We start from the raw sequence: 59,225 nt of genomic DNA, 5'->3' as shown, positions 1-59,225 counted from the left end.
TGGCAGAGTAATCAAATAATCAAACAAAACAAGACATTTTTAATACATTAAAATGCATTGCTGATATTACTTGCATTGCACTGTGCTTGCACAGTATTCAGTGCAGAGTGCTCTGTTGTATGCTGCATATTTTGCAATACATCTTGCACACTGCAATAATAGTATGAGAAGTATGTATGTATTCTAATGCTATTAGCATGCCATACTGATAACACTGTTCATTTGTCTTTGTTTCTCCATGTTCACAGGCTAAGAGATCATGCAAATGATAAAACAAAGCTTCCAATACTCATATTCCCTGAAGGTAAGAGCATTATATCAATGAGAAACACATCGAAAGTTTCAGTCGTATCTCAGATCCTGCTATACTACATTTCTCAGTGGTTGATGTAGGACTCTTAAAAGTATCTGAATTTTGAAAATCAAATGCTTGCACCTGGTTGTCCCCGCAGGAACATGCATCAACAATACATCAGTAATGATGTTTAAGAAGGGAAGTTTTGAAATTGGAGGAACTATTTACCCTGTGGCTATAAAGGTAAAATGTAGCTGTCTTTTGTGTGCGTTAGTAATTAGTGAAACGAATAGCATTAAAATGTATTGACTTAAAATAAATGCTAAAAATGACATACTAGGTATAAACATTTCTTGAAAACTATATTGTGGTAAATGCAAACAGCGTCTACTCAAAGTGTATAATTCTCTCATAATTTACTCACCGTCATGCAGACTTTCTTTCCTCTGTAGACCACAAACAAAGATATTTTGAGAGATGTAGAAGGTGTTTTTTATATTCCATACAATATCAATTGGGTCCAGAACTCAAAAGTAATCCACATGACTCGAGTGGTTTAATCCATGTCTTCTGAAGCGATATGATAGCTTTGGGTGTGAAACAAAGCAAAAAGTCTGTCCTTATTCACCAAAACTCTTCACTTCGCCCAGCTTTCCTGTGCACATTCACGAGGTTCATGTTCGTGAAGATTTTTGGTGAATAAGGCCTGAATTTTTGCTTCGTTTCTTACTCATATTACTAAAACATGGATTTAACCACTCGAGTCATATGCTGCATTGATTACCTTTATGTTGTCTATATGTCATTTTTGGAGCTTGAAAGTATTGGACCCCATTGGCTTGTATGGACAAAAACACCTCAAACATCCTTCAAAATATCTTTGTTTGCTTTCTGCAGAAGACAGGAAGTTGGCATGAGGGTGAGTAAATGATTAGAGAATTATCAGTTTTGGGTGAACTATTTCTTTTAAAGTGCAAGTAACTTTTTTGTGCACCTAAAGGAATTATATGTACTTTTGAATTTTATTAAAATTATGTAAACAACCATTTAAACAAAATAAGTGTGGTGTTGCTGTTAACAGCTCTTGCTATGACCCTCATGTACTGTCTATGTGCATAATTTGCAGTATGATCCCCAGTTTGGAGATGCATTTTGGAACAGTAGTAAATATAGCATGGTGAGCTATTTGCTGAGAATGATGACGAGCTGGGCCATAGTATGTAACGTCTGGTATCTGCCTCCCATGATACATAAGGTAAGAACCAATGCAGACAATTTTGCTACCTTTGCCCTGTAGTTGTATCTGTCTGTTTGCATGGCATTTCAAGTTGATTGAGAAATATAACTTCATGCTTGTATGGTTGATTACACTCACACTGACTCATTTCCTGTGTACAAAGGAAGGAGAAGAGGCTGTGCAGTTTGCCAACCGAGTGAAATCAGCTATTGCACTACAAGGGGGATTAGTGGACCTGGCCTGGTACGTAAATTACTTATTTTAGTAATGTCTTAGTATGACAGTGTGGTGAGCAGGGCAGAGCCGAGCGGCTTCTGGGCAGAGCGAGTCCGGGAAGATAAGTGGTGAATGACTTCCACCCGCGCACCACACTGGCCTCGCATTCCAGCGAGGGGAGGTGGGAGTGTTTAAGGAGAAGAGACAGCGGCAGATGGGAGAGAGATGTACGAAGCTTGTCTGCATCTTTGAAATTATGATTTGATGCAGCTGGCTGAAAAGCATTGCATGTTGCTGCTTCTTCATACTCTGAAAAGTGTCAATAAATGTCTATGAGTTTGTCAAGCCGGTCCCAGCTTCCTCCTTACCTTCTTAAGTGTTACAGACAGTAAGTGTAAATGACTTGATTTTTAGCTGTCCTCCTAAATCGGTTGTAATTTCTGTTCTTCTAGCAACACCAAATGGAATTGCAACATCTGAATTAAAATATTGACTGTTTTCAAATAGGTTCTCTGAACCCTCCCCTCGTCTTCCAACCAAATAGTCCCACCCAAACTGGCTGTGCTGTGTCAGGATGGTCAGGTACTCAATCAATCAGAGGAATTTTTTAATAGTGCCACTATCAAACTATTCCTCTGATTGTTTGAGTCACAGAGGGGGAATTCACTATCCAATGATCCATCCATCCATCTAACAATCTATTCATCCATCCATCTATCTTTCAATCCATCCATCCATTCATCCATCCATCTATGAATCATCCATCTATCAGTCAATCTATCCATCCATCTATCAATCTATTATCCATTCATCTATCATCCATCCATCCATCTATCTTTCAATTCATCCATCCATCTATGAATCATCCATCTATCAATCTATCCATCTGTCATCCATCCATCCATCTATCTTTCAATCCATCTATTCATCCATCCATCTATGAATCATCCATCTATCAGTCAATCTATCCATCTATCATCCATCCATCCATCTATCTTTCAATCCATCCATTCATCCATCCATCTATCAGTCAATCTATCCATCCATCTATTAATCTATCCATCTATCATCCATCCATCTATCATCCATCCATCCATCCATCTATCAGTCAATCTATCCATCCATCTATCAATCTATCCATCTATCATCCATCCATCTAACAATCTATTCATCCATCCATCTATCTTTCAATCCATCCATCTATGAATCATCCATCTATCAGTCAATCTATCCATCCGTCTATCAATCTATCCATGTATCATCCATCAATTTATCTAACCATCCACCCATCCATCCATCCATCCATCCATCCATCCATCTATCCATCCATCCATCCCACCCACCCATAGATATATCTATCTGTCTGTCTGTCTATCTATCTATCTTTCAATTCATCCATCCATCTATGAGTCAATCTATCCATCTATCATCCATTCATCTATCATCTATCTATCTATTTATCTATCTATCTATCATCTAAACTTTAACTATAAACTTTAACAATCTAGTTGCCTTAATAAAAATATTACTACATAATAAAATGTTAAGCACATACATTTTCATTAAAAGATTACATTATTAAGCAAGTTTATTAAATGTAATTCTTCTGCTAGACAATATACTGTTTATTAACCTACTTGGTCTCTAGGGGTGCCTCGCAGTGTTCTACTGTACAAAGTTGTTAAATGAACAAGTGTTTTGTATCATTGCTTTAATTATAGTGTCTAGTTTAGCACAACTGAAACACTATCAACCAATCAACATTCATTTTATAGCATGTATTTCTGTGTGTGTGTCTCATAGGGATGGGGCTCTGAAACGGGCAAGAGTGAAGGATTCATTTAAAGAGCAACAGCAGAAGATTTACAGCCACATGGTGGTGGGAGATGACAGTAGTGACTAAGACTGGACACAAACAACAATGTTTAAAGGCCATGATATTCTCGTCCACCAATCAGAGGCTCTGAAATCCCACGCCCAGGCCTCTAAGATACCAATCGATACAAATCATCCCTGAAAATCTTGTTGACAAGATTACAGCAGGCTCTATTTATTCCATGCTGCTAAAAGAGTTTTGTTTAAAGATATTTATAAATGGGAAAATATCAAATTAATTTGGTATTTATTTCTGAAATACAGGCTTGCAAATGTGATAGATCCCACATTGATATGGGCAGCTTTGCTTTTCAGAATTATTTTTGTATTTTTTTGCCAGAGAGTTAATTGTGTGAATTGATCGCATTTCTTTTTGTGGGTTCATTTTTTTTTAATTCAAAAGATGTTAAAATGTAAAGAGGACATAATTGTAAGTGCATAATTGGGGTTAATTTATTTCTCTGATCAAATTATCTTTTTTGTTTTTTAAAGTGTTGTTTTTGCCAAATATGTCTATAATATCAGGTTTATTTTAATGTGATGTTTACTTTACGACAAAAAATGTATTCTTATTTTAAAATCAGGTTCCCCACGGTCTTGAAATACCTGGAAATAGCAGGGATTTGTTTTTATTTTGTCATGGAAATGAATAAACTCTAATTACGTTATGGAAAAGTCATGGAAATTTCAATAGTCCGTGTTATTTTTTTTCTATACAGGACAGTATACAGTTATAATATATTGGCTAGTAATCGTTTTCGGTGAGTGCAGTCTCTATAAAATTGTTTAAAAAAAAAAATTCTTACCCAATTAGCATGAAAAGTCATTACAATGCATTGGTCAAAAGATGTGGGAACCTTGTAAAATATCAAAGTATGTTCATTTGCTTGCCATTTGTTTTCACTTGTCCAAACAGTAAATCTAATTATTGTCAAGAAACAACTGATAGAACAATACACAACTTTTCATTTGTCACAGAGCAATACAAGATGTAACATATTTTGCTATTTAACCTCAGTTGTTCAGAGGGGAACATATGGGGCAAATGGGGAACATAAACACACAGAATGCGTCTTTATATGTTTATTTCACACCCTCATTGTCTTTGTGTGTTTGTTTTAGAGATATTGGTGTCTTGTTGTGTTTTATGGCATGCTGGATTGTTTGTTGATGTTTCACTTATGTACCTTGTCTGTGTGCACACTTAAGAGTGTACTAGCCCTGTGTGGGTAAAATTGTGTTGTTGTGTTTATTTAAACAATTCAGTCCACAGTTCTGCTCCACAGGTGCAGTTTACAAAATTAAGTATACTGTGACAACTTAAGAAATTTTTTCTTTAAAAAAATAAATAAAAAATTCCACATCAATCTACACTCCATACCCCATAATTACAAAGCAAACAACTGATTTTGCACACCTGGATTTGGGGATTTTCTGCCATTCTTCTCTGCAGATCCTCTCAAGCGCTGTCAGATTGGATGGGGAGCGTCAGTGGACAGACATTTTCAGATCTCTCCAGTTCAAGTCCTGTCTCTGGCTGGGCCACTCAAGAACATTCACAGAATTGTCCCTAAGCCACTCTTGTGTTGTCTTGGCTGTGTGCTTCGGGTCATTGTCCTGTTGGAAGGTGAACCTTTGGCCCAGTCTGAGGTCCTGAGTGCTCTGGAGCAGGTTTTCATTAAGGATATCTCTGTATTTAGCTGCATTCAGCTTTCCTTCATTCCTGACCAGTCCCCCAGTCCCTGCCGCTGAAAAACACCCCACAGCATGATGCTACGACCACCAAGCTTCACCGTTGGGATGGTATTGTGCAGGTGATGAGCAGTGCCTGGTTTCCTCCAGACATGAAGCTTGGAATTGAGGCTGAAGAGTTCAAACTTTGTTTCATCACATTCAGTGAATACTTTAGATGCTTTTTTATGTGTCTTGCACTAAGGAGAGGCATCCGTCTAGCCACTCTGCCATAAAGCCCAGATCAGTGGAGTGTTGCAGTGATGGTTGTCCTTCTGCAAGTTTCTCCCATCTCCACACATGGAGCTCTGGAGCTCAACCAGAGTGACCATCAGGTTCTTGGTCAGCTCTCTTACCAAGGCCCTTCTCCCCCATTTGCTCAGTCCTGGTTGTTCCAAACTTCTTCCATTTAAGATTTATGTAAGCCACTGTTATTTTGGCAACCTTCAATGCAGCCCAAAAAATGTTGCAGCCTTCCCCAGATCTGTGGCTCGACACAATCCTGTCTCGGAGCTCTGCAGGCAGTTCCTTTGACCTCATGGCTTGGTTTTTGCTCTGATTTGCATTTTCAGCTGTGAGACCTTATTGTCCCATCAATTTAATTTGCCACAGGTGAACTCCAATCAAAGTGTAGAAACATCTCAAAGATGATCCAGAAAAATGGGATCAGTTGTGCAGTCAGGGCCATACCATATGCTTACTTTTTCCCAGGGCTGTTTGCATATAATGACCTCTAAGGATCAATATTTCCGTATACCCACATGATTTGCTGCTTCAGAAGTCCATAATCTACTGTCGTTAGTTTCCCTTTAACTATATTGGATACTGTTTTGTAGATCTGGAGATTCTTTGTTGTAATTGGTACATTATAACTTCAATTCTACCATTCCCCATGCCTGACAACCATTGTCTCCTCCATATACGACTGAGGGAATTCATGGAGTGAGTGGAGAGAGAGTCACCCTCACAGTGCAGCAGTATCAGGTCAAATAAATTAACAAAATATGCCAAACGTCCTGTAAAATAAGGAACCCCCCCCCCCCATATTTAACTGGATGGACATCTGAATTTCTTAATAATTTTGCTTGACCAGTATGACTAATACAATCTTTAATATGTCCCTGTAATGATGCAACATGAAGAAACCCCTGATTGCAAGACTTACTTTTAGTCTGAAGTTTAAAATTAATTCATGCAAATAAGTCTAGGCATAGAAATGCATCTTCTCTTTGACTTCAAACTCTTCAGGCAAGTTTTGTAAGTTCTCTTCTCTGGTTTGTGCACAACTGTGTTGTGTTTTCTGTTGTAAATATCGTTAGTGGTCCAATTAAATCAAAACAAAGCGGTTTCTTGCTTGAACACCGCATCTCGCGAGTGGGCTAGTGTAACTCCTGCTCGTGTGCACAGTCAAGATTTTCACAAAATAATAAGTTCGATTTCGGTTCATTTTTTATCAAACCTTATCGTATGCCTTCAGAACAACCATGAATCACATTGAATAATTAATTTGACTTTTGCATCCTTTTGAAGATGAAGTCACTGTATGTATTTTGTCATTGTATGACATCACTGAGCTGATTTTTCTTATTTAAAATGTCTACCTTTATGTATAGAAAAATAAATAAATGCATAATGGTTTAGAACAACACAAGGGTTATTAGTAAATAATGAATGAATTTAATTTGTTTGGTGAACTATCACTTTAATGCAATATAAAATGCCCCTAGTTGGTGATGCTGAATTTCCTAGTTATCATGATCAATTATACCACAACAACTCTTATTGTCAAATACAAGCTTTGCAGAATAACAAGCTAATATTCAGATAAAGATATATGCAAATCAAATTACATTATAGAATACAAAATAATACTGTTACTTCCATATATAGCACTTACATTTGCATTGTTCAAGGTCAAGACATTGATATGATTATGGCTAATCAGGCATGTTTATTGTTGGGGTAATTCTGAGTATGTATGCGGTATGTACTGTTATAACACAATGCATGTGGAGGATTTTTTAGATGAAGGTTCTGTGGGCAGTCTGCATTCAGAAAGTTCACCATCAGTCCCATTCCTCAGCTGAATACTCTCTTTTTCTGGATCAGGACCTACTAACACATTCATAAATGTACACTGGCTAACAAAATATGGAATGATGTACAGAGTATCTGGACAAACTGACAGCTAGAATAACAAGAAATGCAAAGCTGTCATTGCTGCACATGGAGGATTTTTTGAAGTAGTTTAATTTGAAGTAGTTTAATAAGTTCAGAATTTTTTTTTCAAATTGTAATAGTAATTTTTCATGTTATTAATGTCCTGAATAAACATTGTGATCAGTCGAATGCCACTTCGGTGAACAAACGTACCAATTTCTTTCCATAAGTGCAAAAGTCTTTACATTATTCCAAACTTTTGGCCACCAGTATATAAATATACTGAATTGAATAATGACTAGGAATATTTGCAGCTATACCTTGTGAAGGAACACATGCATGACCTTCTTCTAGACCACTTTCATGTGCTTGGCCGTTATTTGCATCCTGGATAAAGACATGGACATCACAATATAATACATTTATTAGTACTACCTACTCATGTTACTTTATAAACAACAAAGAAAACCACATAAATCAAAATTGCATTATTGTATTAAAAACTTACCATTAAAGACTTTTCTATTATCTTCCTTTTTTCCTCAGGAAGGGTTCTGAAATACCTGTGAATGGATAGGACTGCTCATATATTATCTGAACGGATACATTTATAATGACACACACATAAGAAAATAAAAAATAAACAGTGAAAAGTTACTTGCTGTCATTTACAGTGATAAATTGAAGAACAAAAAGTTAGTAATTCAATTTTTTTTGTATACAGCCAATACTTGCCTGTGTGTGTGTGTGTGTGTGTGTGTGTGTGTGTGTGTGTGTGTGTGTGTGTGTGTGTGTGTGTGTGTGTGTGTGTGTGTGTGTGTGATCTTAACTCACCTCCTCAGATAGGAACCTTGTTTCTCATCCTTCTTTGTAGCACCAGAGGAAATAGGCATCTCTCCAGCTACATTTTAACAACCCAGTGCACTAAAACATTCACAAGATGTTAGTTGTTATACACCTGGAACAATCAATAGAGTACAAGCTGGTCCCGAATGTATTTTTAACATTTCTGAGAAACAATTTCAGTGCCCCCAACAAGCTGCTGATCCTGGCAAAGCTAGAGGTGGGGTTTGTTGTTATCTCCATAGCAACAGAGCCCTGTATAAGCTCCACAATAGTGACAATGAAAAAAAGAGGTGTTGAGGAGCAGAACTGCCCTTGGTCAAACTTTTGGGTGTAACTTGGGTATTGTGTTTGTTTTTAATTACGTGATCACCTATCTGTGTAACATAACAACTGGGTTGGGGAGTAATGGAATACATGTAAAGGGTATTTTGATTACTGAAGAGATTACTTTGCACTGTAGTGTCATTTACTGTATATCGTTTAACATTTAGTCTATTCAGTTGGAAAACTTTTATCCATAAAAATAATGTGATCCAAGGAGTGTTTGAACAGTGGTGAAATTCTTATGATGTGTTACTACATACATGGTTGGGATTCTGGGAGGATTACTTTTCAAATGTATTCCCCTAGATTGCAGAATACATACTGTAAAATGTCATTTGTAATGTATTCCATTAGATTACTCTAGGTAAGTAACATAATCTAAATACTTTGGATTACTTCTTCAGCACTGGTAGATTTTTTTCACTTGTTTTGACTGTAAAAACTCTGCCAGTAGGCCTACAGTAAGACAAAACACACATTAAATAACATTTCCTGAAAAAACTAAATATCTTATGCAGATGATCTATTTTAAAGTTTTTTTTTTTTTATATTTTACAGAAAAACCAATCCAAAGATTCTCATTAAGAATAATATTTTTGCCCTAATATCAAAGGTCTTACTGTTATGATCATGTTACTTTAATCTTAGTTTATTGTTATTGTGGTGGGATCATGACAGTCTCCTCTGTCCATTGGTTATGTTATTATCTGTTTTGTACATGTCTTGTGTGTTGTGAGTGCACATGGCTGTGTTTGATTTCATCATCATGTGCTCTCATGTCTGTTTGGTCTTGTATGCTTGCACATGGCTTTGTGTTTGTCTTGCCATGTGCGTCCCTACCTCGTTCCCTCATCACTCTCCCTGGTTTAGTCCTTGTTACTATAATTAGTTTCACCCGTTCCTCATGTGTGTTCCTTTTATATATTGTGCCCACTTTCCTCATGTCTCTGCCAGGTTGTTTTGTGTGTTCAGGAATTTGCCAGTCCACGGTTTCTGTTGGTTCTTGTACTCCTGTGTCAGTCCTTGTCTGTTTTTTTATTTTATAATTATTTTAAATAAAGCCCTTTTTTACTTGACTCCTGCATGTGGGTCCTTCCACAACCATTCGTGACACTTACTTGATAAAAAATATATATATTAATAACTTGTAAAAAATAGCATTTTAGCTTAGCATAAAGCTAAATGTTCATATGACATTTTACACAAGGTTTTGTTTATATTTTTGCTACTCAAACTTACTTCAAACCACTGGTGTAGTAGTGTCTGAAGAGGTGGGCATACTGTGAATTTATGAAGGCCAGCACTTTGATGGTCCAAGTCACATTTAAGCAGCATAAAATAATCCATGCAACTCCAGTCGATCACTGAATGTCTTCTGAAGCGAATCGATAGGTTTAAGAAACAAGGTGGCTCAGTGGTTGAGGCTCAGTGGTTGAGGCTCAGGGTTACTGACCAGAAGGTTAGGGGTTCAAGCCCCAGCACCACCAAGATGCCACTGTTGGGCCCTTGAGCAAGGCACTTAACTCCAGGTTGCTCTGGGGGGATTGTCCCTGTAATAAGTGCACTGTAAGTTGCTTTGGATAAAAGTGTCTGCCAAATGTAAAAGTCAATAATTAAAAGGTTTTTTTCCCCCATTGTTGGCATGCCAACATCTTATGTGGCTTGCTGTGCATGACACTGCGGAGACTCACAGCATGTGGAGGCTCATGCTACTCTCCGTGATCCACACACAACTTACCACACGTCCCATTGAGAGTGAGAACCACTTTATCGCGACCACAAGGAGGTTACCCCATGTGACTATATCCTCCCTAGCCTGGGCCAATTTAGTTGCTTTTGAGACCTGGCTGGATTCACTCAGCACGTCCTGGATTCGAACTCCCAACTCCAAGTCAAGTCAAGTGGTTTTTATTGTCGTTTCAACCATACACAGTTATTACAGTACAACAGAAACTTTTTTAACTTCAAATTGGCGCTTCCATCCAGGGCTCTAATGCTGTTTGAAATGTGCAAACTCTCGGTGATGTTCGTTCTTCTGTTGTAAATAAGCGCGCTTCCCAATTCTCACGTGAAATCACCGACATGCTTACGACACTCTTCACGTCAGCTCCTGGCAGGAAGCGCTATTTCAAAGTTAATAATGTTTTAATTATCAATTTATTTTTTACACAAACTTATTGATTTTGTTCAGAAGACATTCATTGATCGGCTGGAGTCATGTGGAGTACTTTTATGCTGCCTAAATATGACTTTTGAACCATCAAAGTGCTGGCACCCGTATACTTCTATTATAAGGACCTGACAGAGCTCTATCTTCTTCTAAAAATCTTCATTTGTGTTCTGCCGAAGAAAGACAGTCATACACATCTGGGATGGCATCAGAGTAAGTGAATCATGAGAGAATTATTTTTACTACATTTTTGGGTGAACTATTCCTTTAAGAAATGGATTCACAGCTGTACTAACACTCTTTGGATCACTTTATATGTATAAATGTTTTCCATCTGAAAGGACTAAATATTAAATGGAACAAATGACAACAAAATGCAAAGTAATCTCTTCAGTAATCAAAATACTTTTTGAATGTAACTGTTTCATGATTACCAATTATTAAAATTGTAACTGTAGTCAGTTACTAATATTTTGTATTTTAAATACGTAATCCCGTTACATGTATTCCGTTACTCCTAAACCCTGGTTATGAATATATCTATATATCTATAGATCTATAGATATATAGATATATAGATATAGTACGAGCAGAAAGAGGTGCTTTCACACTGTTATGAGTGAAAAGGTGGACATGACGTCATTAAGAAACTTTCCCTTTGGGAGCTTAATAGAGAGAATCCACATACAGTTAGCAAAAGTTGGCATTGTTTACACTCTGTGAGGTTTTGTAATAAGTTTGGAGCAGCAGAAATAGTTAAACTTGTTTAAATTGCCATGTGAACATTTAACTCTATACTAAGCTAAAAGCCCTTATACATGCATCTGTTGCCAGACACGATTTTGTTCTATCAAGCAAATCCACATTAACTTTCACTTTTTTTTTTTTCCTATAAAAATATAAATTATTTAAACAAAATATATTCATCTTGTTTTAGAAGCAACACAGATATATTTAGTCTCTTTTCAGAGAATGTATTAGCTTACTGTATTTATTATAATTTTTTCTTACCTTACTGGGAAATTTTTTTCACTTGTAATTAACTTGTTTACAGTCAAAACAAGTGAAAACAAATCAGCCAGTGCTAAAGAAGTAATCCAAAGTATTCAGATTACATTACAGACCTTGAGTAAACTAATAGAATACTTTACAAATTACATTTAACAGGCATTATTCTGTAATCTGTCGTGGAATACATGTTAAAAGCAACCTTCCCAACCCTGCATAACATTACAAAAAATACAAAAATAGAATATACATTACATAGGCCTATATAAACTCCACAAAAAACAAAAAAATAGTGGCCTACATAATCTGTAATATCTGGCAATAAACACAGTACACAAAATACACTAATATTTAGTATTTAGGAACATTATATGGTCTGGTGAAAGATACATTTTTTATAATTCTTTAAATAGTTTATCAACTTTAAAGGTCCAAAAAGCATATAAAGGCAGCATAAAAGTAATTCAAACAACTCCAGTGGTTTAATCCATGTCTTCAGAAGCAATATGATATATATATATATATATATTCAAGTCCTTTTTTACCATAAACTCTCCTCCTTGCCAGTAGGTGGCGATATGCACGAAGAATAATGTGGAAGAGTTAGTGAAAGTGGAGATTTATAGTAAAAAAAAGGACTTAAATATTTATCTGTTTCTCACTTACACCTATCATATCGCTTCAGAAGACATGGATTTAACCACTGGAGTCTTATGGTTTAATTTTATAATGCCTTTATGTGCTTTTTTGAGCTTCACATTTTTGGTCACCATTCACTTGGATTGTATGGGCATACAGAGCTGAGATATTCTTAAAATCTTCGTGTTCTGCAGAAGAAAGAAAGTCACACACATCAGGGATGGCATGAGGGCGAGTTGCGTGAACTATCCCTTTAAATATTTTTTGTTTTTCAGCAGGGAATGATTGTTTATAATATTGCATACTATTATTTCTCTACGATCTTGTTCCAAACTGTAACATTTAGCGGTATAGATATGTGTACAGGTATATCATGAATATGTCACACGTGATCGCACAGCCTGTAACCGAAGTCCCCTCCCCCTGAGCGGAAGTGCAGCCACTGCAGCTGTTATTGTTGACAGACGGAGCTTCTGAGGGGAAATGGCGGTGTCTCGTCGATCCTCTCAGCATCAACACAGTAGCCTGCAGTCGTCTACGCGGAACGCCGTGATCACCTCTTCGTCTCCCGAATCCCCCTCCGTGATTTTTCCCGAAGCAACGAGTTCATTAAGCCCCATCGCCGGTCGCGAGGCGGAATGCAGCGGAGCTACGATGGACGCCGCTGCGGCCTCCTCCGCCTCTTCTCCGGAGCGACCCGCAACAGTGACGTCGGCGATCGGCAGCTCCAGCTGCAGCAGCATTAGCTCCAGCGCGACCGCAGGAAGCCAGAGCCCCGGCTCGGGGGCCGCCAGTCCCGTGGAGCTAGTGTGCGGGGCCGGCGGGGCGTTCAGGGAGCTCTTCGAGGCCTGCCGTAACGGAGATGTGTCGAGGGTGAAGCGGCTAGTGGACTCGGTGAATGTGAACGCCAAAGACATGGCCGGGAGAAAATCAACACCACTGCATTTCGCTGCAGGTCTGTATTTATGATAGTGTGTGTTGTGTTTAAATGATCGGCAGCCTGAGCTCTTTGTTTTTTATTTGTTGGCTCTTCTAAACGTATATTTGTTACCACATATCTCTGGTTCCACTGTAATGCTATGACATTATACAATTAGTAACTCATCTAAAAGTATATTCAATTACATAAAGTGTACTTTCATATAGGAATAATGTACAACAGCCAGAACCTATACATAATCGATCAATGATTTAGACATATATTTGTCTGTATGTCTATGTGTAGAGGCAGAGAGCAAAACAATATTTTATAAAACCATATTTATCATAATTCAACTCTAAAGTGATGCTATATTATGTTTGACATACTTTGGCAGGAAATGTATGTTTTAAATATTGTTTATATATTTATAATAAAAAATATTCAGATAATTAAAATGCATTACATTCTTGTGGCAGAAGAGTTCATCATTGATAAGACAATACAAAAAGTGGTTTTAGAATACAATGTATTGTTTACTACCATATTATTTATTTGTTTGTCGCGTTGCGTCATAAATATAAAATTTTTAGGTCACTGTGTCAAGTTAAATATAGTTTAATGAACACATCTTGAGATCTGTTAGTTCGAATTTGCACTCCAAGTGTTTTGAACACAAGAACGTAACGCATGTTTGTGTTCTTCTGTCTGCTGAATTGTTGTTTTGTTCACTGTATAAACTTTGTGTTGCCCATACAGATGAAGTTTCGCTTACTGCCATCTGTAGTAAACAGGTGGTACTACAAGCTTGCATTTCTCAGTAATCTTCCTTGTATACGATCGGGGGCCATTGCGATTAATTGCATTTTTTTTTAAGGCGTTATATTTGATGAAATTAATCGCACTGAATTAACGCTTTAAATCGACAGCCCTAATTTTTTTATGATATTTATGGTTTCAGTGCATCATATTCTTCATATTTTATGTTGGTCAGTATTTTATGTTGATTTTTATATTTTATGTTGGTCAGGCTTTGGCAGAAAGGACGTTGTTGAGCATCTCCTGCAGACCGGAGCAAACGTACACTCGCGTGATGACGGTGGTCTGATCCCGCTCCATAACGCCTGCTCATTCGGACATGCAGAGGTTGTCAGCCTGCTGTTGTGTAGCGGCGCGGACCCCAACGCACGAGACAACTGGAACTACACACCCCTGCACGAAGCTGCCATCAAGGGCAAGATAGACGTGTGCATTGGTACGGTTTCTCTGTTTTTGTGTTATTTTACTAATCCATTGTGAGCTGTCCAGCTTTAGAATTCAATCATATTATTCCACTGTATACCAAAACACAATTTAAGGGATATCTCAGCTCTGTAGTTCCATACAATGCAAGTGAATTGTGATCAGAATTTTAAAGGACTAAAAAGCCCATAAAGGCAGCGTAAACGTGATCCATATGACTCCAGTGGTTAAATCCATGTCTTCAGAAGTGATAAGATTGGTGTGGGTGAGAAACAAATCAATATTTAACTATGTTGTTACTATAAAGGATCGCCCAGTAGGTGGCAATATATATGAAGAATGTAGAAGTGAAAGTGGAGATTTATAGTAAAAAAATATTTATGTATTAAATATTGATCTGTTTCTCACCAACACCTATCATATCGCTTTTGAAGACATGGATTTAACCACTGGATTCGTATGAATTTCTTTTATGCTGCCTTTATGTGCTTTTTTGAGCTTCAAAGTTTTGGACGTTGTATGGAGCTGAAATATTTTTCTAAAAATGTAAGTTTGTGTTCAGCAGAAGAAAGTCATACACATCTGCGCAGGCATGACTGAGATGACGAGAACATTTTAATATTTGGGTGAACTATCCCTTTAATTCCACTACAAATGCAGAAACTAGGGATGCACCCAATTTTGACTTATACAGATAACTGATTATTGCTTTTCTGTCATGGCCGATGGCTGATATTTTCACTGACGACCAAAAGTTTGGAATAATGTACAGATTTTGCTGTTTTGGAAGGAAATTGTTACTTTAATTCACCAAAGTGGCATTCAACTGATCACGAGTATAGTCAGAACGTTACTGATGTGAAAAAAAAAACAGCACCATCACTATTTGAAAAAAAAGTCATTTTTATAAAATCTAGACAGACCCCATTTCCAGCAGCCATCACTCCAACACCTTATCCTTGAGTAATCATGCTAAATATATAAATTGATACTAGTAAATCACTTATTACAACCGTTATATCAAACATAGTTGAAAGCTGTTTGGTTTGTTAAATGAAGCTTAACATTGTCTTTGTGTTTGTCTTTGAGTTGCCACAGGCTGGCATGTCTTAAGGTCAATATTGGGTCAAAAATGGCAAAAAATTGAAACGGCTTTCTCTAGAAACTCGTCAGTCAATCATTGTTTTGAATCATAATCCTTATTGTGTTTTAGTGGTTGTCTAGCTGTTACTGAGTGGTGTGCTGTGCTGCAGTATTATGTTGTGATAGTGCTGGTGTTCTGCAGTTTTTTTACCGTTTCTCTTCTGCACCCCGATGTCATAGAGTGCTGTTGAATACTCCTCTGCTGAAACAACACTGTGTGTGTGTGAGAGGAAAAACTGACTTAATCTCTGATGTGTGCATTTGTTGCATGATGAATGGTTTTGTCAGAATTTATGCTTTGTGTAAAAACATTTTTGTTTCTGTGCACTTTGGCAAATAGTTTTAATTTAGTTCAGGTATGTAGGAATTATTTTTATAATCTTTTAATAAATGGTTTCTACCCCTCTGTTTTGGTCTACTTTTATTTGTTTCAAAAGTGGAGAATGACTATGTTTTGCTTGACTTTGTTTCTTTTAGTGTTGCTCCAGCATGGTGCTGATCCAAACATCAGAAACACTGACGGTAAATCAGCTCTGGATCTGGCAGACTCATCTGCCAAAACAGTCCTCACTGGTGAGCCAAACACATACAATCTACTGCTCCGTCTTAAGGCCTATTCAGCACCGAGTCCGAGACGAAGTGCAAACGAAAGGCCTGTTCACACCGAGACCAAAACTGATCAAATGAAAAACAATTTCACCCCTGTACAGTAGGTGGCGCTGATCTATAAACATATTTATTCTGGATTACTGCACAGAGCTTTCAGCATTCTGTGTTTATCTTATTTACCTGCATAACAGTTTTTTAGGCATTTTTATTTTTATTTTTTTCTCCCTTGAACTCCATATTAACAGGATCTCAATTTTATTGTAAAAGTGGAGTTTCAAATCTAAAACGACGGGATTAAAACTAAAGTGATTAAATCAAAAAATAGTACAAGAACCGTTCACCTTGAACCTAAAATGTAGTTTTGTTTTATTGTCTTTAGGCAGCATTAACTGCATTACCAAAACACAATACAAGTTCAATAAGAATACACATTTAGCAGCATTATTTTGGGAACACAGTGGAATTTATTAGGCTTTATTATTATGATTATTACTATCTTTACATTTATAATTGTTGTAGACTATTAGTAATTTTCCACCTGTGGTCATTGTCGTATACTTGCATGATGGCAAATGGGGATGTTGGAGACGGTGAATGTTTAAATAAGGTGGTTAAATGTATTTTTTATCACTTCGTTATTTTATAGATAATTGCATATTTGTATTAAATTCAGGGTATCTTGATGTGCAAAAGAGTGCCGTTACAGGAATACTTGTTTTAGATTATATTATATATATTATATCGAAGTAAAATATTGCTTTTTATGCAATATTTTATTACAAGCTTAGTTTAACTGAATTGGCAAGCATTTTTTAATGCTATTTTTAATGCCAGGATAATATAACATATTAAATAATGGACATTTAGACAAAACACTAGTTATATATTTAAAAATATGAGGTATCAGCTAGGGCTGGGGCGGTATGGATTTTTTCTAACCGCGGTTGAAAAGCAAGATATTACCGCGGTAAACCGCATTAAATACATTACATTGGATCAGAGAAGTCCCCCCCACACACACACACATCAGAAGTCGCTTTTGATAGACAGACTTTAAATATTGTCACCTACATCCGAAGAAAAAAACGAGCACAATTTTAAATAGTCAAATTTTCATCAAGCAGTAATTTGGCATGAACTAATCACTGTATAGATTTCCTTATTTAAGATTATTCTCAGATACATTCGCATTGAAGATGGGTCAGACATGATTTTGACCACTTTATTAAGTTTTGTTTTGTAGAAAGCCTTTCTTTAACTTAAAATTTCGTTTTGTATAAATTGTATCTTAATTTTAATCACTGTTTCATTAACTAATTGCCTGGAATTAATAAATAAGAAGCAAATATAGCAGACATATAATCAGCAGCAGGACGTGGAAGCGCCGATGCGATCTCTTGCGCGTGAGCTCTCTCATAAATGAACCGAAACTCGGCGGCTAGGCCTACTGCCTCACAGACATGAGAAATAAATAGAAATCTTAAAATGCATTTTAAACAAAATTCAAAACAAAATGATAAAATTTTAGGCTACAGTAGCCTAGTAGTCAGGTTTGCCGATGTGCGTTACTATTTATTTATTTATTTTTATCCCTGTGCGCCAATCGGAAACGGACTTCACTGCTGATATTCTGGGGATACAACATAGCCAATAGGCTATAGCCTACTAGGGACTTTAGCCTTTAAAATATCTTTGCTGCATTGGATCAGTCTCCTTTCTAGAACAGCCAAGAGCTTTCTAGCCTCGCGGCAGCAGCGCCTTGCATCGCTCAGACCTTAAAACAGTCAGCGCCATGGATGCGGTTTTGAAAATTTATCAAAAAACGTTGGTGCGGACAGATGAGTTTTGTGATGCGGTTGTGGATTAAATAATAATAGCCCATCCGCGCATCTCTAATACAAATGGAATGTTATTATGTGTCATGGAACATTGCGCTCCCCAACTCGCGAAAGGTCGGATTTGCTCCATATTTTGATAAGTTTTGTTTAGAAAACCTTGAATCCATGTAGGCTAATATCATTAGACATAATCCATATCATTAGAATCAATGAATCCATGTCATTAGACACAACGTGCACACATGTGCAGGCCAATGTTTTTTTTGTTTTTGTTTTTTTACGGTGACAAGCTCAGACCCGCGGTTGGAGTCACGTGACCGCGGTATTGCGGTAATGCGGTAACCGTCCCAGCCCTAGTATCAGCGCATTATGAAAATATGTATTAAAAAAGAAACAATATGTTTAGAGCTATGTTATTTATTTATTGCATATTTGCATTGAATTCAGTGTTTTTGTGCATGAAATGAGTAAAAGCGCTGGCATACTCTCTGGTGTCTATATTTATGCACATTTGAAATACATGCACATATATTATAAGTAGACTTTCAGAAACTGATTGGGTTTATGTTTGAAGTACAAAGTTCATGAACTGCAACTATTTAGTTTTAAGTTTAAGTCATAATTTTCTAGGGGTGTAAACTTATCAGCTGCTGCACGTGGTGGTGGTTTCTTGTCCTTTTGAGACTCATATCTCATTTGTCAGTCAGGTTTATTCGCAGTCCATAGAGAAAAAATCTGACTGTGCTCCAAAAAAAATTAAAAGAACGATTTGTCATACATGGTGTGAATAGCGCCATAGGCATTCATTGTTCCTGAATAGGCCTTAAAAACAGACACACCACTGTACTCTCTAACTATATCATACACACACAATTATGCACATTGTCCGAAAAGCTCTGTCAAGCATACTCGCACATTCACCAGTATAATAACAGTGTTTTTGACACACTCTGTCTGTCTTTAACCCTCAGGTGAATATAAGAAAGATGAACTGTTGGAGGCAGCGAGGTGAGCATGATTATAATTAAATAATAATCAAATTAGTATCAGCCAAAATTACATTAAAGCTGAATCATTTCTGCACCACTAACAGCACCCAATAGAATTGCAAAAATAATATTTTCCAAATGTATGGAAGCTCACAGAGGCCATGTGTTATTAATACTTTTCTGTCTTGCTTTCTCACTTTCACAACATTGGCTTCCGAATGGTTGGAATTTTTAAAGCCTTATGCTAATGTAAATGCTTGAAATTACTGTGAGGTTACCATGACATTACCATCAGTGCTGAGTGCAGTGATGCTGTACTGGCTCACCTTCATCTTTGTGTCACCTTATTGTCCTCCTCTTTTACTAATTTATATGACCTCTGTATTTCCTGTGTTAGAATGTTCTATACAGTTTGGATTCTACAAACAATGTTTGAATGAACGGAACTGCATTGTGCCCATTTATTAAATAACATTATGTCGGGGGCCTGGGTAGCTCAGCGAGTATTGACGATGACTACCACCCCTGGAGTCGCGAGTTCGACTCCAGGGCGTGCTGAGTGACTCCAGCCAGGTCTCCTAAGCAACCATATTGGCCTTGTTGCTAGGGAGGGTAGAGGCACGTGAATGCCCAGTGGTCAGCGGATGTAGAAATTAAGTCCCGCCTTACAGGTAAAAGAGCTAGTCAACTTTTAGATACAAACATCACCTGTCAATCAACTCGAGAACGTGCATGCACATTAGCTATACAAGGAAAGTTGAGTTTGTTTGTGTATGTCTGTGTGTGCGTTAAGAAGCACAAACTCATCACTGCTGCCTTTAAACACTGAGCGCGCTTCTCCTTGGGAGACCAGTCTCTACCTGCTGGCGTCTTTACAGGTTCATGAACGGAGCGATGAGGGTCCGGTTCGATTTAGATGTGAAGCCGGGGTTTGGAGCACGTGTTGTTGCCAGGCCGCTCGATTGAAGCCAGCGCCACTTGCACCTCAGACCAATACAATTTACCTGCTTATTTGAAATATATTCTTTTATCATAATCTTGACCAACCATTTTGGAGATTTCAGTCTTTCCCCATTCAAGTAGATAGGAGCTGCAGTGTCATGACGCTTATCATAGAAACGTTTACATAGAAAAATAGCTGCTCAGGAGCATTCCAAAAATGGCCATGGATTGGACTGACATACCTTGAAAAAGAGACTTTGTTGAAAAGATCCAGAAATACGTTTGGACCTTTTGTAATTCATTTGTTTTTGTTTACATTCTTGAAATGGTCTATAGACACACACATATGGAATGTTCAAACAGGCCAATGGAATGCTCATAAATTCAAACTCTTACCGTTAAAAAATTACGTCTGTCGATTTAACGTGTTAATTTGGTGCAATTAATTATATAAACACTTATTATTACATTATTATATTATTAATTATATTAATATTATAACACTTAAAAAAAAAATGCAATTAATCATGTCCCCGGACTGTAATAAGGAATATTCCTTCTAAGCAATTCAAGCTTGTAGTATCACCTGTTTCCTCCAGGGGGCAGTAAGCGAAACTTCAGCTGTATAGGCAATGTGCAGCTCAAACAAACAGAGAACAAACTGCACTTACTGAGGGCAGACAGCACAAGATGAGAACACATTCATGCGTTCAAACACAGCTTGAATGAGTGCAAATCTGAAATTAGAGACCTCAAGATGTGTTTTTCTATGTTTCAAACTTTGTTTAATTTGACACAGTGACCTAAAAACGGTACGTTTATGATGCGACGCAACCGAAACGCTCAAAGTGTCCATCTAGCTACATTGACGCCTCCTTAAACAAAACCTTATAATAAATCTCGGACTGGTTGACAAATTGAATTGCAAAATGGATTGCTGTGAACTGTAGACCAGTGATCATCATAGGTTCAGTAATATGGAAATAAACAATAGATTGCATTCTAAAGACACTTTTTGTGTTTGTGCATAAAGACATCTAAAGACTTATTTACATTTAATGCTACATTTTAATTATCTGTATTTTTATAATAAATATTTTATTTTTAATATAAATATACTGTAACTATTTATAATTATTTAATCATTGTATATTGAATTATTGTTATTATTGGCTTTCTCAGCAAGTATTTATGAATGCGATTAATTTGGTTATTTCATCGGCATACCATGTAATTAATCTGATAAAAAATGTAATCGATTCACAGCCTTACAAGAAATCTAAATGTAAACAAATCCAGAAAAGGACTTTAATCTGCTTAAAGTTGCTCTATCTCTCTCTCTCTCTAATGGTTTATTTGACTATATTTTGACTATATAACACATTTTTGTCATCACTAACCAACTAGTAAGTTGTTGGATGACTAGTCAACCATTTTGACGCATCCCTAGAATGAACAGGAGAATTTGAGTCTCACCTGTTAATAAACACGGATGTCACTCCCAAATACTGAGCTTGAATGAAGCCAATGAAGACTTCTAACTGTCTGTTTGGAAAATTGTCTTTTCAGGAGTGGAAATGAGGAAAAGCTGATGGCTCTTTTGACCCCACTTAATGTCAACTGTCATGCCAGCGATGGACGCAAGGTAACACAGATCGGATCATTTAATATTTGTCTTATTTAGATATTTGTAATGGGTATTTATAATCAGGAACACTTAATATATTATTTGATATATCTGATGTGCAGTGCCTGCAGTAAAAAATATGTCATAAACTCAGTCTGGTTTAAATCTAGGAGGTGGTTTCATGCATTTCATTGGTTGTGTAAATGATACAGATGTAGGTGAAGACAATCCTAATTCCCTTTGTTTTTAGTTTGTTCTTTCTGTAATACTGTGTGTTTGCAGTAAACAGCTCTGACCCAGTTTTACTCATAATGGTGGACATATGGTTAATGTAATTTTATTATGGAGGTTTAACTGCCTCATTGTTTCACTCTACTTTTGAATGACCTTGATCTTTATCTGGGGTGTCTTTGCGTGTATGGATCAGTTGATCTTTGACATACATTTGATGCACCTCTGACCTTCGGCCAAAGCTTTAGTGATACATTTCTTTCCCTAATTATAATCTAATCACATTGTAAGACAGTTAAGGATGGGCAAGGAGGAGGCGAGAACCGGCTTGTCAACATAAATTATATTTTAATGTAAACTTAAACCAAAAGCACAAACATAAACACACACATGACGGACATGCCCGTAATTCTCTCTCTCTCGAACCATCGTCACCGGCCGCCTTTATCCCTCGCGCGCCTCATCAGGCCGATTGGGGACCGGGCGCTGATATTCCGACCGCCCCGCCTCTGCTCCACACATGAAAATGACAGAACATTGATTTCCCTCCATCCCGATCATTTCAGTCATTTGTCAGGTCACCGTGTCGATAGCCGGGTGCCACCGCATGACGTACACCCCCCCCAAGGGGTGTATCTTGGGTCCGCGTGGTCATCCCCGCCTTCCTCGCCCTGGGAGGAGACAGGAGGGGAAGACAACAACAAAACAAAATAGGCGAGGAAAAGGCCAACACGGTGCGACAGGGAGAGAGAGAGAGAGAGAGAAAAGCTCACTCACCGGTTCTCTGATACCGTCGCGTGGTCCTCGAACACTCCTCCACACTCAGGCGGACGACAGCCGCTCCACGTCAACATAAATTATATTTTAATGTAAACTTAAACCAAAAGCACAAACATAAACACACATGACGGACATGCCCGTAATTCTCTCTCTCTCTTGAACCATCGTCATCGGCCGCCTTTATCCCTCGCGCGCCTCATCAGGGCGATTGGGGACCGGGCGCGCGATATTCCGACCGGCCCCGCCCCCCTCCGCTCCACACACATGAAAAATGACAGAACATTGATTTCCCCTCTATCATCCCGATCATTTCAGTCATTTGTCAGGTCACCTCATACATTAGACTACATCCAGACCTCTGAGAAGTGATATTAAGGAAAATATGCACCGATATTTAGCCTTGTTTACCCTCAGTCCCCTGGTTTGTATTCTAGTTTTTTTTTTTTTTGTATCTCAGTTAGGGCTGGGTATCATAAAAAAATGTCGATACCGATACCTTGACTTCGATACCGGTTCCTAAACCAATCTGTTTTAACAAGATTACAAACATTACACATTACCTCAAAAAAACTTCGGTTTAATTTTTTTCAGTTTGTTGACTTTTTACAGACTTAAAGAATCATCTCCTGAGCCTTCTGGTCTCCTCATGCCAGGTTCAGCAGAGGCTATAACATTAATGTGAAGAGGGAAAAAAAACCCAAGAAAGCTAAACTGTTAATTCAGCCGACCCTAAGGATAAGCACGGTTTAACAAGATAACTAGTTTAATGTACGTTAAACTTGATCAGTTACTGTCAACCTTAAAGCATTTTTAGCATCGATTTAGCTAGCCATCTATAGCCATACATCCATTGTAGATATACAATATCTAACGTTACGTAGGTCCCAGTTTATAGGACTATGTCACCGCGCAAACATTAATTTAACATGTACACAAGCATGTACTACAAGTTAGCTGATTTTGTTCGTTGGTTTGTTTGCTAAACGTTAACCTTATATGTCGTGTCCCAGTCATAGCACCGCTGCATTCATCAGTAGTTTTGGAGGACGACTCGTGTGGTGGGCATGAGGATGCTGAAAGGATGACTGCACCAGCTCGGTCTTCTTGCAGTCGAAGACGGAGCAACTTTCTGCTCTTAAGTGTTTCATCAGATTTATCGTGTTGCCGGTCTTGGCAGCAATTATCTTGTCGCAAATATAGCATTGCGCGCTGTTGGCATCGAGCCTGGTGTAATGTAGCCACACTTTTGATCTTTTCCACATCTTTCACATGTATGGGGGTTGAGATGCACACACACTACAGCCTCACGCGTGAGCTGCGTCTCTGGGCGTAACAGCGTAAACTATTGTTTTTCCTTGATGCCTAAACACAGCCAATCACCGGCACTTTTAGATTTGGACACATCTACCATGCTACATGCTTATCACTGACGTTGACGAGATTAACCCCTTAGGTATCGATATTTGGTACCGAACGACAGGACATTTTTCACTACTCAACCGAGGCAATTCGGTCGGTGCCTAAAATTTATCGAACTCTATACCCAGCCCTAGTCTCAGTCTAGTTTAGTTTATGTTGAGTGTCATATTTCTGTGCCCTGAATCTATTTAAAGGAATGTTCTGAGTTCTATACTTGTTATGCTTAAACAACAGCATTTATTTGGACATAATTTCGACTTGTCCCTTGTTTATTAAAAATGTTTATTAAAAAAAAGCGTTAAAGTAAGACACTTACAATGGAAATGAAATGGAGCCAGTCATTAATATTCAAATGCATAAAAAATGTGTGTTCAACTTTTATTTACATTATACATGTTAACAATATTATTACTGAATTTATCTGTGTAAAGTCTGTGTAAAGAACCCTATATTCCAGGTAAGTGATTGTAACACACTAAAACCATGTTATCAAATATAATGTTGATGTTTTATGGCTTTATTTTTTAAACTTTGTGTATTTGGATGTTTATGGACTGGTCCCATTAAGTGTCTTAACTGTAACCGTGATACGTTTTGCCTAACCCGGAAAATTCCTTTAATTTAGCAGTTAAAGTAGAAGTAGAAGTAGCTGTAGTATAGAAGTGTTACCATATATTGGCCTGTTTTGAGATTATCACCCTCAATAACTGTGCCTGTTGAGATTTTGTCAAATCTGCCTAAAGCTTTGTCAAGGGATAATGCACTTTGTTCTGTTTACAAATATATATTTTTTAAACATTTTGAGTAAGTATTGTGTAAACAAACACCCCTCGCAGGCTTGGGTGGTTGCAGGCAGGCACATTGGATGCATTGAATATTGCGGAAAGTCCCGCACATAAAAATGGTTAAACTTAGAATGTGCCTGTTGTTTATATTGTTTGTAAAATGCCTGAAGAAGGGCGTAAGTCAGAAACATTTCTATGTTTCTAATAATAATAATTCTTTTGTTTAATTTCAGCAATTTTATTTGTCTAATTTCCTATTATTAAAGTGCAATGTCAATATTATCGGTATTAGATCTAATACCGATATTCACATCAAAGTTGCTTCCTGTGTTAACTGGTCAATTATAAAAAACATTCTCCAAGTAGCAACATTTTTAGAAGATTTCTAAGATAAAATAGGATGTTCTAGATGTTGATTTATTAGGCTGCAAACACTAGAGTCGGCACAGATGAAGATTTTAGTTTATAGCTAATTTTCTGTTTTTGTTTTTTTTTGTTCTGGCGACATTCAGTCAACATCACAAAAAATGCTGGTAAGTTTATTTTGTGAAACAGAAATTGGTTTTATTTGGTTTCCTGTGATTTTCTATATATTTTATCACGATTTGTTTTTGTTAATTTGTCCTTAAAACTCCATCCATGCGCTAGCTCACACTTAAAGCACAGAAACCTGCCTTATTTTCTGCTGGTCACAATCCATCAATCAACCAATAGCTTCGCTAACACTTGGTTGTCTCCCGCAGGTTCGGAAAACAATGCTTTAATTTATCTAATTTAAATCTTTTTTTTTTTTAACCTTTTCTCTTTTGCGAAAACTTCTCTAAATTGTCTGCCTTTGCAAGAACTCCCCCATGTTTCCACCCCCCCCACACACACACACATCCATGCATTAGTTTTCACTATTTTGAATCTGTTTGTTTGATTCGTTGTGATCAGCATGCATGCTCTCTGAGAATGTGATATTTAACTCCTGATTTCTGATTGACCTGTACCGTTTAGATCCATTGTGTGTATGCTAGAAAAGTTGCTCTGTTGTCCATTGCTTGTGCCATTCCGCAGTCTCATAATTATCTTTGAGATTGCATCATACTATCAAAGCAGTTTTTCATGGCTCTGCATCGTCATGCGGTTTGTTTTGCTGTCATAAGGGCATGTCACCATTGTGTGTCTCACTGCATGAACTGAAAACAGATTTGTAACTTTGTGTGCTGAGATTTCTTTTAAGTTATCAATGGTTTATTGAGTCATTTATAATCATCTCTTCTTAAGCAATACTGAGCGAGATTTGTCAGTTGTTCAGTGATCGCAGATGCCTATGGACCCGTTTTACATTTCCGGGTCAAGAATGTGGAAGTAACCTATAGCAGGGCAAATTACTCAACATATAGTAATTAAGGCTGTCACATTAAGATTCAAAATATGACTATTCTTCTAATTTAAAATAAAAATGCACTTTCGAATGCTAAAATGAGCATTGACATTTTGGACGATGACTTAATTGAGCTAAAGCAGGCGCAGTGCAATGAATAAAACAAACACGGGGTCTTGAGATGCATTTCAAAGGTTGATTTCCTTTTAAATTGGCAAGGCGTTTAAAAAAATGCATTGTTACATCACAAAATGCTTAAAAAACATGCTTGCATAAATAAAATCAGATGCGTTTATAGTGAACGGCCCCTAGAGGTGGAGGTCTTTGGCAGTTTTGTCTTAATGTGCCTTGCTCTGCTATTAGAGATGTACATACAACTGTATTTAATGAAAATCACTGTGGTACTGTTGATATTATGAAGCTTGAGTCTGTGGTAGTACTATAACGAAGTTATACTAAAAGAAGGCATTTTCAAATATATCCACTTGGGAGAGCGTTTTCGAAAAGCTGTCTCAGTGTGGACGGAAGTCCAAAACATTGATAAAAATATGCGTTTTCAAATGAAAACGTATTGGTGTTGACGTGGCCTTAGTTTCAAATTAGAAATACTCTTTACAGGTGTCTTTAAACGGAGAACTACTTGGCGTAACTTTAGCTATATTGATCAAATGGGTTATAAGGATGTTTATATAATGATACTTTTATAACTTATCAGTAATGCTCCATTTTGATTTTAAATTTGATTATATTCAGTGGGGTTGTTGATATTTTTCTCTTCTCTCTTTTGCAGTCCACCCCTCTTCATCTGGCCGCCGGGTATAATCGTGTTCGTATAGTGCAACTATTGCTGCAGTACGGAGCAGATGTCCATGCCAAAGATAAAGGGTGAGTAACTTTACAACTTCCTTTCTGTCTTTCTTACTGTGTAGGACCTACTATGTATTTAAAGTCAATTTGAAACCGCATTGGCTGCCCATTTTACTTCCATAATGTGATGTATTTCCAAGTGGAACTGGAGACTAGTAATAATTTGTATTTATTAAGTGCCATTTCCACAGTTCATTGACGCTTCTCAAACTAATAAAAACTTGGGAGATTGTAAATGTAAAGTGGGACTTGATTTTATCCATCTGGAATTGATTGGATTATAAAGTTAAAAAGTTAAAGGTGCACTTGGTAATTCTAATCCAATACACTTTTTGTCAAATTCTGCAAATATCTCCTCACAGTCTTCTAGCTGTCCATTCTATGGGTGGGCTGAAAGAAAATCTAGTATTTGTACACAGCCCTGGCTCTGTAAATGGGACAAAAACAAAGTGTATCCGACCGATCCACACAACACTACTCCAGCTAATCAGCAACAGGGGGTGGTTCTTGCACGTGCACAGGATGGGGGGTGGGGGCAGAGCGAGAGGGAAATTCAATAGAAGAGCAATGGCAAATCAGGCTGATGCAAACTTTCTAAACTCAGAAGAAGGACAAATGGCTGAGAAACAGATTAGGAGGAAAAAGGTCAGACGAATATAAACTAAATGGTAAATGGTCTGCACTTATATAGCGCCTTTTTAACCGTAACGTTATTCAAAGCGCTTTACATTGTGACTCAGTCACCCATTCACACACACATTCATACACCAGTGGCAGTAGAGCTGCTATGCAAGGTGCTAGCCTGCCATTGGGAGCAACTTGGGGTTCAGTGTCTTGCCCAAGGACACTTCGGCATGTGGAGTCGTGTGGGCCGGGATTCGAACCACCAACCCTGCGATTAGTCGCCAAACCTATCTACCAACTTAGCCACAGCTGCCCCAACTGAGCCACATCCGCCCCACAAAAAAGAGAGTGGAGAGACTCCGATAAGTGAAAGGAATTAATTTGTATGTATGAATTTGGGGGGGCGGGGCTTCCAAAGGAGCACAGAAGGGAGGGGTGTGTTTGTTTTGGCAGTTGAGTTTGAATATCAGCAGTGTTTCTCAGGAATTGCTGAGTGCACCTTTTAAGATAAGGTGGTGTACGTCAGTTGAAAGGAAAAGTCATTTTAGAGGCAGATTCAATTATAACAATTATGTTTCGCTGAGAGATTTCAAAGACTAACCTTTTTTTTCTTTGGAGTAACATGCACAGTTGAATCGTACACTATAAGACTAGGAAATTTAATTATGATTTCATGTTGACTTTAAATGCTGCCCACATCATCACCATAGTCCTCCAAATAATTCTTAAATATTTTTCTTTTGCTCCCTCACTCTCTTTTTCTATCAGTGGTCTAGTTCCTTTGCATAATGCCTGTTCTTACGGTCACTATGAGGTCACAGAACTCCTGTTGAAGGTAAATTAACATTCTAACTTGTACTTTCCATTCAAATATCTATGTATTTTCAATATATTTGGTCCTTTTGGCACAGATATAGCCATAATTGTTTGATTAACAAATGTGTTTCTGTTCATTAAACATATGTGTTGTGATTGGTTGTTTCATGTAGCATGGGGCGTGTGTTAACGCCATGGACCTATGGCAGTTCACCCCTCTGCACGAGGCAGCCAGTAAGAATCGAGTGGAGGTGTGTTCACTGCTGCTGAGTCACGGAGCCGATCCCACACTGCTCAACTGCCATGGAAAGAGTGCGGTGGATGCGGCGCCCACACCTGAACTTAAAGAGAGACTCACCTGTATGTAACATGGATCATTTTGCATTGTATCCGTGGACATATTAGTTAGTTTACACAATGATAACTCTAAGACTTTATAGCTATTACAGTTTCATTTTTTGTTAATGCATGATTTTCTGTAATCTGCTTTGAAACGATGTGTGTTGTGAAAAGCGCTGTACAAATAAAAATGACGACTTGTTTCTGTTTTTCTTGTTAGATGAGTTTAAAGGTCACACACTTTTGCAAGCAGCCCGTGAGGCGGACATGGCAAAGGTCAAGAAAACAGCACAAGAGATCATCAGCTTCAAACACCCTCACTCGCATGACTCTGCTCTGGTGAGCGCATTACACGGTCTGCTCAGAATCCTGCCGGATTTTAAAAAAAAAGTGTTTATGAAAATCGAATAAAATTTCATTCTTTTTGCAGCACTGCACAGTGACCTCTCCTCACCCCAAACGCAGACAGGTCACGGAGCTGCTGTTGCGGAAAGGTGCCAACATTCACGAGAAGAACAAAGAGTGAGTGTTCCTTTCATAAGGACTAGTTGCAGTAGATACATTGGAATCTCTTAGCCACAGTTTCTCACACTCTCTTGTTCATCCTATTTCTAGTTTTATGACTCCTTTCCATGTAGCAGCTGAACGGGGTCATAATGATGTGCTTGAGGTCCTGCAGAAACATGGAGCTAAGGTACCAGTGATTTAGAAGTATTGTTCACCCTCAAATTAAAGTTTTGTCATCTTTGTAGTTCTAGTACTCACACTTGGGTCATGTCGTTTAAAACTTTATGACTTCCTTTTGTTATGCGAAATACAAAGATGTTTCAATTCACGTTTCTGCCCATCTTTTCAATACAATGGCAGTGCATTGTGACTCACTTTAAAGCTTAAAAAGAATGCAAAAGTAACAAAGATGTCAATGCACGCTAATCAAAGTCTTCTTGAGGCACACAATTTTGGTGAGAAACAAGCCAGTTTCCCCAAAGTCATTTTTCAGTTAAAAGCTTGGCGTCAGTTGTGCATTCATGAGTGTTATGCGTGTTCACATAAGAACACACTCGTGAATCTAACTTAGTGAATCTAAGTTTTTCTTATGTACAACTCTAACAGGTTTTATTGGCTAAAAAACGCTCTTTGTAAGTGCAGTCTCTATAAAATTATATGACAAATCCTTATCCACTAATAACTGGCAACTAGAAAAGTCATGGAAATGTTTTGGTCAAAAGTAGTAGGAATCCAGTAGTGAGCGGCCTTCTACCTTTGACCAAAGGAACAGTCCCACTATATTTTAAGCATCAGAAAATGTTATATTTTAACATTTTTATCTATGTTTTAAAAATACAAATTGGACCACGCAAAACATATAATCAACAGGAAACTATGTTACACTCTAGGGCTTCTTTTTAAAAAAAAAACTTAAATGATAAATAATAAAATGTTTAAGACAAAATATTAAGGCATACCTTCTGCTCCGGTTTCCTGCGACACTGCCATCTGAGCACACGATGCAAATTGAACTTGATTCAATAAGTCTAAGGTTGTAAAAAAAACTGAAAACACCTTTATTGCTCACGGTCAAAATTGACCGACTATAGGAAATGAATGGGAAAGACTAAAACCTTTTTTTTTTTTTTTTTTTTTTTGTCAAATACAATCTAGAAACGCAGCACAAACACAGACACGCACACACTGAAATAAATTGATGTGACTAACACAGCCAGAAGGCAGAATGCACAAAAAACACACAATATTGTGATGATGTTTATATGTATATCCAAATGCATAACTTGTGATCAAATTTAGAATTGCTACACAGTACGTGGCTGCATAGAACACCGCTGCCATCTACTGGCTATTATTGTTATAACATGGTTTTCAATCAAGTTATTTTTCTTTTTTCACCAGATGGCAGCAATCTGCCCCCAATACATGAGACATTCTCATTTTCTTCATGTTTCAATTAGGTTTTTACTGTAGTGAAGTTACATACATTTTCTTATTTGCATTTTCAAATTAATGGTGAGCTAAAAAACATAAAATCCCAAAGTACATTTTATTGTTTTTACTTACATTTTATAACAGCTAAAAAAAAAACATAAATGGTTACATCTGTACTGTTTCCGGTCAAAAATGACCATGAACAGTGAAGCGGCCCTTGTTTAGAACAGGAGGGTTAATTTAAGTTTTTTTGTTTCTTCCTTCAAACAGCTTTGCATCTAAAAATGTTGGTTAGATGGACCGCTCTCTCGGTTTTGGGAGAGATTTGACATTTTCACTCATAGAGAATGTGTTCATCAGTCGGCACATGCATGTCTCGTATAGACCTCATTCTACTGCAGATGTATGACTCATAATATCTGTGTTTCTGTAGGTGAATGCTGTGGACACGCTGGGACAGACCGCTCTGCACAGGGCAGCCCTCGCTGGCCACATCCAGACATGCCGTCTGTTGCTGGGGTACGGAGCTGACCCGTCAATCGTTTCTCTGCAGGGCTTCACTGCTTCACAGATGGGCAATGAAGCCATACAACAAATACTCAATGGTAGAATTACAGTCTTTCTCTGCAATATTAAACGCACTATTATTATTCTGATTGAGTCTTATTAGAATATTTTAATAGATTATCTTTCTCTCAGTCCCGTCAACACTGTTCAGAAATCTATACTTATTTCTCTAGAAAACATTCCTCCTCGTAATTCAGATGTGGACTACCGTTTTCTGGAAGCCGCTAAAGCCGGAGACCTTGACACGGTGAAGGTAAATATCAGTTTCAAAGTTTGGCCGTTTTAAAGTCAACATGATGCCACATCCGCAACCCATTTGACTTCAGCTATGTGACATTTCAGAGTAAAACAGTTTAGACTTTAGATAGTTAAATTGGTCAATTTAAGTGATCAAACTTGAATATTCATTTGGTGGAGATTTGCCAAAATATGTTTGTTTCTATCCCACATAGCAACTGTGTTCCCCTCAAAACGTGAACTGTCGTGATCTAGATGGGCGTCACTCCACCCCATTGCATTTCGCTGCAGGCTACAACCGCGTGGTCGTGGTGGAGTACCTGCTGCATCATGGAGCCGATGTTCACGCTAAAGATAAAGGGTACGACCAGTTTTTGCATTATCAACACCTTTATTATGATTATTGACCATTATGCCTCAAGTAGGCATTATCTGACTCTTTTTCTCTTACGCAGTGGTCTGGTCCCTTTGCACAACGCATGTTCGTACGGTCACTACGAGGTTGCAGAGTTGCTGGTGAGACATGGCGCATCAGTGAACGTGGCTGATCTTTGGAAGTTCACTCCACTACATGAGGCTGCAGCCAAGGGCAAATATGAGATCTGTAAACTACTGCTAAAGGTTTGATACTAGGACTGGGAAAAAAATATAGATTTTTCTTTCAGATGCATTGCAATCCAAAGATCAATATTTTACTATAGGCGCAACATGCTACAATGCAAGTAAATCACTTGCATATGAGACCAAATTTTGTGCCATGTGATTTAAAACATCTGTGATTACCCACTTGTGGGTAAGTGTTCAGATTTCACTCTCCAGTGATTTAAGTTCAGCATTCTTAAAAGCAAAACCTTGGTTTGACTTGTTCCTTGTAATGTGTGTCCAAAGACAAGATCCACACAATCTATTTGTCATTGAATAATGTAATACCCTTTCTGTGCTTTACACTAAGTTATTGATCAAAGACAACTAAACATAAACATATTTTTAGCATGTGTTCAAACAAATGTAAATAGTTTAACTTATGCTTTAAACAACATACATGTTACAAAATATAAGAAATGCATTATAATATAATATTTATTGATGGAATACATGGATTTGTACATTTTTAAAAAGATAAAATGTGACCAAAATGATACAAAACAAAAAAGATATATTTTGTCAAATAAATATGTTCATAATGTAGCTAGTTAGAAGGTTCCCTGTATAATTAACAGCATTAGCTTGGAGAGAATTTCTTTCATATGTGCGTGAAATGGACATTATTACTGATATATATTTACCCATATAAGTCAAAACTGAATGGAAAGCTTGTGAATCAGGACATCTGTATCAATAGCCAGCGTTATTAGATACATCCTCTCTTCTGGAGAAATCATGCTTGAAAGCAATTGCTGACCACTAATAAATATGCTTTAAAATGCAAAATGAAAATCCTAAAAATTCTATTAATACAATAGTATTTTAAGAAATGCCAACACTATGTTCTTCCAGTTTGTATAACTTTACAATGGCTTTTAAGCACCAAAAAGTTCACATCACCACTACAACATGGGTTGCCATCTTGATGGTTTTGATTTGAATAGATCACATGACAACAAATACGCCATCATTCTCAGATATCTCCTTTTCCCCTGTCCACACAACAATGCGAACACGGCAAATGGATCCACTTAAGAGATGAAAAAGCTCAGTTTTCGATGTCAAAAATGTGTTTATCTCTAATTCGCCTCCCAGATGTCCCTAATTTTTGGTAAAATGGGGAAAGTACTAAGACAGTTCATTGAAATTAGTCGGCTTACTGTCATTTTAATTAACAAATAAAAGCAATCAGAAGAGGAGGAACTGCAATCAAAATGGAGCAGTTGCCCTTCTGATAGGACTGCAATATCCTGATTTTGCGCATATCGTAGGTTGCAACCGGTTCCGACCCGAAAGTGAATCGTCATGGTCCTGTTCAAGCTGGAAACCTGCACCAAGTAGTGGTGTAAACTTTCGGTCTTAGTACAAGGACCATCCATCGATGTGTATATGCGGTGTGCACTGCTATTAAAATTATAAAAAAAGATGCAGTTTAATATCTGGGTTTACACATGATACATTTCTGGTATTCAATATTTTGATCAATCATCTAATCTAAAGCATCACCATCACAACTGCATTGTCCCGCATTTTTCTCCAGCAACTTTTAACAACCAACTGAACTTGATTATCATCTAAAATGTATTTTAGCTTCATAAATCAAATGTACTTTTTCTGAAGAAGCAGTAAATGTGATCCGAGGTAAAGAGGGTTAGATTTAAAATATTTAAACGTTTTAAAATGTTCAAAAGCTCGTTTTCTGGAAGTGAACTCGGGATTGGACAAATAGTTCTGATAGTTTATAGTCTTGAAAAAAGTGCAGAACTTTCTGAGAACATCATTCAGCCGACTTTATTCATCTACAGAACAGGGTAAGGGTAGTTTAAGTTTGAGAAAATATTTTTTATTTGATGTATTTTTATTTATTTATTTTTTTTACTAATTGGTCATTTATTTAATTGAATACAGGGAAATTTTCCGGCATTTTTTTTTTTTCAAATGTATAAACAATTATTTAATAGAATTGGGCTATATGTAAGTGTTCCAAAAAAAAGCACACTGATATTTTTCTCCTAGTATTGTGCATTTATTTTTAATTTAAAACATCATTGTGCACAGAAATATGTTTTGTTTTTTGTTTTTTTGTATTGTGGGCTAATTCCTTTGACTGCCGTCTATTATTTTTAATGGTGTGGAAAAGCAACTTTAATAAATAAACAGATGTCTACCATCATTAAATTAATGGCAAATAGTGGCCTTTCATTTGTTCTCCATGCACTTGTCGATGATATGAGATATTTGTGTTGGCACTCCTGGAAGTGTCCTGTTTGCAGATCAGATTTATGTGCCATTAAGATCAATCCATAATCACGTACAATAAATTGGTTTTCAAAGATGTATAGCTTGTGATCATGATTAACACAGGCTAATGATTGGGGTAAATTCTGTCATTTGACACTATATTTTTGCGTTAATGCCAATTTTCTAGACAAAAGGTGTTTCCAAACCAGTTATCTGCGACATTTGATGTATCGACATAGTTTATGCGCTTGAGTTAAATGGGAAAATATTATGTCGACATCTGTGAAATTTTAGCTATAATTTTTGTTTCCATCAGCTTTATTTTGATGCGCAGAAATTTTCCCGCAAACAATCCTTGGATGGAAACGTATTTTGCGTGGACTGAAGGACAAAACATAGAGAAAAAGATGCGTTTTCAAACAAAAATGTATTTGTGTGGACCTGGCCTTTATTCTTAATATTATGTTGCCTTTTTTTACATGGACTTATCAAAACAGCACTTAAAAGTTAAGTTGGAAGCTTGTTTCTCTTACTGTGAAAAATATCTGTAATTTTTTTCCAAAATATATTTTGGGGTAACACTGTTTAATGTAAGGTTGTGTTGATGATTATTTACCTATATTAGTAAGCATAAACTAACAATGAACAATATTTTACAGCACTTAATAATCGTGGTCAATGTAAATTTCAGTTTATACTAGTACATTTCAATTAAAATATTAAATGTTGTGTGTTAACATCAGTTAATGCATTATGATCTAAAATGAACAAAATAATTTTTTTTTTCATAATTTAACAAAAACCAAGATTGATAAATGCTGTAAAAATAATTGTTCATTATTAGTTCATGATTCCTATGCATTCACTATCAAATAGAACCCATTGTAAAGTGTTACTGTTTTTGAGGGCATCCCTACATTTGTTAATTACTGATTACTTTATAAATGATTACATTGTCTATTCTTCTCTGTAGCATGGCGCAGACCCGTCTAAAAAGAACCGTGATGGCAGCATGGCTCTGGACATGGTGAAGGACGGAGACACGGACATCCAAGACCTGCTGCGAGGAGACGCCGCCCTGCTGGACGCCGCCAAGAAGGGCTGTCTCGCCCGTGTACAGAAACTCTGCAGCCCTGAGAACATCAACTGCAGGGACACACAGGGAAGGAACTCCACCCCACTGCACCTCGCAGGTAACCTACCATCACATAGCCGTTTCTCACATTTATAACCAAATATTCAATCTTCTTTTGTTTGAATGCTGCACGTGCTTTTGTTTTGATCAGCTGGCTATAATAATCTGGAGGTGGCCGAGTATCTTCTGGAGCATGGCGCAGATGTGAACGCTCAGGATAAAGGAGGACTGATCCCTCTGCATAACGCCGCTTCATATGGGGTAAGAGAACACAGGCAAAGGTTTTAGTCTAGGTGCATGACTTGGTTATGAAGGATTAAATCAAGCATGCATATTATTGGTCAACCGATATTGTCTAGATATTTCTTATTTATTTGTTTAATCGCCAATGCACTTGTTCATATGAATTTATGCCTAGTCAACTGTGTTTTTGATACTGTATTGTGACATTAGCACTGTCCATAATCTGTCCGTTCTTCTCTCACACTCTCTCTAGCATGTTGATATCGCCGCTCTCCTGATCAAGTTCAACACGTGTGTGAATGCGACAGATAAATGGGCTTTTACTCCGCTGCATGAGGCTGCACAGAAGGGCCGTACACAGCTGTGTGCTCTGCTGCTGGCACATGGTGCCGACCCAACCATGAAGAACCAGGAAGGACAGACGGCTCTGGACCTTGCTACGGTATATGGCCTAACCCTTATAAGAACTTATAAAAGAAGAGTTAAGACTTGACATGTCAGTTTCAGATTTAAAGAGAGAGCCGTTTTAGAGGCTGGAAAGGTTACATTTTATGGAACGATTGTGGAAAAAAAAATGTATCTTGTATTGACATGTATTACTTGTATGAAGAAAGTAAATAAGTACATTTTGACTTCATGTTGTCTTTAGTAATAAGTAAATGGTTATTTATCTGTTATTTGTGTTGGTCAGGCTGATGACATCCGTGCATTGCTGATGGATGCAATGCCCCCTGACGCTCTGCCAAGCTGCTTCAAACCGCAGGCCACCGTGCTCAGCGCTGCTCTGATATCACCTGCTTCCACCCCCTCTTGCCTCTCTGCTGCCTCCAGTATCGATAACCTGGCAGGCCCGCTCAGTGACGTGGCCAGTGGAGGGGCAACAGGACCCGCTGATGGGGCCACTGGAACTGAGAGGAAGGAATGCGATGGTGAGCGATTGGTTCATTCTTTTGTGTAATCTTATTATACAATGATGTGTGTGTGTGTGTGTATATATGTATACACACACATGCAGAAATGCATCTGATTAATGTGGTTTCCCAGCATATATATTTGTAATTTTTAATTTCACAAAAACATTTTTGTCCCATAGCTGTTCTAGATATGAATATCACTCAGTTCCTTAAGAGTCTGGGGCTCGAGCACCTGCGGGACATCTTTGAGAGCGAACAGGTGAGAGAGAAACATCTGTGAACTTTTGTTTTTCATCTGGGAGGATGTTTTGAGGTTTCCTCATGATTGTAACGTGTCTCTGCTGTCTTTTCAGATCACTCTGGATGTGCTGGCTGATATGGGTCACGAGGAACTCAAGGAGATCGGCATCAATGCTTATGGACACAGACACAAACTCATCAAAGGCATCGAGAGGCTGCTGGGAGGACAGCAGGGTGAGACTCCCCACACCTGTCCACTCAATACAGTTATCTCATTAAGCACTAGTCCGTTTAAGAATAACACAATAAGCCACAAGAATGTTGTGTCTTACATTTTTGTTTTCTACGGTTAATTAGTGTTCTTGGGCACAGCGAAGCATAGTACCTTCAATCCCATTGGAAAGGATTTTAAAAACTGACAAAAGACAGAAGTGTGTAATCGCAAGTTATGTCATTCATCAGCCTAACTCTTATGGTTGCCAAGTAACGTGGCTCATCAATTTAGTATTCAACTGATTTGCAGTCAAAGTCGGAACTATCAATTTTATTAAAATCTAAATGTTATTATATTCTTATTAATAAATTGTTTTAATTTCAAGCAAAAGTTACTATGTTGTGATACAGTATTATATATATACCATTAATATGATATAAAGTGCGTGTTTATATTTGAGGTAGACCGAAATATCGCTTTTACCGATTAATCTGTCAATAGTTGCTTTTTGGAACTATCGGTTAGCCGCACAGTAGTTGCCGAAAGATTATTATTATTTTTTTAATCCTCCCTGTTCCTCTGCTGTTGGTGCTGAAGAAGACTACTGTTAGAACAACTTGGTACTACAGTATAAAAGCAGCCTCTAGAGGTGAAATAAAAACAGTCACTGTCTGACAATATTCATCCATATTTGAATCCTCACTTCAATACAAATTGTGAATTATTTGATTGGATCAATCAAGTGCTCTAAATCGAAGTGAGGGCATGCAAAGAAAAATTAAACTACAGGGAAACGTGCTCCGTCAGCACATACATAAACGTACAGTGTATACAGTGGGAAGAAAAAGTATGTGAACCCTTTGGAATTACCTATATTTATGTATAAATTTGTCTTAAAATCTGGTTTGGTCTTCATGTAAGTTACAACAATAAACAAACACAATCTGTTTTAACTAATAGCGCAAATTATTGTATTGTTCTTGTACATATTGAATACATCATTCAAACATTCACAGTGTAGGTTGGAAAAAGTTGGTTAGACAAATTGTCTATTAAAGGAGACAATTTAGTACTGTGGATACTCTCACTAGAAGTGGCCGTCCAGCCAAGATGACTCAAAGGGCACGCCGCAGATTGCTTAGTGAGGTAAAAAAGAACCCTTGAATGACAGCTAAAGACTTGAAGGAATCATTGGAACAGATTAACATCTCTGTCCATGAGTCTACTATACGGAAAACATTAAACAGGCATGGTGTCCATGGCAGGATATCAGGAAGGAATCCGCTGATTCCCAACAAAAACATTGCTGTGCATATTAAATACAAGGGTTCACATACTTTTTGTTTCCACTGCACTGTAAATGTTTAATAGGATGTGTTCAATAAAGACATAAAAGATTATAATTGTTTCTGTTGTTAGCTTAAGCACATTGTGTTTGTCTATACGTTTTTTTGTCTATGACTTTGATGAAGATGAAATCACATTTTAAGACCAATTAATGCAGAAAACCAGCTAATTCCATATACTGTATATGTATCATAATTGATATCAAATTAATCATATCCTGACAGAGTGTACAGCCCACCCTTTGTATATGTGCTTGTATATATATCTTTATGTTTGATGTCTCTCTCCATAATCTGCGATGCTACAGGTGCAAATCCATATCTGACGTTCCACTGCACCAATCAGGGCACAGTCCTGATCGACCTAGCAGTGGATGATAAAGAGTTTCAGTCTGTTGAGGAAGAGGTACAGTCATAAACTCAATCGATTATGGTCTGGTTCATACACCTCTCAGTTTCTGCCATGTTTAATTGGTGTTTATTCCTTCATCACAGATGCAAAGCACAATTCGGGAGCACAGGGACGGAGGGAACGCAGGTGGCGTTTTCAGTAGATACAATATTATCAAGGTAAAATTCTCTCTTAACATAAGTAATATGTCATGGATCTAAAAGAAAATACTGAGGTCCTAAAAAGTCTACCTGGATGGTTCACCCAAAAATTACAATTTGTTATGTTGTTGTTGTTCAAGAAACCTTTATTGTTGCAATTCTATATGACACTGATGGTGCAAATATTACACACTTCATCTTTAAGCATATCTGTATGTGTTGTGGGTTTTCTGGAAGAATGAGAATATTTAACTCCTCTCTGAAATGAAGTCTAACCTGAAGTTATGTGCACATAGCTCCAGAAGGTGGTGAATAAGAAACTGAGAGAGCGATACACACACAGACAGAAAGAGATCACAGACGAGAATCACAACCACCACAACGAACGAATGCTATTTCATGGTAAGAGCCAAACCTAAGATTTGTCTTGTCGAAATCATTAATTGAAAAGCACATTATCGGATTGTTTTCTAATTGATATTTATGACAGGTAGAGAATAATAAATAAAAATTCTCCTCTATAGAAATATTCTAGATTGTACTCTATATGTTCTAGAGCTGTCAAAGTTAACGCATGTGATTTATTTTTTAAATGTTTGACGCATTCGTTTCTTCTTATTCGCAATTAGCGTATTTACCGATTTTACATTTAGCTCCGTGTGAGTTCTGAACAAGGCGGAACCTTTGTGATCTGTCATCTGGGGTCATTGCACTGACACACACACACCCACACAAACAACAGTGATTCCATGTCAGTTATCAAGAGATGGAGAAAGTACATCTTAACCATATTTTTGTTTAAAATAAACCCAGATGTGACCTGTGGAAAGCTGCATTTGCATGACTCACTTGAGTGAAGCATCAGCTTTTACCTGGCGTAAAGTTGTGCTTCCATCTTCGCGGACAATTTTGATAAATTGTCATTCACGTCAGTGCGTACTCCAGGTAGGGAATGAAGTTTTGCCCCAAGTGAAGGAGTTCAAGTACCTCGGGGTCTTGTTCACGAGTGAGGGGACAATGGAGCGGGAGGTTGGCCGGAGAGTCGGGGCAGCAGGGGCGGTATTGCACTCGCTCTATCCCACCGTTGTCACGAAAAGAGAGCTGAGCCGAAAGGCAAAGCTCTCGATCTACCGGTCAATTTTTGTTCCTACCCTCACCTATGGTCATGAAGGCTGGGTCATGACCGAAAGAACTAGGTCGCGAGTACAAGCGGCCGAAATGGGCTTCCTCAGAAGGGTGGCGGGCTTCTCCCTTAGAGATAGGGTGAGGAGCTCAGTCATCCGTGAGGAGCTTCGGAGTAGAGCCGCTGCTCCTTTGCGTTGAAAGGAGTCAGTTGAGGTGGTTTGGGCATCTGGTAAGGATGCCCCCTGGCCGCCTCCCTAGGGAGGTGTTTCAGGCACGTCCAGCTGGGAGGAGGCCTCGGGGAAGACCCAGGACTAGGTGGAGAGATTACATCTCCACACTGGCCTGGGAACGCCTCGGGGTCGCCCAGTCAGAGCTGGTTAATGTGGCTCGGGATAGGGAAGTTTGGGGCCCCCTGCTGGAGCAGCTGCCCCCGCGACCCGACTTCGGATAAGCGGTTGAAGATGGATGGATGGATGGATGGATGGTCATTCACGTGTGCAGTGCTAAAAGCAAAACAAGCGTTGTCTGCAAGCACTTTTCATGTGGAGTTCAAAACGGCATGCGAGTGTGAATGCGACTTCACGATTGCTGTAGAAAAGTCAATAGCCAGTTGAAAATGAGGGTTTCAGAAATGTTATGCTCATTGTAATGAATATTTAACCTATGTGGGCACTAATTCTTTCAATTTGTCAACCTCCTACTTAGACTTGGGAAAACGCTTAATGTTACTTGAATTGGTGCTATTTTAGTGCATTTCTTTTTTTTTCTCCCCAATTTGGAATGCCGAATTCTCAATGCGCTCCAAGTCCTCATGGTGGCGTAGTAACTCGCCTCAATCGGGGTGGCGGAGGACGAATCTCTGTTGCCTTGACGTCTAAGACAGTCAATCCGTGCATGGCATGTTGAGCGCGTTAACGTGGAGACATAGCGCATGTGGAGGCCCATGCAATTCTCCACGGCATCCACGCACAACTCGCCACGTGCCCCACCGAGAGCGAGAACCATATTATAGTGACCACGAGGAGGTTAACCAACGTGACTCTACCCTCCCCAGCAGCCGGGCCAATATGGTTGCTTGGGAGACCTGGCTGGAGTCACTCAGCTTGCCCTGGATTCAAACTTGTGACTCCAGGGGTGGTAGTCAGCGTCAATACTCGATGAGCTACCCATTTTAGTGCATTTCTGTCTTTTATATTGTAGAATACTTTGTTTGGAAATTTCGAATAAAACATTGCTTGTTGTGGACTTCAGGAAGAAAGACGGAGAACACAGCCCCATCACCATCAATGGAGCACCGGTGGAGAGAGTCAGCAGCTTCAAGTTCCTCGGTGTCCACATTACTGAGGAACTCACATGGTCCGTCCACACTGAGGCCGTTGTGAAGAAGGCTCACCAGCGCCTCTTCTTCCTGAGACGGCTGAGGAAGTTTGGAATGAACCACCACATCCTCACACGGTTCTACACCAGCACTGTAGAGAGCATCCTGACTGGCTGCATCACCGCCTGGTGCGGCAATAGCACCGCAGTACAACTGCAAAGCCCTGCAAAGGGTGGTGCGAACTGCCAGGAACATCATCGGAGGTGAGCTTCCCTCCCTCCAGGACATATACACCAGGCGGTGTGTGAAAAAAGCTCGGAGGATCATCAGAGACTCCAGTCACCCAAGTCATGGGCTGTTCTCACTGCTACCATCAGGCAGGCGGTATCGCAGCATCAGGACCCGCACCAGCCGACTACATGATAGCTTTTTCCCCAAGCAATCAGACTGTTGAACTCTTGATCTATCAGGATCAATAATTAGCACTGCACTTTATTAATCTATAATCTCACACTGGACTGTCAACATATTCTCCTCAATACAACTGCTATATATATATATATACACATATATATTTCATATACTCCCACTTATTGTATTGTATTGTATATTCTGTTCTATATTCTGCATTGTATATAATTACTGTGTTGTGTAAGTATGTGTACATCTGATTTGTAAATTGTTTTGTGTAAGTATGTGTACATTTGATATGTAAATTGTTTTGTGTAAGTATGTTGTTTATTGTAATTGGTATATGTCTCGTCACTGTCATGACTGCTATGTTGCTCGGAACTGCACACAAGAATTTCACCTACTGTTGCACTTGTGTACATGGTAGTGTGACAATAAAGTGATTTGATTTGATTTGATTTGATTTGATATTGTTACATATTGTTTTCTTTTCCAAGACGGAAATGCATTTTGACAGGAAAAGAAGTATGGCTGGGTGATAAAACGCTATCGATATTCATCTGAATTTTTTTTTTTACATCGATGATAAACATTTGAGTAATGTTCGATATTTAGCCTATGCTATACATCTAGATGGTCGGATCAGGTACATGTCGCTAAAGACGCACGCAGCTCGGCAAAGTTATACTCCGCTAGCTAACTGGATCACTGTCATGAAATCAGCTGGTTAGGAAGTATAATGCTTGTTAGCAGTTAGTCCTGCTGTCATGGAAACTGGTGATGAGGCTCAGTAACCAGTATCTAGCACCTAGCTATCTGGCTAATATAACATCGTTGTGTACCGAACAAGACAGCATTGACAATGCAATACAGCTATCGACTGAACACAACAACTCCAACATCAACACCATTGCTGTTTGTTTATGTACTATTTAGTTAAACATATTTTCATGAGCCATAGCGCTGTCACAGGTAAAGAAGTGTTTCTTCTTCTTGTGATGTTTATTGTTAGTTAGCAATCCAGCTTATGGTGCATTACTGCCACCTACTGAGCTGGAGTGTGGATAGTTACAAGAAAGTCTTCAAGTGGAGTGAAATGTCAGCTGAAGATGAAATTGGAGAAATGTAATCGAAAAGAGGACACACACACCTTATGAAGGATTAAATCCTAAACTAAATATACTTGTAAAAACAAAATTTATTTTAATTTATTCTTGAGGTCTAACAAATGTGGAATGCAATTCAGCCCCCATTAATGATATGAAATGTAACGATAAATATCGATATCAAACGATATGGAAAAAAAATATTGTGATAATTTGTTTTGGCCACATCGCCCGGCCCTAAAAAGAAGTATATAGTCAAATTGAAGTACTTTTAAAATCTGCGATTAACTGTGATTGTTTGCGATTAATCGCGATTAACTTTGAAAAATGATGCAATTTTTAAATATTTTCATCGACTACAGCACTGATATGTTCATAGTTAAAAATTATGTTCCAAAGTAACTCCAAATATACCAAATAAAAAAACAAAACTTTTGTTTAACTGGTTTAAGCTCTTCTTTGTTTTGTCTCTTGTATTTTTTCATAGGATCTCCATTTATTAACGCCATCATCCATAAAGGATTTGATGAGCGTCATGCATATATTGGTGGCATGTTTGGAGCTGGCATATATTTTGCAGAGAACTCCTCCAAGAGTAACCAGTATGTCTATGGAATCGGAGGAGGGACTGGCTGCCCCACTCACAAAGACCGATCCTGTTACCTGTGCCATAGGTAAATACACACACCTGTCACGAATGTGCTTCATCTCTTGGGTGTCTGCGTGATATGAGATTGTTTTATTGTAACGATGCTGTGTGCTTCTCAGTGGCTTCTTACAGAATACTATTTTGGTGTATCTTTAAGCTACATGCTGTCATATAAACATTCAGTCAGATGTTAATTCAGTAACCACTCAATGACTAATTTGTTAGTCATAATGACACAAGAATCATTAACTTGTTCAGACTCACAATTTACTGGTGCATCTATGATCTTGCTAGACATGTTTAATATATTGCTGTGTGTCTGGTTCTCATAGGCAAATGTTGTTCTGTCGGGTGACGTTGGGCAAGTCCTTCCTGCAGTTCAGTGCCATGAAGATGGCTCACGCTCCCCCGGGACATCACTCTGTGATCGGACGCCCCAGTGTCAACGGCCTGGCCTACGCAGAGTATGTGATCTATCGCGGAGAACAGGTAAGTGAATGGAGCATCTCAAACACATAAAAGAGCCAGTGTTTTCTTCCATTCACAATCAGGTGGAACAAACTGATTCCATTTCATGCATACATACCTAAGTTACAAAGAGTTACATTTTTTTATTCTAACAGGTAAATAGAGAAGGCACACCCCTTTGATAGTCTGCTTACCAAATGATGCCTCATATCTCCCATTCATATGTAATTGATAACTCTTATTAGAATTCACTCATTGCTATAATGTTCAAAACATATTAATTGAAATGTTATTATGTTGAAAAGGTTTTCATTAGAATTCAGACACAAGGTCATAGACATTTATTCATGATAATCATTCTTTTCCTGAATTTTCTGGTCACGCTCTCGGATGCCAACTCTTGATTATGGTGTATTAATGTGTTTGTTTGCTGGTGTTTTCCAGGCCTACCCGGAGTATCTGATCACATATCAGATACTGAAGCCAGACAGCACGCCTCAGTCCTCCACAGGAGCGGAACAGAAATCATAGTCGGCACACTGCGTTTCATCACTCACTCACTGCTCACTCACTCTTTCACACTGTCCTGTTGCACAAAGGAAATGTGAACTTTACCATTTACCCACGTCTTACCCATGGAATTACCATTTATGGATTATGAATTTGCACTTTTAAAAACAAGTTACTTAAGTTATTTGAAAATAGTTGCAATTGTGAAGTCTAATGTACAGGTAGTATAAAGAAAGCGTAAAACTGACTGCGTTTAACAATGATATTTGAGTTGTATTTTAATGGAACTGTTTTTTTTTTTTTTTGGAGTCTGTTAATTTCTTTTAAATAAATCTCATCAGAACAAGACTCACTCGTATGACTTTGTTTATTTTAACACTTATTTTATTGTTTTGACAGTCATTGTAAAAAATGTAAACTGAAATTAAAATAAATTGCATTTAATTGATATAGTATGGAGAAAAAATATCTTAATTGTAAGAAATAAGGTTTGTAATTCACTATTCTCTGCTCTAATGCTGATTTTGATCAACTCTTTTGGTTTATTGTATACTTTTATACATTTATTTACGTAGGGCTTTTCCCAATAAATACAGTGGCAAGAAGAAGTCTTAAATGTGATCTCATCTTCTTCAAAGTCACAAGTATACACTCACCTAAAGGATTATTAGGAACACCATACTAATACTGTGTTTGACCCCCTTTCACCTTCAGAACTGCCTTAATACTACGTGGCATTGATTCAACAAGGTGCTGAAAGCATTCTTTAGAAATGTTGGCCCATATTGATAGGATAGCATCTTGCAGTTGATGGAGATTTGTGGGATGCACATCCAGGGCACGAAGCTCCCGTTCCACCACATCCCAAAGATGCTCTATTGGGTTGAGATCTGGTGACTGTGGGGGCCATTTTAGTACAGTGAACTCATTGTCATGTTCAAGAAACCAATTTGAAATGATTCGAGCTTTGTGACATGGTGCATTATCCTGCTGGAAGTAGCCATCAGAGGATGGGTACATGGTGGCCATAAAGGGATGGACATGGTCAGAAACAATGCTCAGGTAGGCCGTGGCATTTAAACGATGCCCAATTGGCACTAAGGGGCCTAAAGTGTGCCAAGAAAACATCCCCACACCATTACACCACCACCACCAGCCTGCACAGTGGTAACAAGGCATGATGGATCCATGTTCTCATTCTGTTTACGCCAAATTCTGACTCTACCATCTGAATGTCTCAACAGAAATCGAGACTCATCAGACCAGGCAACATTTTTCCAGTCTTCAACTGTCCAATTTTGGTGAGCTCTTGCAAATTGTAGCCTCTTTTTCCTATTTGTAGTGGAGATGAGTGGTACCGGTGGGGTCTTCTGCTGTTGTAGCCCATCCGCCTCAAGGTTGTGCGTGTTGTGGCTTCACAAATGCTTTGCTGCATACCTCGGTTGTAACGAGTGGTTATTTCAGTCAAAGTTGCTCTTCTATCAGCTTGAATCAGTCGGCCCATTCTCCTCTGACCTCTAGCATCAACAAGGCATTTTCAGCCCACAGGACTGCCGCATACTGGATGTTTTTCCTTTTCACACCATTCTTTGTAAACCCTAGAAATGGTTGTGCGTGAAAATCCCAGTAACTGAGCAGATTGTGAAATACTCAGACCGGCCCGTCTGGCACCAACAACCATGCCACGCTCAAAATTGCTTAAATCACCTTTCTTTCCCATTCTGACATTCAGTTTGGAGTTCAGGAGATTCTCTTGACCAGGACCACACCCCTAAATGCACTGAAGCAACTGCCATGTGATTGGTTGATTAGATAATTGCATTAATGAGAAATTGAACAGCTGTTCCTAATAATCCTTTAGGTGAGTGTAGAAACACAATGTGCTCAAGCTAACAACACCCAAATTATACAATTAGAACACTTATAATCTTTAATGTCTTTATTGAACACATTCCATTAATCATTCACAGTGCTGTGGAAAATATTAAGAGAACCCCAGAATTTAATAACTGGTCAATCCTCCTTTAGAGAAATAACCTCAACCAAGCATTTCCAGTAGCTGCGGATTAGATCTGCACAACGTTATGAAGGAATTGTGGAACAATCTTCCTCAGAACTGCTTCAGCTCAGCCATATTCTTATGATGTCTGGTGTGAACGGCTCCCTTGAGGTCATTCCACAGCATCTCTATTGGGATAAGGTCTGGGCTCTGATTGGGCCACTCCAAAAAGTGGATTTTCTTTTTTGAAGCCATTCTGTAGTGGATTTACTTCGATGTTTAGGGTCATAGTCAAGGTGCATCATCCAAGTTCTACTGAGTTTCACCTGGTGCACAGCCACCCTGACATCCAATAGGATATCTTGATAACCTTGGTGTTAATTCCCAGGTCATATTTGTTGGTTTCTTTCTTTGTCAACTTATTTTTGTTCAATCACATCTGTAGATGTATGGCATTGGCCTTATTGCAATTGGAGATTTTGCACACTTTATGCTGCGCTTTTCCTGTTTCTCTCTCTCTCTCTCTCTCTCCATCCTCCTTGCAGGGTGATTAACATCAGATGTCTGCAATGATGATTACCAATCACTCATTGGTTGGTGAGGAGAGGGAAACAGGATAAATCCCAAGCAGATCTTCACAGCAATGGGACTTCCTCTTTCCATCCCAGAGAGTTGTGGTTGATGTTTTAATTTAACTGAAAATGTTTCTCTTCAGGTTTATACATCTAAAATTAGAAAAGTAAATATTTTCCAGATAATTAAATTTATTATCTTTTTATTTTAATATACACATTACAATATAAAAGCCAATTACTTGATCTCAATTTAAATTGCTACTGTCTCCTCATGTAATCTCAGAATGACTTGATATTCAGTGGGGTGGGGTGGGGGCTCTGTGAGGTTCATGCCATCTGTTGCTGGGCTCCCTGTTCATCTATTTGGAAAATAAATGGTTGGGAGTCTAAAATGTATATTTCCTATGGACAAACTAAAGCACTAAGACCAATGTTTTTGTGAAACAAAACAATGAAGACTTTTACACAAGGAAGACCACCCCTCCTCCCAATCGACCAGGTGCTCGGTCTTACCACGGCTGATGTGAGGAAAACGACTCGGTTACTAACGTAACCTCGGTTCCCTGAGAGAGGGAACGACTATTGCGTAAGTAGCTTACGCTATGGGAAAACTCCGTTTCTCGAGAAATATTGAAGTCTTTATGTAAAACGCATTGCAGCTGCACAGCAGACAGTGATGAGCGAAGCAGCTCGGTCATTGGCTGTGCTGCGGCAACTGCATCGAACCAATGACGGGCGATTTAGAACGCGCGACCAATGGGGGCGCGCCTCGCTTTCGCGCGCTCATAGCCTGCTGAAATTAGCATATGAGGGCTATATAATGAGCATCCCGTCATTCTGGTTCTTTAGGTTCAATCGACTGAAGCGACTGACCAAGCACAGGCACGGCAGCTTACGCAATAGTCGTTCCCTCTCTCAGGGAACCGAGGTTACGTTAGTAACCGAGTCGTTCCCTTATCGAGAGGTCTCTCCTATTGCGTAAGTAGCTTACGCTATGGGATACCCATGTAAAACGCCGTGCGTGCTGACTTCGCTGTATAAAGCCAGAGGCAGGTGCCTGAGCCTTAAAGCAAAGTGCTTATTCCACGAGCCGGCCGGAGGCGAGCTATTTAGTGGGGTATGACAGGGCGCCCTTACCTACAAGGTGGGGTGCTCCTTGTACAAACACAAATACATATCTTATGTACTTTTTTGTGTACTGGTACGCATAATAAACCCTTTAAGCCGGTCAGAGACGGACCTATAAGGGAGGATATAATGCCCAGCATGTACATACTCCAATTCATTCCACAGTCAGACTGATAAAATGTTGGAATGTAGTGAGGGGACCTGTAGGTTATAAAACCTGATAAATGTCGAAGGTGAGGCCCAGCCTGCCGCCGCACAAATATCTTGAATAGGTATCCCACTCGACCATGCCCACGAGGAAGCCATGCTTCTCGTAGAGTGAGCTCTGACGCCTAAGGGGCATTGAAGGCCCTTGGCTTCATAAGCTAAGCTATAGCATCCACTATCCAGCGCGATATTCGTTGCTTTGAGACAGCGAGACCCTTAGTTCGGCCGCCAAAGCATACGAATAACTGTTCCGTCTGTCTGAACAGGGCAGAACGCTCCAAATATACTCTGAGCGCCCTGACCGGGCAGAGTAAGTTTGCGTCGTCCTCGTCTGCTGAAGATGATAGCGCTGCCAGCGATATCACCTGTGCTCTGAAGGGTGTAGAGAGCACCTTAGGGATGTACCCGTGCTTTGGCCTAAGGACCACTCTGCAGTCGTTAGGTCCAAATTCCAGGCAAGCAGCGCTTGATGACAGCGCGTGCAGGTCGCCTACTCTCTTAACTGAAGCGAGTGCCAGCAAGAGCGTGGTTTTGAGCGAGAGCTGCTTGAGGTGCACGGTTCGGAGAGGTTCGAACGGGGCACCTTTGAGTGCGTCCAGGACCGTGGCCAGGTCCCAGATTGGCACCGAAGGTGGGCGAGGAGGGTTCATCCTCCTAGCGCCTCTTAGGAAACGAACGATCAGATCGTTCTTTCCCAAGGAATGTCCTTTATCAGGATCATGTGACGCTGCTATAGCAGCCACATAGACTTTGAGCGTGGAGGGTGTGCGACCCGCCTCCAGCAGCTCCTGCAAAAAGGCAAGTACACTTGGTATCTCGCACGTTTTGGGGTTCAAGCACTTGGTATCACACCAGTTGCTGAACACTTTCCATTTTTGGGCATACAAGCGCCTCGTAGAGGGGGCTCGTGCCTCAGCAATGGTTTTCAGAACTCCACTGGGGAGGTTCTCGGGAACCCGTTGAGGGGCCATGCATGGAGGGCCCACAGATCGGGGCGGGGATGAAGAATCATCCCGCTGGCCTGTCTGAGGAGGTCTTGCCTCAGCGGAATCGGCCATGGGGCAGATTGCATCATCTGTACCAGCTCTGGAAACCATGTCTGGTTTTTCCAGAGTGGGGCTATCAGGAGCACTGCACATTTCACCTCCCTGATCCGACTGATGACCTGAGGCAGCATCGTGATCGGGGGAAAAGCATACAAGGGGCGGCTCGGCCAGATTTGGGCGAGCGCGTCCGTGCTTTTGAGAAGAAGAGAGGGCAGTGCGTGTTCACCTTGGAGGCGAAGAGGTCGACCTCTGCCTTGCCGAAGGTTTTCCATAACCACTGAACCGTCAGAGGGTGGAGAGACCATTCTCCTGGGAGAACTTTGTCTCTGGATAGCATGTCCGCTCCTTGGTTCAGGACGCCTGGCACGTGCGCTGCTCTTAGCGAGCGCAGGTGGTGTTGTGACCATAGGATGAGCTCCCTGGCCATAGAGTGCAGGGAGCTCGACCTGAGTCCACCTTGGCGATTTATATACGAAACTACCGTCATGTTGTCCGTTCGGACCAGGACGTGTTCGTTTTGCAGATACGGAAGCAGGGCTCTGAGAGCCAAGGCGACCGCTTTCATTTCCAGACAGTTTATATGTAGGCGCTTTTCCGGGTTTGACCAAAAGCCGGAAACAGGCCTGCCCTCGTAAAGGGCCCCCCATCCTATTTTGGAGGCATCTGTCATGATCATTTTTCTCCGCGTATTCACGCCCAGACTCACGCCGGTTTGATACCATTTTATGGCTTTCCAGGGCGTCAGGGCTTTTATACAGCCGTGATTCGCTCTGATCAAAAAGTGGCCCGAGCGCCACGCATGAGTGGGGACGCGGCTCTTGAGCCAGCGCTGGAGAGGACGCATGTGCAACAATCCGAGCTGAAGTACAGCTGATGCCGAGGCCATGAGACCGAGCATTCTCTGAAATCGTTTGACGGGGGCGTGCGCGCCCGTTCTGAACGATGTTGCAAGGCGTCGAATAGAGAGCGCGCGCTCTGAGTCTAGCACTATTCCCAGAAAAGAAATATTCTGTCTGGGGGACAGCACGCTCTTTGCAAAATTTATTCTTAGACCCAGGCATTGTAAATGGCTGATAGTCCAAGATCTGTGTGTCATTAACTGAGCCTCTGATTGTGCTATGATTAGCCAATCGTCGAGGTAATTCAGTATCCGCACTCCCCGCTGTCTCAGGGGGGAAAGTGCTGCGTCCATACATTTCGTGAATGTACGGGGGGCCAATGACAGGCTGAATGGTAGTACTGTGTACTGGTATGACTGTCCCTCGAAAGTGAATCTCAGAAAAGGCCTGTGATGAGGCGCTATCGGGATGTGAAAGTAAGCATCTTTCAAATCCACTGATAGAAACCAATCCCCGGGGCGAACTTGCGCGAGGATTTGTTTGGTTGTTAACATTCTGAACGAGCGAATCATTAACGCTTTGTTCAGACGTCTGAGATCCAGGATGGGGCGAAGGCCACCGTCCTTTTTCGGGACGAGAAAATAGTGGCTGTAGAAACCCGCCCCGCTCAACGAGGGAGGAACAGTTTCTATAGCGCCCTTCTCTATCAGTTTGAGCACCTCGGTGCGTAGAACATGTGACACATCTGTCCTCACTTTCGTCTCGACCACAGCTGAAAAGCAGGGTGGTCTGCGAGCGAATTGAAGTGAGTATCCGTGTTTTAGTATGTTCAAAACCCATTTTGGCATGTCGGGGATTTTTTCCCAGGCTTCTGCTCGCACTGATATGGGCTGCATGCCGGCTGGGGGTGTGTCGCAGTGACGCATGGGCCCCGCCGGCAAATCGCCTTGTGCTACCACAGAATCTACAGCTCTCAGAGGCGCAGGTGCGCGCTGAGCAGCCATATTGAGTGCCGAGTGCAGAGGTGCGTGTGAGAGTACAGGCACATGCGCTATTTCCGACATGTTGACAGCATGAGTGCTTGAAACTGTATGAACAGTATTTTGGAGTGGGGGTGCATTCATCGTGATGGGCACGCGCGCCACGTTCATAAAGCTTTCCGCATTTAGCGGGGAGTTTCTTGGCTCGCGCATTACATCTGTGATGTTTGCGGCATAGCTGTTTGAAACTGTGTGAGAAGCTGTGTGTAGGGGTGCGTGCAATGCAGCAGGCACACGCGCTACACTTACAGTAATTCCCGTTTTTATTTTCATAAAAACCTTCCGCATTTAGCGGGGAGTTTCTTAGCTCGCGCATTGCATCTGTGATGCTTGCGGCTTTTAGAGAGCTGTGTGAAAACTGTATGGGTATGTGTGTGTAGGGGTGCGTGCAATACAGCAGGCACGCGCGCTACACTTATAGCATTTCCCGTTTTTACTGGGGAGGTGATTTCTGTGTGTTGCCGTGAAAACGGCGTTCGATTGCAGGCGAGCGAGTTTTATGACTGGCCCACTGACTGCTGAATAGACATTTCCAGCCGCCTGTAAGGGGACTGGGTAATGTTTTAATGTTTACAGCTCTCAGAGGCGCGTGCGCGCGCTGAACAGCTGTGTTGAGTGCCGAGTGCGTGTGAGATTACAGGCACGCGCGTTATCTCCGTAATGCTCTGCAGCAAGAGCCGGAGAAAATGTTAGAAACTACAGTGTTTACGGGTGGGGGGTGCATACATTGTAACATGCATGCGCGCCACTTCCATAAAGCTTCCCGCTATTAGCGGAGAGTTTCTTGGCTCGCACGTCGCATCTGTGATGCTCGCGCTTTGTTTGGAACCGTATGGGCAGTGCTCATGGGTGGGGGTGCATACTGTAGTAGGCACGCTCGCTACTTCCATAGAGCTTCCCGCTCGTGGCGGGGTTTTTGGCCATGCATACAGTGTCTGTGTGTAGGGGTGCGTGCATGACAGCAGGCACGTGCGCTACACTTATAGCATTTCCCGCTTTTACTGGGGAAGCGTTTATAACTGTGGGAACAGTGCTCGTGTGTAGTGGTGCATATATGACAATAGGCACACGATCTACATTTATGGGTCGTCCAGCTGGAGCTGGGGAAGTATTTGGCACTGTTTGGACAGTCTTGATATGTGGGAGTGCGCACTTTAGTGTGGACACGTGACCCCCTTAGTTACACAGGCAGAAATGACATTTGTGATTTCTGTGTGTTTCCGTTAAAACGGTGTTTGAGTGCAAGTGAGCGAGTTCTGTGACTGGCCCATTGACTGCTGTATAGACATTTCCAGCCGCCTGTAAGGGGACTGGGTAATGTTTTACACGTTTTGCTCGCTGCTGCTGAGGCGGGCTCTGGCAGCTCTGTGACGAGCTGGAGCGCTTGCTGGTGCCCGCGCTGGTGTCCGCTGATGTCAATGGCGCGGGGTCGTTAGCGAGCCCGGCCAGTCGTCGGATGCAGCGTCAATGGAAAGCATGTCATCCTTTCCATCGTCGTCCCCTGGCGCGCCGAACGAGACGAGACCCACCGCTCTGTTGGAGGGGTGCTGGTCCGCTCTCGTGGGCGGCGGGGAGATCTCTGGTAGCGGTGAAGCACGCGGGGACTGGGCCGGCGTGGCGTCACCGAAGTCTACGTGCTCTGGCAGCCTCTGTGAGCGGCGCTTTGCGCGGCTCGAACAGAGGTGGCAGCACGGTGGCAGCCGGCTCACTTGCGGTGAAAACGGCAAGCGAGCGCGCAGCTCGGCGAGGCCCAGAGTCGCATTCGGGGCATCCGCCCTGAATGAGTGCAGCTTCTGCGTGGTCTGGTCCCAGGCAGCGAGTGCAAATGATGTGACGATCCCCGTCAGGAAGAGGGCCTCTGCACGAGGCGCAGGCTGAAAACATTTGAAACAACACCTTTAGAACATTGCTCTTTTACTTAAAAGCGTCGCGTGGGGCGAGCGCTTGCAGTAAAAGGATATGCATGTGAAAGGATATAGCGTTGCGCGCCGGATGGCGTAGCAGAAGGCTTCGAAGGCGGCTGAAGGCGCCGGCGTCTTCTAGCAGTCCCGCTGTAGGCTTTTCAACGGCGGTGAAAGACTCCAACAATCCGGAGGATCCAGCGAAGAGAAGGTCTTCGCTGAAGGAGATTAAATCTAAAGAACCAGAATGACGGGATGCTCATTATATAGCCCTCATATGCTAATTTCAGCAGGCTATGAGCGCTGCGAAGCGCGGCGCGCCCCATTGGTCGCGGCGTTCTAAATCGCCCGTCATTGGTTCGATGCAGTTGCCGCAGCACAGCCAATGACCGAGCTGCTTCAGCTCATCACTGTCTGCTGTGCAGCTGCAATGCGTTTTACATAAAGACTTCAATATTTCTCGAGAAACGGAGTTTTCCCATAGCGTAAGCTACTTACGCAATAGGAGAGACCTCTCGATAAGGGAACTCTATGTAACTTTAAGCTGTATTTTTTAAAACGGGATATTTACGGTGTAAGAATTCTGAACCAAAAAATTGCTGTTTGAAAATACATATTTATAAAATTGTGCCATACATTTTTTTTTTTTTTAAATTGGTTAAATATGAAATGTCCAGGATTGGAGTTTAAAAAAATTCGAATTCAAAACTATTTAAAATACAACGTAATATTACATTTGTCAAAATCACACTTCAAATTCAAATTCAAAAGTCTAAAATTCAAATTTACACAATTCTAATTCAAATTGTTTTGTCATATTTCTGGCTCCATAAAAATTGCCATCAGATGGCGCCCTGTACCAGAGTCTGAAAACTACAGTTTGAGAACTCAAAACAACAGTTGAAGTTTATTAAAACATTTAACATATTACCATTTTTTTTTTTTTAACCTAATTTGGCATTACTGGTCAAAACTATTAAAAACTGCTTTTAAATCTCTCATTATGCTATATTATCACCAAATATTGGATCTTTTTGACAACTTGTTTCTTTCAATTAGGACAGGTTTTGTTTTTCTTTTTGGAATTTATTGATTGTAGGACTCTGATGACCTGATGCACCTTTTTATGGGTTACTTTGAATAAATTAAATATCATAAGAAAATATCTGTGTGGCAAGGAGGAGGCGAGAACCGGCTTGATAATATAAATAATAGTTTAATGATAAACTTAAAAGAAGACACAAACACACACATGACGGACATGTCCGTAAACGATCTCTCTCTCGCGGACGGCCCTCTGCAGTCGACCTTTATACCTCAGAGGCTTGATTAGCCTAATACGGGACCGGGTGTGTATGATCACGACCCGGCCCCGCCCTCCGCCCTGCCACAATCTGCACTATAAAGATTAAGCACTAGTTTGTTTAAATGTTAAACAGGAAGTGTGTTTTGAAGCACTTATTTAGTAAAAAATTTATAAAAAATAAAAAATACAATTGGCAGAAATTCACACAAAAAACACGACCCGGTCAAAAACGAAATTAATGGGGAAGATCACAACAAAAAATACTTTTACATTTTTTTTTTATTAATGAGCCTAGGCAAGTGTTCTAGTGTCATGATTAATGGATGCTTCTCATTTCTAACATTTTGCATCCTTGTTTCCTTTTCTTGCTTCCTAGCTCCACCCTCTTAGGAAATGAGTGTCAAGCTGCGTTCACACTGCCAGCAACACGCAGTGACAAACTGCACACAACAATGTCCAAGTTGGTCTGACATCTTTTCTTGCTAAATGTTTGGAGTTTTTAAAAAGTTGCTACTGGTTGTTGCTTACTGGCCCTTCCCTGAGTAGGGTTATCAACTGTCCCGTATTAGCTGAAAGCGTCCCATATTTTGGCCGAAATGAAGATCCCAATTGTCCCGTATTTAAGCAGTGAAATGCTTGAGAAGCCCCTGGTTTGACTTCAAAACATCCCGTTTTGTAGGCATTTCGTAGGCGGAAAAATGCTCAAGGGGACATTTTCCAGTCGGGCGGCAAAACACTTAAGAGGGGACCCCTCAGTCCCATGTTGAAGCGCTCAAAATGCTCAAGCGTCAAAAAGTCTGTCTTTTTTCTGCCTGTTATATTGTTGTTTAAATCTATAATCATATATGAGCAAAAATAACTCCTCCCAAAGTAATATGATTCTTGTTTATTTAATAGTTTTTAAAGGTGAAGTGTGTAGCTTTTTCCACTTTAACATACTTTCTCCCAGCTTAATTTGCATAGACAACTATAAGTTATAATAGTGTATACACTGTGGCTCTGTGGCGCGATCAAAACATTGCTTTGTTTTTTTGAGTGGCCCAACACGGCAACATTGACTCAACCAATGCCATGAGCGTTGGGTAAGTTACTTAAAAAATAGCAAACCACTACAAATGACTGATTTTTTCTCAAAAATTGTAATCAGATTACTTTACTAATTACTTCATTTGAGTTTTGTCTTGACAACTTAGCAGCCTTAAAGGTTGTTAAAGATGGATAGTTAGTTAATCATCAAATAGTAGTAGTAGAATTTTAGATAGATGGATGAAACTTTACCTATCAAGTTATTTTGCAGTTTCCTTTGGTTACAGAAGTGGCACAGCAATTCCACACTACACCTTTAACAATGCATTGTTTTTACCACATTAGGGGTTGCGAGCTTTGCACACTCTAGTCAATGTTGCTGATCCAAACACAAAAGCATCAGGTCTCCAACTACAAGAACCTTCTCCTCAGGCCCAACCAACATACATCCTTACAGCACTGCCCCCTGCCGGCCCAACAAACCCTAGACCAGCACAGGAACCCTCTGCACCTCATATCAACCTTTACATCTCCGGCATTCCACAGCAGGACAAGATAAACCCAGTAGAACTTCTGAAACAAGCACCTTTACAGCATCTAGTGGTGGCTAACCCAGAGTCACTGCCCGGTCTGCCATACCCTGCCCCGAACAACTCGATCCTGCCTCAGAACACCCTAATGATGCCAGTCAGCTTGCCCTTTCAGGCCTATCCACACATGGTCCCTGTCCCACCACAGGGCAGTCCACAACAGAGCCCCGCTTTACTCGACCCATACCTTCAGCCTTATGGTAACTATGGAATGCCTAATATAGCCATATCACCCCCTATCATATTTAGGGAGCGCGGGCAGACAGCTACAACACAAGTGTAGTTTGATGTCAAATGATAACCTGTATATCACCTAAAACAGATCGGATAACATAATTAATTAGATAAAAAAGTCCCACAGGATGTCCTCATCTCTTATTTGCATTTTGCTTTAGCTTAATGTGTTGAAATCTGAAGAATTTGTAATATGTTCTCTGATTTCTTAGCTCATTCTTCAGAGCATTATTTGATCTTGTTTTATTTTTAAATATGTTTATTACAATTAATTTTAATCAGTTTTTAATTCAACTTTGTCTTTTCTTTCCTTACTTATTTTCATTCGCTTATTTTAGCCCAATTTTATAAGAACTTAATGTATTTCAATTTTTAAAGATATAATCCCCTAAAAATGAAAATTATCTCATCATTTACTCACCCTCATGCCATCCCAGATGTGTTCCTTTCTTTCTTCTGCAGAACACAAAGATTTTTAGAAGAATAAATCAGCTCTGAAGGTCCACACAATCCAAGTCAACAGGGTCCAAAACTTTAGAAATGACTCCAGTGGTTTAATCCATGCCTTCAGAAGTGATATGATAGGTGTGGATGAGAAACAGATCACTATTTAAGTCCTTTTTTAACTATAAATCTCCACTTTCAAACAGCCACACTAAGAGCTCTTCTCTCTTCTTTTGTCTTTGGCGATTCACATTCTTTGTGCATATTGCCCCCTACTGGGCAGGGAGGTGAATTTAAAGTAATAAAGGGCTTAAATATTGATCTGTTTTTCACTCCCACCTATCATATCGCTTCTGAAGACATGGATTTAACCACTGGAGTCGTATGGAGTACTTTTATGAAACTTTATGTGCTTTTTTCAGCTTCAACATTTTGGACCCTGTTGACTTGGATTGTATGCACAGAGCTGAGATATTCTTCTAAAAATGTCATGTGCTATAAAGGCTGGGCTTGCCTTGCCTGTTTGGACATAATCTTTTTTATGTTTCTTGAGTGGAGTGGTAGTGGCTAAAGCACAGGGCTGTTAATCAGAAGGTCACAGGTTCTAACCCCACGGCCACCACCATTGTGTCCTTGAGCAAGGCACTTAACTTGGCAGATGCTTTTATCCAAAGCGACTTACAGTGCACTTATTACAGGGACAATCCCCCCGGAGCAACCTGGAGTTAAGTGTCTTACTCAAGGACAAAATGGTGGTGGCTGTGGGGAACGAACCTACAACCTTCTGCTTAACAGTTTAATGCTTTAGCCCACAACGCCACCTAGTCACATTATTAACAACATTAAAGTTGTCAGACAACAATTCTTACTCTGAAAAGTTTATGTATAATTCAAAGTCATTTTTAAAATGTAAAAAAATGGGTTTACAAAGAGCCCATTTCTTCTTGTGTATGTGGTATTTTCCTAATAAAATAATAACTGCAGTATGTATTGTCATTTCGCTAATTAAAAAAAGCACATCAAAAGCATCCATTTCATTAAAAAGTTACTTTAAAGTAAATTCAGTAATACATTCACAAAAATATATAGTCCCTGAGATGTAAACAATAATACAATGTCATTCTGTGGGTGCTGTAGAGTAATATACACACTAGCTACTGTAGGTGTGTATAGCTGTTACTATACTGTCTATTCCAACAATTTTATACAGATTTATTCATTTATTAGAATTGATTTTAAACCAGCATTATTGTTACTAGTAGAAACCATGTTTTTGTTTCGGATTGCTAGACGTGTTGTTCTCAAATACAGAAATAAACCGCCTTTTGTGGCGAGCATTGGTCAAAACAAGAATGTGTCTGACAAGTTTGAACAATGTTTGGGGACTGAAACCATTTTGAATGTCGGAAGAATTTGTGGTTTTGCCAAGGGCAATGTATTCGCCTCATTGTGGTTAGACACATTTTTCCGGCTCCACTCCTCCAGGGTTTCTGAACTATTATAATGCCTGTTCTGAGGGGCTTTGTGTAGCGAATCCTTTGTTGAGGTTTGGGGGCCCGGCGACTCCTGTCGTTCTCTCCCACACTCACCGTATTGCTGGAAATGCCACAGCACTGTTACAGTGGCACAAACTACTTCACTGGAGAGACGGGTGTATGGCTTGTCTATTTCGCTCCGCACAAGAAGGTACATTTATTGAGAGTAAAAGTAATATACCCAGTACTTGTGTGTGGTGTGAAAAAGAGCACCGTAACAGAAATACTTGCAATACAAATAGCAGTGAGGTTCGGCAATTAGTTTGTCTACACTTGTAAAGAGTCTTTTATGTTATATTTTACTACGAGCAGCGACTCGGGAAAAATGACAAAAATCTTGTACCTCATTGGTCAGTCAGTTTTCAGTGCAGTCCGAAGAAAATAAATCAGACTACTCTCTGCGAAATAAAATCTTTGGCTCGTCAGCGGACAATTTGGCGAATAGCACCATGG

General features: G+C 39.7%; 2 protein-coding genes across 3 annotated transcripts in view; both read left to right on the top strand.

Annotated features, from left to right (window-relative positions):
* agpat9l (1-acylglycerol-3-phosphate O-acyltransferase 9, like) overlaps nt 1-5,000 on the top strand; it is a 15,818-nt gene extending 10,818 nt beyond the window's left edge. Inside the window, exons 9-13 of the mRNA XM_052111511.1 lie at nt 249-304; nt 453-538; nt 1,422-1,550; nt 1,696-1,775; nt 3,552-5,000. Of these exons, the coding sequence (XP_051967471.1) occupies nt 249-304; nt 453-538; nt 1,422-1,550; nt 1,696-1,775; nt 3,552-3,651 (451 nt within the window). The 3' untranslated portion in view covers nt 3,652-5,000. The remainder of the gene's footprint in view (nt 1-248; nt 305-452; nt 539-1,421; nt 1,551-1,695; nt 1,776-3,551) is intronic.
* Nucleotides 5,001-12,950: 7,950 nt separating this feature from the next.
* On the top strand, nt 12,951-45,267 carry tnksb (tankyrase, TRF1-interacting ankyrin-related ADP-ribose polymerase b). Of its 2 annotated transcripts, XM_052107183.1 has the most exons (28): nt 12,951-13,456; nt 14,451-14,675; nt 16,283-16,378; nt 19,224-19,260; nt 21,753-21,828; nt 25,538-25,558; nt 27,185-27,279; nt 28,654-28,720; nt 28,875-29,061; nt 29,261-29,379; nt 29,471-29,562; nt 29,656-29,734; nt 31,415-31,586; nt 31,722-31,801; nt 32,001-32,146; nt 32,241-32,406; nt 35,645-35,864; nt 35,958-36,067; nt 36,303-36,491; nt 36,741-36,978; nt 37,143-37,222; nt 37,317-37,437; nt 39,072-39,169; nt 39,259-39,333; nt 39,612-39,717; nt 43,763-43,949; nt 44,257-44,413; nt 44,837-45,267. In XM_052107183.1, exons 1-28 carry the CDS (start codon nt 12,985-12,987, stop codon nt 44,921-44,923), a joined length of 3,798 nt encoding a protein of 1,265 aa, XP_051963143.1. In that variant the 5' UTR covers nt 12,951-12,984; the 3' UTR covers nt 44,924-45,267. The 2 variants fall into 2 exon arrangements, with proteins under 2 accessions (XP_051963143.1, XP_051963151.1); XM_052107191.1 differs by lacking the exon at nt 25,538-25,558.
* Nucleotides 45,268-59,225: the final 13,958 nt, after the last annotated feature.

This window comes from Xyrauchen texanus, chromosome 3, assembly GCF_025860055.1.
Source record: "Xyrauchen texanus isolate HMW12.3.18 chromosome 3, RBS_HiC_50CHRs, whole genome shotgun sequence".
Classification (NCBI taxonomy): domain Eukaryota; kingdom Metazoa; phylum Chordata; class Actinopteri; order Cypriniformes; family Catostomidae; genus Xyrauchen; species Xyrauchen texanus.
This window is presented reverse-complemented; position numbering and strand designations above follow the sequence as displayed.

Excerpts from the sequence above, each read along its gene's own strand:
- tnksb (XM_052107183.1), top strand. The coding sequence starts at position 12,985 with ATGGCGGTGTCTCGTCGATCCTCTCAGCATCAACACAGTAGCCTGCAG. Across the intron at positions 36,068-36,302 it reads ATAACGCCGCTTCATATGGG|CATGTTGATATCGCCGCTCT; the intron begins GTAAGAGAACAC and ends CACTCTCTCTAG. Across the intron at positions 43,950-44,256 it reads TCCTGTTACCTGTGCCATAG|GCAAATGTTGTTCTGTCGGG; the intron begins GTAAATACACAC and ends TGGTTCTCATAG.